The sequence below is a fragment of the Nyctereutes procyonoides genome, unplaced genomic scaffold (genome assembly GCF_905146905.1).
Source record: "Nyctereutes procyonoides isolate TBG_1078 unplaced genomic scaffold, NYPRO_anot_genome, whole genome shotgun sequence".
NCBI classification, from domain to species: Eukaryota; Metazoa; Chordata; class Mammalia; order Carnivora; family Canidae; genus Nyctereutes; species Nyctereutes procyonoides.
Window position 1 is genome coordinate 40,361,152 of NW_026575140.1, and position 72,089 is coordinate 40,433,240.

Consider the following 72,089-nt stretch of genomic DNA (forward strand, 5'->3'; position numbering starts at 1 on the left):
CTTGCTTTTATAGCCTCCTCAGCGGACCGGACTTTAGCATTTGAATCTGCCAATCAGCAGCATACACTATGGGCTTCAAATTAGCTCATAACCCAAAGAAGCAGGGCCATGGAGAATCCTCTCCTTTGGAGGTTACCATTGCAAAATAACACTCCAGCTGCTGGTCTCTAGTGTCCTCTAATTGCTAGTTCTATTTTGGCAATAGTAATGTTTTCCTTCATGAACTAATTTTCTAGGGTTGATCTTGGGTAATGTTTTTGGTGAATATCTTCTAAATCTGATTTTCCAATCAACCTGATGATTCTTTTAATAAATTCCTTTTTCTTAAATCGGACAAAGTCAGTTCCTTTTTTCTCCAAATTAGTACTGCAGCTAATATATCACTTTAACATCAGTTACATCATCTATAAAATGGGGACAATAGCAGTTCCTGCTAATAGGAAGCAGGAACTGCTATTGGCAAGTGATTCTCTGAAAGAAGCACATAAAATGCTTATAGGGGGTTGCTGAAATACAGATTTTTCTTATTAAATGTTAGCCACTACTATTTAGTGTTTTATGCTTTACAGAGAAATTTTGCAAACACTATGCTATTGGAAGCTCACAAAATCACTCAAGGAAGATATTCACTTTACTAATTTGTGAACACAGGTCCATTAATATTAAGCATACAGAATGAACAAAACTAGATGTACTGAAAAAATCACTGGGCAATACTACCATTAAGATGGCTTATGAAACAGCAGCAACATATGGCGTCAGAGTAGGAAAGGGTATGGGTAAGGGCTCATGAACTCTAATGTTTAAAAGCCCAGGAAAGATGAGATGTTTGCAAGCAATACTAAAAATAAAAGAATAAATCAAGACTAATAGGAAAAAGAATAACGGAAAAAAATTAAGGTTGCTCAAAAAAAAAAAAAAAAAACAGAAGAAAGTCTTTTCCAAAAAAAGAGGGGTTAATTATTCTCCTGCTTCAAATTCTTGTCCATTTTCCTACTGAAGAAAAAAAAATACGCGGGGTGTGAAGTAAAGACATGGTGGGAAGAATATGAATGGGATGGTCTGGTAAAAGAGGAAAATAAGCAGTGCTGATGCAGGAATGAGCAGAAGCATCTTGTTTGGCAGTTTCTACTAGCGTATCCCATGGTTCAATATCCGGTGCCAGAGAGGGTGGAGCCAGGGCAGGTGGAGCCAGGACCTAATGTGCAAGAAGGAACCCAATTTCATGCAATATCATGGAAAGGACACACCTACAGGAAGTTCTAGGCAAGTTGTCATACTTGAAGTCAAAGGAAAAACTTATTCAGAATCCTAGTTCCCGAACCTTTCAGTATATGATATTGATTTGTTGTTCTTTTGTATCAGGCATTGCACCCAAATTAGACAATGACACTTAAGAAACACATTTGGTTAATAGCTAAGCAGATTAAGAGTTAAGACAGGGCTCACACATAGTATGGACCTGGCACAAAAAAAGAGGAATCTAATGATAAAAACAACACCAACAACAAACCCAGCTATAGGTACAGGACCAAGGAATATAGCAAGTTAGGTGAGAACCAGGGCCACAATGAAGACATTGCTAAGAAGCACAGGAGAATTAGGCTCTTCATGAGCTCAGAGAGATTGTATTCCTGGGCCTGCAGGGAGCAGTTTCAGGGACCCCAGGTGAGGAGGCTGGTAGAGGGAAGGGAAGGGAAGAAAAGGAAGAAAAGAGGAAGTTGGTAAGATAAAGAAGGAAAACACGGAGAGTAGGAGAACTGGAGGAAGATAATGGGGGGAAGGAAACAAGAAGGGAAGGAAAGAGGAAAGTGAAAGTGGGGGAGAGAACAAGAAGAAATGAGAGAAAAGATCTCCGTGTATCTTTTCACAATGCCAGATTTCAGGTTGTACTACAAAGCTGTGTTCATCAAGACAGTGTGGTACTGGCACAAAAACAGACATATAGATCAATGGAACAGAACAGAGAACCCAGAAGTGGACCCTGAACTTTATGCTCAACTAATATACGATAAAGGAGGAAAGACGATCCACTGGAAGAAAGACAGTCTCTTCAATAAATGGTGCTGGGAAAATTGGACATCCACATGCAGAAGAATGAAACTGGACCACTCTCTTGCACCATACACAAAGATAAACTCAAAATAGATGAAAGATCTAAATGTGAGACAAGATTCCATCAAAATCCCAGAGAAGAACTCAGGCAACACCCTTTTTGAACTTGGCCACAGTAACCGGAGAAGGACAAACAGTGTATGTTCTCATTCATTTGGGGAATATGAATAATAGCGAAAGGGAATATAAGGGAAGGGAGAAGAAATGTGTGAGAAATATCAGAAAGGGAGACAGAACATAAAGACTTCTAACTCTGGGAAATGAACTAGGGGTGGTGGAGGGGGAGGAGGGTGGGGGGTGGGGGTGAATGGGTGACGGGCACTGAGGGGTACACTTGACGGGATGAGCACTGGGTGTTATTCTGTATGTTGGTAAATTGAACACCAATAAAAATTAATTTATAAAAAAAAAAAAAAAAAAAGATCTCCATGTTAAAACAGGAAGATATGAGTGAATTACAGGGAGAAGGAGGGTGTTAGAAAGAACGTTTGAAATGTATGTAAAATATAACTCAATTATCTAAGATCAGCCATAACACAGGAAGAAAAAAAAATCACATCAGGTTGTAACTGCTATAGTACCAAATAGTTACATTTAATGCATTTATAAACAGATATCTTTTGGCAAGTGAATCAAAAAGGCCTCCACAAGACATGCAATTCTGGGCTTCAATCCATTCATTCTGTGAATTAATTGACTTTATTTGAACTCTACTGTTTTCAGTTGGAGAATTCACTGTGAACATGTTGTACATCTCTCAGATATCAAATAGCAAATGCATTGCAGCCAGATTCTGAAACAGAGCCAGAAATTGTTTATTAATCAGACAAGAGTTTCTCTGTGATTAGGAAAGACAACCAAGAGATAAATAAATAAAATAAACAGCTAAACTCTTTGAAATGTCTTCCACATTTCTCCTTTCACTTGGGAAGCGCAGACTTCACTGGAAAACAAGTAATTATACTCACTAGGAGAAGGAGGTAGTTTATGACACCTGCTTTTAAAGCAGTGTCTTTTTAAAACCTCACTTCTAATCTTTTTCTATATCTCACTCACATCATCATTTGCCAGCAATAGAGTCACACATCCAGTTTTTTCCTTCTCTTACAGCATAAAACATATTACAACTTAATCTTTTCCTGCATATAAAACGTTTCTTTGAGTTAACAAGCCCAGGGAATGTATGTTCTGGCTAATTTCTAAAATGATTGCATTTTAAAAGGTTAACGCACATAGTGTTCTAAACAGGATTCATGGAAGCTAGCAAAAAAAATTAATAGACACAGTAATTACTCTGGGTCCCTGACAGATGGAAGGGGAGGAAAAGGGAGGAAAGGAGAGGAAAGAGGAAGAAAAGGGAAGAAAGAAGGGAGGGAGGGAGGCAGGGAGGTAGGGAGGGAGGAAAGAAAGAAAGAAAGAAAGAAAGAAAGGAAAGAAAGAAAGAAAGAAAGAAAGAAAGAAAGAAAGAAAGAAAGAAAGAAAGAAAAAGAAAGAAAGAAAAAGAAAGGAATAGAAAAAAGAAAAGAAAAGAAAAAAAGAAAGAAAGAAAGGTTCACAGACTCCCATGAGAGGCTGAGAAACAGCCTTAGCCAAATGACAGGCCTGATCTGGTCCACACACCAGTGCTACTGGAACTGTGATCAATATTATCTGTGAATGTTCCCTCTACTTTATTTTTTTACTTCAATATCTTTCCTTATTTCTTCATCTCACTTCCGTGACCTACCTATCCATGGACTAGGCAACATAGCACAGAGTGTCAACCTTCAGAACACAGCAGTCTTTAGAAGATGCACTAAGGGAAGTGCCCCCAGGTACAGAGGAAGAGAGCAGCAAACAGGTACTGGTTAAGCCTGGATTACAACTCCAGGGGAACTCCTCATCAGTAGCTCCCCAAGAAAATTATTTGGAAATCACATGCAGGGGCTCATATCTCAGCTTTCTTCTAGGTACACACTGGTGCAAAGTAACGAAGTTTCAAGGAAATATTAGCTCATAGGGGAAGTGCTCACCTTGGCAGCACAAATACTAAAAATTAGCTCAGAGGGGAAAATAATGACCCAATAATAGCAGTAGCAGCAGAATAGATGAAACAAATAGAGCAATAATTTTTAAAGTATAATTAAATATTTACAGAGAGGAAAAGAAGCATAATGGGAAAACAAACCACACACAAGTATGAAAAACAATCACTTGGATTTATTGGTTATAAAAACATGATTGCTAAAGTAAAGAACTCAATGAATGGAAAGGCTAAATAACAGAATATGGAATCAAAAGTGATTGGGTTGACCAGAAAATCCAGTCAAAGAATTATCCCAGAAGGTATTAAGAAATTTTAAAGAAAAAGAAAAAAAGTTAAGAGATAAAGAAGAGAGATGTAGATGTACCAACATTTAGTGGCAATACCATCAAATGAAAGGAATAAGAGAAATAAATGAGAGAAATAAAAGGAAAGAAAAACATACTTGAAGAACAATGACCAATAATTTGCCAAAATAAAAAGATTTGCAATATTTCAAAGTAAAATGGATTATAGAGTTTTACACAGAATAGATTTTTAAATGTCTAGATATGTTAAAAAGAATATCCAAAATACCCAATTCCCAAAGGGGACAAAGAAATGAATTCCAGAGGGTAAAGCAATTTGCCTAAAACGGGAGAGGAGCCAAATTAATATTAAAATTTTTAATACCTATATTGGGTATGAGAAAATAGTATGACATTTTTACTTTGAAGAACAAGGACTTGAAATAAATTTTATATCCTGCTGAATTATCATTTATATATAAGGATGAACATTAAACAACTTTTGAACCTGCAGAAGATATGATCTTTGTAAAGGGAATTATGATGAAGAAGAGGAAGGAGGGGGAAAAGAAAGAAGGAAAGAGAAGGGTAAGAGAAGGAGGAAAGAAAAAACAAAAAAAAGGAAAAAAGGCAGGAAAAGAAAATATGCCCATTAGGAAATATAAATAATAGAATAGAAATAAGTCTTATTATTTATAATAATGAAAATAGCTTCAGCTAACTAATCCAATGATAGAGATTTTCAAACTAGTTTTGTAATCCAACAAGATTTTGAATGTAAGAAATAGATTTAAACATTACTCAGCCATAAAAAAATGAAATCTTGCCATTTGCAAAGATATAGATGGACCTAGAGAGTATAATTCTGAGTGAAATAAGTCAGAGAAAGACACCATAAAATTTCACTCAAGTGTGGAACTTAAGAAACTGTAAAACAAACAAGGGGAGAAGAAAGAGAGAGATGCAAATCAAGAAACAGATTCTTAACTATAGAGAACAAATTGAGGATTACCAGAGGGAAGGTGGGGGGAGGATGGAGATTAAGGAATGCATTTGTTGTGATGAGGACTGGTATTGTATGGAAGTGTTGAGTTACTATATTTTACACCTAAAACTGATATTATACAGTACATTAACTGGAATTTAAATAAGAACTTACTAAATAAATAAACAAATTGAGTAGAAACAAAACAGTTGAAAGTAAATAGAAATTCATACCAAGCAAATGCTGAAGAGCATAATGCTTGAGTATCAAATTTAAGAAGATAAATAGTATATTATCATAAATAAATTACAAAAAGATAACTTATAATCCTATATACTTAATAATTAAAATAATACTACTGTAATATAAATAATTATAAAAGAATAACTTTAAAATTTCTTGATCCTAATAATTAAAATACTATTAAGTAACCCATGAGTTCAAAGTAAGTCAGAAGGAAACAGTTAAAATTCAGAGCTGAAAACCCATATAAGAGCCACGTAACAAATATTTGTGAGACACAACTGTAGAAGTATTTAAAAGGAAAATTTTAGTTCTGAATAAACTTATTAAAAAATAAGGAAGACTTGGGGCAGCAGGGTGGCTCAGCAGGAAGACTCGGGGCAGCAGGGTGGCTCAGCCAACTCTTGATTTCAGCTCAGGTTATAATCTCAGGGTCCTCAGCTCTGCGCTCCTGGGGGAGAGAAATTCTCTCTCCCTCTGACCCTCCCCCCACTTCCATGCTTGCTCCTCCCCCCCCTAAAATAAATAAATCTTTAAAAAAACACCAAAAACAAAGCATTTAATAATAAGCTAAAAGAGCACAGCTCTATAGCAAAAATAATAATTATTGTAATTTATTTCAAAGTGGGCGAAGGACTTGAACAGATATTTCTCTAAAGCAGACAACATACAGTTGGCCAACAAATATATGAAAAGATACTCCACATCACTAATTATCAGGGAAATGCAAGTCAAACCACATTGAAATAGCACCTTGCAGCTGTTAGTATGGCCATTATTTCTAAAAGAGAAAAACTAAGTTTGACAAAGATGTGAAGAGATTGGAACCCTTGTGAGATATTATTGGGGATATAAAATGCGGCAGTCACTATAGAAAACAGTAAAAAGCTGTTTCAAAAAAACTAAAAATGGAACTACCACATGATCTAGCAGTCTCACTTCTAGGTATTTATCCAAAAGAATTGAAAACAGAAGCTTGAGATATTTGCACTTCCATGTTCATTGCAGCATTATTCATAATAGCCAACAGGTGGAGACAATATAGATGTCCATCAGGGATAAATGGGTAAGAAAAATGTAATATAGGGATGCCTGGGTGGCTCGGTGGTTGAGCGTCTGCCTTTGGCTCAGGTAGTGATCCCGGGTCCAGGGATCAAGTCTCACACTGAGATCCCCAGTGAGCCTGCTTCTCCCTCTGCCTATGTCTCTGCCTCTCTCTCTGTCTCTCATGAATAAAAATCTTTTTTAACAATGTAATATAAACATACAATGAAGTATTCTTCAGTCTTAAAAAAAGAAATTCTGTCATAGGCTATACCATGGATGAACCATGTAGACATTACCCTACCTGAAAAAAAAGCCAGTCACAGAAGAACAAATATTGCATGATTCCACTTATATAAGGTATCTAAAGCAGTCAGATTCATAGAAGCAGTTAATACCATGGTGATTGCCAAAGGATGGGGGAGGGCAAAGGAGAATTGCTGCTCAATGAGTAATGAGTATAGTCTCACTCATACAAGATGAAAACATTCTAGAAATCTGTAATATTGTGAATATTGAAATCAATATGCATATAGTTAACAGTACTGTACAATTAAAAATATGTTAAAAAGGGTAGACATCATGCTACCTCTTTTTACCACAGTAAAATAAAAGCAGCTGGAAAAAGAGTATTAACATAAAGAAACAAGAAAGAAATAATAAAAAATAGAAATAAGTGAAAAGAAAGAGATAAACAGCAAACCATAATCTGTTTTTTTAAGATTAGTAATATAGACAAATCTCTACTAAGAACAAACTGAAAAACAAAGAAAAACTACATATAGATGCACGTGCATCCCACACATGCACAGAAGGAAAAAAGAGAAATACAGATATAACAGAGATTTTTATAAAACAACAAGACTTCTGAGGACCTATAGAACATTCATATGTTTCTAGAAAAATATAACATGTCCAAGCTGGCACATGCAAAATTAGAAAATTTTAATGTATCACATTAAAAAATGATTAATTTTTAAAAATGAAATAGTAACCAAAAACCTTTGCTCACCTAAAAAGCCACAGCATAGACAGATTTTCAGATGAATTCTACTAAATTTTCAAGAAATAGATATTCCAATCTAAGCAAGTTTATTTTTTAAGAATAGGAAAAGAGATTAAAAAAAACCCTATTCATCTTGTGAAGCTAATATATACTTGATACCAAAATCAGATGGCAAGATGAGAAAATAAAAATATAAGCCAATTTTAATTTTAAAAATAGATTCAATGTCCACACAAAAATCTGCATGGAAATGTTTTTAGCAACTTTATTCATAATTGCCAAAACTTTGAAGCAACCCAGATGTCCTTCAATAGGTGAATGGTAAACACACTGCACTGATTCAGACAACGGAATACTAGTCAGTGATAGAAAAGAAAAGCTATGAGGCTATGCAAGACCACCAATGAATCTTTCATGCATATTGTTACATGAAAGGAGTCAATCTAAAATACTTCATACTTTATGATTTCATTTTTATGACACTTTGAGAAAGGCAGAATGATAGACAGAAAACAAATCAGTGGCTACCAGGGATTTGCAGAGGGGAAGGGTTGATTAGGTGAAGCACAGGGATTTAGGGCAGTGAAGCTCTTCTGTATAGTGCTCTAGTGGGGGATTCATGACAGTAGGCATTTGTCAAAACCCATAGCCCTTAACAGTGATGAAAGTACACTAAATGATATTTACTGATCTATAAATATCTCCATTTCAAACACATAAACAATATGTATATTTTCAAGGGTTTATTATATTAGTACTTACTTTATTCCAGTCACTAATTTTACACTATAGGCATATTAACCTATTTATTCATCAAATAACCATATATAAATTAAGCAGCTGAAGCACGGAAAGGCTAAACAGCTTGCCCAAAGTCCCACTGTTGTGTGAGGAGTGGATCCCAGGTTCTAATGCCTGTATTTTTACACAGAATGCTAGAGGGCCTCTTGTGGGGCAGATGGTTTAGAAGGGCATATATCAAATATACCATCTGTGTGGCAATTTTGGAGATGGAAGATGCAGAGGTAGGGAAAGAGATGAAGGGAGAAAGTATTAAAATATAACACAAAAAGGGCACCTTCTGAGACTGATGATGAGATGAACCAGGCTGAGGAAGATTAACTTAAATCTATGCATCTGATGCTTTTTTAAAAAGTGCTGACATTACCCAGGAAATTCTGATTGCTCTTCTATCTTAGATAACCACGCATTTTAGATACATGGTTTTTACTAAATTAGCAACTTTGTAGATGAGAAAAATGTAGCCCCAAAGATTCAGGACTACTTGCCTAGAACATCTATCTAAAGGACAACTGGATCCCTAACTCTGGAGACCTACTCAACACTTGCTTAGACTATAGCACCAAACCATATATTCCTAATTTTTGCTCCAATTTATTGACTGGAATTTCTCCCAATTGGACCATTTCTCCCAAGTGAAGATCAATTTACTGTCTAGCACTTAGCTTCTATCCCCCCACTTAGTATACATGTCTATTCCCAAAACCCTTTTCCTACTCTGTTTTGCCTCTCAGCTCTGGCACATAAGTCCCATAAGACACATATTTAGACTTGTAGATACTAACCAGTATCTACACATCCTCCTGTCCATGAATTTATTCAGTCAACAGACACTGACTCCCCACTATGTGCCAGCCACCAAGACAGAAGGAAAAGTTAGACACTAACTCTAAGGATTAGAAGCTCACAGCTCAAGAAGAAAGAACAACACACAAATAAATAAGTGCAGTAAAATGAAACCTAACTCATTGGATTATTACTGGAGTTAAATGAAATAATGTATATAAATAACTCAATGTGTTTATAAGAAGTACTGTGGCTAGTCTTTAATAGCTCTATCAACTTCCATTGAGCTTTCCCCCAAATAGGCATCAATTTAATTATGGGTCATTTATTCATTCAGCAATGTCAGGCACTGTGAAAGGTGCTTGGGCAGTCAGCTAACTAGGCAATCAAAAGCTCTACTCCTATTTCCAAAGTATTGAGACATTTTTCATTGAGAAATGATTGCATGACCAGAGATCAGATCTCCCATCCTCTCATGCTTCTAGATGAGGTCATGTGGATTTTTTATAGTAACCTTAGCCACATAGCAAAGAGATCCCAACATTTCAGAGACTTAACACAATAAAATGTATTTTGCTTCCCCTACAATAAAATGAAAATAGTCATAGTGGGTGAAATGGGACACATTCTAAATGGTCATCCAGAGACCTAGGCCCCTTTGCTTTGGGACCCTGCCATGTCCCAGGGCCTTATCATCACAGGAAGGGAAACAAGAGGGTGAAAAATGATGCCCACTTTAACTACCATGGCCTTCATGTGATATACATCACTTACATTCATATTACATTAGTGAGAACCAGTAACATGGCTCTAGGCTTTGTGCAAGAGGGGATTTGATAGTACCTGTATGGACAGCTACCATCCAGTGACAAATCTATACAACTGAAGAAAAAGCATGAATTTGAATGGTACCATAGAACTAGTTCTAACCAATGAAATGTAAGAAGTACAGAGCATAACTCCTGCACCAAAGTGGAGAAGTAGTCAGTGTACTTCCCCATCTTTTCCCTTATTCCAGGTGAGAGGACTTCAAGAAGTTCTGATTGCCAAATCACCACAAGGAAGAGAGACTTCCACTAGACAGGAATGCTGGTTTGAACTGTAATATGATCAAGAAATAAATTTCTTCCAAGTTCATCCACTAGCATATTGACATTTCTTTGCTATAACAGAGAATTGCCCAATTAATACAATACTGTACTTATTAATAAAAACTCTTAGTAAATGGCTTAGCACCTTGCATGGAGCAAAGGTAGAGCTCAATAAATACTATATACTTTCCTATTTGCAATTTCTTTAATGTCTTTTTGGGAATGTGTGATCCTATTGCTTGTTAAATGACTTCTCACACATTTTCATTCCTCTCAAAGGCCCTCAGGATGTGGCTGTGGCCCTGCTGCCGCTCATAGTAATGTGCAAAAGAACAGATATATCAGGTTCACATTTAGTGTCAGAAAAAAAAAAACCTGGTACTTTCTCTACAGCACATTTTCCCACTTGCCTATTCATTTTTCAGACCTGTCCTTCTCAAGCTCTCTTCTATGATATGAAAAACTATCCTGCTTTTGAATCCTAACAATTTAATTTAATCTACACAACAACTGTTTCTTTAAATAAACATGAATATTTACCATTATAAAAGGCATGAATTATTGAAGCTTTTGAGAACAAATCTAATATGATTTGAAGCCTCCATAAAGGTAAAAGAGGCCAGATGCCATCTGTATTAGTCTGCTAGGTCTGCCATAACAAATACTATTGACTAGGTGAATTAAACAACATATATTTATTTTCTCACAGTTCTTAAGACTGGAAATCCAGGATCAAGACACTGGCAGAGTTGGTTTCTCCTGAGCCTTCTTTACTCAGCTTTGTTCTCAAATGGACTTTTCTCTATGCATGCTCCTGATATCTCTTTCTCTTCTCATAAGGACACCACTCCTCACCAGATTAGCACCCCACCCTGATGATTTCATTTAATCTTAATTACTTTCCTAAAGGCCCTATCTCTAAATAAAGTTATACTGGGGACTAGAGCATCAAAATATGAATTTGGGTAGGACACAATTCACTCCATAACATCATCCCTAGAGATACAATATCTTCATTCCCAAGGAACTCATCACTGTTTATGTAACACTTGTAGTTCTATCACAAAAATCAAATGTGATTATTGGAGAATGAGTCATCAAAATGGCAAAATAGGAGTTTTCTACTATCTTACCCCAAAGAACACTGATTTTGACAATCACCTGTGGACAAGAGTGCCTTTGTGGAAGTCCAATAGTCCAGTTTTTAGTATACGTGCTGCTGAAGCAAGCATGAAGTCCAATAGCCCAACAGAGAAATTCTAGCATGTCACTGGAAAAAAAAATCCATTACTGGATGTATCGAAGAGGGAAGAAGAATTGTTTCATTTTGTCTGTGTCACCCCTCCCTCAAGGTGGCACAACTCAGTGCCAAAAGAGACCTTCTAGGCCCATGATTTCTCCCACAAAGACATGTGAGAATGTATGAATGAGTATCTGGCTTCACGAGCTATGCAAGATGCTGCCAAAGACAGTCTTCTTTCTTGCCCAATCCAGTATACTTGGATATGCTGCACAATTGGGGGGAGGTGGGCAAGAAGTAGCTGGAGAACAACAGCCAGGGCCCTCAGAGGGCATCCAAGGGATGTAGTATTACTAACTGAATTGCAGACTCCATTAGGAAGTCTGCCCAGGAGCCAGTAGGGACATCTTACCTGTAGGTACCCCCAAATGGCTCATGGGTACCCCCAACACTCAGTGTGCCTCACCTACATACACCCCACCCCATGGTTGGATCCTTGTTTATGCCCCTGAGGGAAGCAGGACCAAGCCTTTGTAGATAGCTAGTGAGCAGGCATAGAAAGCTGGCCTAATTCTGTAGGATTGGAAGAAAACACTCAAACTTGAGCATTTAGCACCATCCCAGGATAAGCAAATGGAAGGCTGTCAGCACCTGACCCTGTTCTGCAGGGTCAAGAAAATGCATACAATTTTAATAATTCCCCCACAAGAAAGAAAAAGAAGTATGGAGCAGCATATTGTAAAGGTTTGGGAAAGTCTTAGAATGCCTAGCAGGGTTGATGGAAGATATTTCTCTCCTGGTGTCAGTCAATAAAGACTAGAGGGGGTAACTCCTTCAAATGCAAAGAGAGCAATAAAGACTTCAAGGAACATGAAATATCAAAGAAATATGATATATCAAAGGAATATGATAGCTTTCCAGTGGCTAACTTTAAAGAAATGGAGATCTATGGTTTGCCTGAAAAAGAATTCAAAATAGTTGTTTTAAGAGAACTCAATGAGCTAAGAAAATCCAAAAATACAATTCCACAAAATCAAGAAAACAATACACAAACAAAACAAGAAGTTTAAAAGAGGGGCAGAAATCAGAAAGAACCAAGCAGAAATTCTGGAGTTGAAGAATACAATGAATGGAACCAAATACAATGGAGAGCATAAATATCAAACTGGATCAAGCACAACAAAAAAATCTGTGAGGTCAAAGAGAGATCACTTGAAATTAACCTGTCATAAGAGGACAAAGAAAAAAAATGAAAATGAATAAAGAAGGCCTAAGTAAACTATACAATACCATGAAAAGAAACAATCTATGCATTTTTATAGTATCAGAAGAAAGGGAAATGGATAGAAATTGTATTTAAAGAAATAATGGCTAAAAATTTCACAAATCCGGGGAGAGATTTGACATCCAAGTTCATGAAACTCATACACGCCCAAATAAATTCTACTTAAAGAGATCTTCCCCAAAACACATAGCAAAGTTGTCTGTTAGAAATGGAGAGAGAAAGACTTTCCCTGACAAACAAAAGCTGAGGGAATTCATTGATACTAGACCTGCCTTACAAGAAATGCGGAAAGAGGTTCTTCGGGCTGAAAATGAAAGAATGCTAATTAGTAACATGAAAACATATGAAAATATAAAACACACTGGTAAAGGTAAAAATAAGTAATATCCAGAATACTCTAATACAACAATATAATGGTTAACCCCTTAACTCTAGTATAAAGAATGTATTTAGCACTAAAAAGAAATAAGCTATCAAATCATAAAAAAAAAAAACATGGAGGAAATTTACATGAACTAAGGAAAAAAAAACCAATCTGAAAAGCCTACATATTATATGATTCCAACAATATGACTATCTGGAAAAGGCAAAACTGTGGAGATAGTAAAAAGATCATTAGTTGCCTGGGGTTAAAAGGGAGGGAGAGATAAACAGGCAAAACCCAGCGGATTTTCAGAGCAATCAAACTGCTCTGCGTGATGCTGTGATGATGGATTCGTGTCACTGTAAATGTGTCAAATATATAGAATGTACAACACCAAAGGCAAACCCTAATGTAAACTTTGTACTCTGGGTGGTAGTGGTACATCAATGTAGACTCATCAATTGTAACAAATGTACCACTGGGCAAGGAGCGGGAAGTGGGAGATGTGGACAATAGGGAAAGTTACGCATGTGATGGAGTAGGGGATATGTAATCTTTATACTTAGTTCCCAGACCATTCTACTTAATAAACGAGATCTTTCTATAACAGAAATTGTGATTTTTAAAAAACATTTTATTTATTTATTTGAGAGAGAGAGAGAGAGAGCAAGCAGGGGGAGTGGCAGAGGGAGAAGGAGAAGCAGGATCCCCGCTGAGCAGGGAGCCCAATGCGGGCTCCATCCCAGGACTCTGGGATTTTGACGGCAGACGCTTAACTGACTGAGCCACCTAGGCACCCCTGTTTCGTTTTGTTTTTTGACCTGAAAATTTTTTTAAAGATTTTACTTATTTATTTATGAGAGACACAGAGAGAGAGAGAGAAACAGAGACATAGGCAGAGGGAGAAGAAGGCTCCATGCGGGGAACCCGATGTGGGACTCGATCCCCAGGACTCCAGCATCACACCTGAGCCAGAAGGCAGATGCTTAACCGCTGAGCCACTCAGGCATCCCTTGACCTGAATTTTCTTACCTGTATATGCAGGTATAAGGAATATCAGTATCTCTCCTTCAAATAGGAACAACTGCCAGGTCATCCTAGATTACCAGGTAGAAAGGGCAAGTGCATTTACCAGCACTGAATACCAAGCAGGATGCTCAGTTTTATACAGATAGTAACTCACTTAACCATCAAAACCACTTTATGAAGAAATATTATTATCCTTATTTCACAAATGAGAAAACTAAGTCTCAGAAATACTAAGTTACTTATTCAACATCACTCAACAGAAGGGAAGAGAATACCATTGCAGAAGGTTTATGGCCTTAGGGGTGAAGAAGACTAAAATTCTGTCAATTACTAGCTAAGAACTTGGGCAAATAACAGCTTTGCAGGAACTGATGAAATAACATCCTTAAACCCTGGCTCGTGGTACATACATATTACACAGCGATCCCACTTTCTCCTAGACAGCAACAGGACTGTGATTTGACCTCACTTTGCCTGACCCCAGGATCCATGATCTTTGCCCCTTCTAGTCTCCCTGCAATAAAAATCTGCCTTATACAGACTTGGGGAATGTGGTTTTGCACAATGTAGAGCTAGAAAATGATCGTTATCCACAGCAACCTTAAAAACAATATTTAAGTATTGATGTACTTTTATTAAATATGACTTCCTGAAAAACCTCCTGTCTACCGAAGATTCATTTGAAATTATTAGCCCATAGGCATTATGGATAGAGGACATATACAGCTCTAATAAAAACGGATTAACCCCTCTCTCACATTTTATACCATACCAGGCCCTGAAAACTAAGTCTGATGTAATAGATCTCTTTTGTGGTTTTAATCATAACAATTGTACCAAATGACTTTTCTTTTTGTGCATGTGATAACATCATAATGAGAAGCTAAATCGATAGCATATTTCTCAATCTAATTATATGCCTTGCATTTCTAAATCAGTTTTAATGAAATACAATAAGTGGTAGTGTGGAAATTAGAAAAGGCTAAAAAAAAAAAAGCAGCTGCAAATAATGCTGTCAGTGGCAAAAATAGAAGTGTGAACTATGCCAGTACAGGTGAACAGAGCCTTTCCATTTTAACTATACAATACAAAGACAAAAAAAGGGGGTGATAGGGAATTATCCAAACAAATCATTGTTTTCAGAAGCAAGCATTTTTACAGAATAAATTTATGCTGCAGCAATTCAAAAATGGATAAGGAATATCAGAGACTGCAAAACTCATTTACACAGAAGCCCCACCTGTGACTCATAGCCAGGTCACCAATAATATAAACACACTAATACCATCATACAATTTTTAAATAACTTCTTTCCTTATCTAGAAAAATGACTCATGCTCATTATAGGTATTTTAAATATTGAAAGGTACAAAGAAACAAATACATTAAGCCAAAATTCCATACCCAGAGATAAACCATGATTAACATTTTGCTATTTTTTCTTATTTTTCCCTATACATACATTGCATACCTGAAGTGATATAATATATGCATATTCAAATAGCAAAGTCAGAATGCATGGTCAGATAAAGCAGATAACTCACAGAGCCTAATATAAAAATATATTACTTTTTAGCTAGGTGCCACATTAGTTTCTTAGGCTGTCAGAACAAAGCACCATGGACTGAGTGGCTTTAAACAATAGAAATGTATTTCCTCACAGTTTTGGAGGTTAGAAGTCTGAGATGAAAGCGATGGCCAGATTGGTTTCTTCTGAAGCCTGTCTCCTTGGTTTGTAGGTAATCACCTTTTTTGCCTTCAGATGATCTTCCCTTTGTTTATATCTACATCCATATTTCCTCTTCTTATAAGGAGACCAGACATACTGGATTAGGGCCCACATTAAAGGCTTCATTTTAACTTTAACCTCTTTTAAGACCTTATCTCCAAACCTAATCACATACTGAAGTACCAGGGGTTAGAATCTCAATACCTGAATTTTGGTGGGACACAATTCGGCACATAACAGGTGGTAAGTGTGGCAACACAAAAAGGTCAAATATCCAATAAGAAAATAATATGTTCTAGGCCCTGCAGCAGGTAGTGGAGACATTAAGGTTAGTAAACCAAGAGTCCTTGTCCTAAAGAAGCTTAAATTAGTGGCAAAGGAAGGACTATCTAGTAAATGTCTTCAGGGAACTTATTAATACCCTGGGGAAGAATATGTAGAGGCTCACCTTATACCATATGCCTAAATAAATTACAAAATGATACATTTTGAGGAAGTAAGATAAGGAGGAAGAAGAAAACAAGGGAAAGGAAGGGAAGGGAAGAGGAGAGCAAAGAAGAAAGAAAAGTAGAAAACAGAAATGAGTTTTATCTATCTGACCTATGAATGGGGTAGGTATTTTGGTTTTAATCCACTCATTAATCTAATAAATATTAGTTGGCCATCTCCCACATGCCAGGTGTTTGGTTAGGCAGAGGAAAGAAGCAGGGTTGTTAACTGCTTATGCACAATGGAAGGAGCACCTGGGATTGTTTGACGTGTAAATACACGTTCACATTCCTGTTCAGTATTGACCACATCTTCTTATACCAACGTCATGAGCAATAGGCAGTCAATACGCTGCCACATAAGTTGTTTTCAAGACATTTTTTTGTAAATCAGATCCTATTAGAAATGCACAGAGAGAGCCAGCTGTTTAAAAGAGCCCTAGAGGGAAACCTATGGTAAAAAGAAGCCTCCTTTTGTAAAGGGAGGGACTCAGCCTGGGTTCCAGCACTATGTCAATCCCAACTGTCATACCTGTGTCCTGGTTTGCAGGTTATGCCTGAGCGCTCATCTGTGCTCACACTGTCTGTCCTTCTGCCTTGGATTACAAACCCCTGGAGGTTGGCCCACCACATCTGTTCCCTTCATTGTGTCCAGTGTCACAGTGAAGCATTTACAAAGAGATCCTAGCAAATGCTTTTAGATGTTGATAATGGATGCAGAAATGGATCTCAGCAGGCACTATTCAGGGGGCTACCTTGAGGAGATGTCCTGTGCATCCTATGTCAAAACAGTAAGGCCCTATATGGTGTACATGGCACCACATTGCCAACTGCAGGGAGCAGACCCCCAGGATAGCCTCAGTACTACTTTTGCTCCCAGCAAAACAGGAGAAATTTTTAAGGAGATGGCAAAAGAGATTTGGAGACTCCTCGGGATGCTCCAAGAAGCTCAGTCTGAGTCCTGAGCCATATTTGGTTGGTCACTATCCAGTGCCTTTAAAAAACACAGGCTTTTCTCTAAGCTTACAGGTAGTGAAGAGTGACAGTTGCCATCCTCCCCAGTGGGGGTCCTCTCCTATCAGTACCACATTGCATAGCAGGTTGCTCTCAGAATCTAATTATCGACTCAGAAGAAATGAATAAGTCCCTGCCTTTTATCTTCAGTTCAGAGAAATACTTCAGCCAAAATTTGTTTTTCTAATAAATAGTTTTATAGTTACATTGCCAATAAATGAGTGGTATAGTTTTTGTCGGACAAGTACTCAATTCAATCAAAATGTAGTGACCCTAAAATTGTTTAAACTCAATATTGACAATTACAAGCATGTCCTCAGAATTATATCCATATTGGTGAATTTTCCCTGAAAAAAACACAAACACACAAACACACACACACACACACACACATATTTGTTTCTATGTTTTATTGTATATATATATATATGTGTGTTTATAAATATGTCATTTTAATTCTATGACCAATTTTTAGTAACATTTTCCAACTTTATTATCTTACTAAAATTATTTTCATGAATATTCACTGTTTTACACATACATTTTTATAACAGAGCTTTCATCCATTGATTTGTTTTCTATCCACATAAAGTTGAATGATAGTAGTTTCTGCCATAGTAAGTTTTCTCTGGGGGGGCATTTTTTCCATAAAGTCTAATTTTCTTGACTCAATTTTGCATTTATAAATTTTGTCAAAGTGATTTTATTCACTCATCAATATTTTGTCAAAATTTTTCCCATATGTAGTGTTAGGCTTTGATGGTTTTATTGGGGTATTTCTCCAAAAACTGTCATTTCCCCAGTTGATCTTTGCATTTTTCAACCTTATCCATTTTTTTCACCTGTAATACGTTTAATCACGTAAAGTTTTAGCCATAACCAATTTTCTGTTGTTTGGGCCATTTCTATTAATAATATTCTGTGTAAATTACATATAAAATAATATGTTTTTATTCATTTGTAAAGGTAAATAGGAAACAGAAGTAGTAAAAATATCTACAAAATCACTATAGTAGAGTGAAAACTTTCTACTTCAAACATCCCTCGAAAGGTCAGCTATCATTTATATTTGGAGTATGGAAAAAGTGATTTGATTTCCATTTCATGCTTTCCTGAAAGATGGAAATAGAGGTTTCACTTGCCCATCTGGCTGGCAGCTGAGGTGTAGGCACATAACCTGGTCTCTCTCTGCCGCTTGCCCCTTCCTAAGGCTTTGTACAGCTAGAGAGACAAAGCAGCAGGAATGGGAGGACTGCTTTATGTGGCACAGCTGTGGTAGCAGGGACAGAATCCTAGAATGATCCTGAGGGCCTTAAATGCCATGCTAAGGGGTTTGAAGTTTATCCTGCAGGGATTGGAAGATATGGAGCACTCTGTTTGGAGAGCCATATGCTCAGATCTGAGATTTAGAAAGAGGACTCTGGCAGCATCAGGGAGAATGGATTGAAGATGGCAAGCCTGAAGACAGACTTCTGCAGGGCTGACTCTGCACCACAGTGCTGCATCTCCCTACTCCAAGACACTGGGTGCCAACGCTTCCGCCCTGGTCCTCTATGAAGTGGCCTTTGCCAATCTTTCCATCTGCCCAATAATCTCACACAACTCCACTGGGCTCCTCTCTGTTTTTTAAACACCTCCATGTCTATATACATTGTTTTCCCATGACCCAAGTAATTCCTTTCTCTCGTTCTCCATCTGACAGGCTCATATACATAATTATTTCAATATGAAATAAACATTAATTGCTATACTAATAATACAAAATATTTATTGAGACTGTGCTTTATGCCATTCACTCCTATTAATCTCACCAAATAATAAAGGTTGACTAGCTTGTTCAAGGTTGCCCTAGTGAGTCCTAGTGAGTAACTAGCCTGGATTTTAAATTTAGTTTGAGTCATGTATGTTCTAAATCCACACCAAGCTGTTCCACCAGCAAGTATTTGAATGTCCCGTATGATTCACACATATTCTCTTGTTTGAGCTCATCACCACATAGAGAGGTAGATGTTTGTTACTATTTTAACGAAGAGAAAACTGAATCTTTGGGAATATAAGTACTTTCTTTAGAGCTGTTCATTCTAATACAAAGTCATTTAATTTCCTTGTAAATGCCTGACTCATAGCTGGTTACTGAAACACGTTGGCTCCTTCCCTTCTACTTATTGTTTCTGACATGCCCATATCCAGATCATACTGATTACACAAAGGTGACCCTAGTCTGATCACACTCCCCCAAACCACCTAATGTATATTCCTACTGAGAATCTAACTTGCCTCTTGGACTGGAGGGATCAGGCACTTATTGAATCTTCTCACCCAGATCCTCTTCCAAGTAAAATTGTCCTCCCCACAGCTCCTACTATCTACGGGACTGTATGGTATACTACATGGTTCTACACTTTGACTAACAGCTAATTGGACCTAGAAGTCAACAATTGGACATCCTTTCTGGAAAGTTGAAATAAGAAATGCTAAGGGGAAATGTTAAGTTACTGTTGATAACTGCAGCTCAGTAATAAGAGTCAGGACTAGTGCAGCTATGATGAGCCAAGGGCAAGCCAAGGGTGCCCAGAAATCCAGCCAAGAACAGACAAGTGCCTAGAAATCCAGGTGGTAGCAAAAGAAGAATGCAGGGGATGTGCTCACAGGATCAGTGAGACTTCTGAGAGGGGAGAGGAGACCATGAAGCTGTGACAGACAGAGGGAGCAGTCGTTAGAACTGCCTGGTTCCTTAACAACTCCTCCCTTTCCATCCAGATATGTCCCAAAAGAACACTTATGTTTTCCTCGGGTAATGTAGACAGCACTCTGTTCCTTACCGCCCAAAAAGCCAAACTGAGAAAACAGCTGTTCGATCTTGAGGTTTTTCCCATAAAAGGCCTTTGGGTCTCCAAATCCAAGAGCAAGATGGGGAAAAGTTAAATGTTAAGATGCAAAGGCTTGAAGCCTTAAGCTCAGTCCTTCACCCTGGCTGACAACCTGCACAGCTCTCTTCCCCATCCTTCTCAAGTCCCTCCTTACGGTCCCCTCCTCCCTGCCACCAGCTCTCAAGAGTCCATTTCAATTGCTTTTAAGAGCCCAGGTTGGCTGGGCTGTGAGAAATCTCTTTTCTGTCTAGAACTCCTGTTATTTATCTGATCTGACCCCTCTTCAAGCTCTGTGGATCAGGAATGGATGTTTGCTGTTGTTCATTCATTGCTGTAACAAATGCAACCCAGATATGACCCTCTCTTATCCCTGGGCCTTTTATCCCTGCTTTCAGAGTGAACCACCGGAAGGAAACATATCTTGATTTATTTTTCCTTCCTGATGATATTTCAAGTCCATTTTGTCCAGCAATCACACATACCACCATTACTAATGCGATTTAAAAGGTGAAGGTCTGGGTTCTGGCAGCTTCACCAAACCTCTACATTTATTTTCGAACAATATCTCTCAAAGACCCCTGCAGTCATTAAAAGCTTCACTTGACAAAGGTAAAAATGTGAACACATTTGGACTCAACTCCTCTGATAAAGAGCTGCCATGCACACTTTGAAAGAAGAGGCTCCATGTGACTGTCATACTAGCAACTCACCATGTTCCAAATTTCTGTGTTTCTGCTGCAGTGGGAACTTCCTGAAAAATGAGGGAGACAGTAATGTAGGATGACACCTTTTTTTCTTGCTGTTTGCCCCTCACTGCTCACTCCGCAGGGCACAAACACACACATGTACACACACTTGCATCTGGAATACAGCATGAGCACAGGCCAAATGAGTTGATAGCATGACGTGTCTGGCACCCACTGGCCTCTTGTGCCTTGCGTTCCTGTCAGTTCTAGTTCTGGGGGGGGGGGGTTTCTAAAGATACGGAACCTCTCCCTGTAAAAGCCAATGTGACAATTCCCTCATGCCTCTGGCAATGAACATCAGAGCTTTTTCTCATGGATCCAAAGAGCAAATATTTGGATTTGTGGGTGAGCAAGTGAGGCAGGGCAGAGAGGAAGAGAGAAAATGAGTGTATTAATAATAAAGTTTGTATTTTTTTTAATTTTTGACAACAAAACTATACTATCCCTAGAACTTACCTTTTAAAAATATTAAAATATTAAAAATATTAATATTAAAATCATTCACCCTCTATCCCGATAACCATATTCATTTTTGTCAGGCAGCTCGAATATCCCAATTTAGATAGGCTAGCACACCCCTGACTCAGCAGGAGGCTTTCTGTATTAGGTCTGATTCCTTAGAACACAAATCCTCAGTCAAAAGCTTCTGTGGTAAACTTTATTGAAGAACACATCCCAAGGACACAGGAGACAGAGCAAGGAGAGTGAGACCAAGAGCATTACCACACTGGTCACAGCTCATTCTCCTGGGATGTCTTCTGAGAGATCCTATGAAATCATCACCTCTCCATAGAAAAGGAATATGGAGAAAAAGGGAGAATCACCCCACTGCTAACACTAACCCACGGTAGCATCAACTCCCTCACACATCCGCTATAATCCCCACTCTCGTGGCAACCTCAGGAAAGTCATCTGAGGGATCCCTGGATCCCTGAATCCGGTTACCCCAGCAGTAGCCAAAGGGTGAGTCACTGCAGGCAGTGAGCCTGTAGCTCTCCTTGTCTGTATGCTTGCAGCCTGCAGCCCTGCAGCCCAACCACAGTGAGCCAGCATGCATGCCTTACACTGAGTATCAGAGCTCCATAGTGTTGCCTGCCTCCAGAGCAGCAGGAAAGCCCTGGAACAGGAGCCATTGTGTGGACATGAGGGACTGGAAACAGGTGGAGTACCATGACAACTTGGCCCTGCCATCAAGTGGCCACAGATCTCAGGATGAAAACCTCCCCTCTTCAGTCTGTAAGAATACAAGTGCCAGATGATCTTTGTAGATCAACAGCTTCAAGCAAAACACCGTGGCCAAGAAAATACAGAACACTACACAAAACGAGTCTAGCGACACACCCGATAAATAACAGGTAACTTTTCAAACTTAAGCAGCAGCTCTACCAATTATCGGATTTGTGATCCTGGCAAGTTTCTTCAATCAATTAGTTAGAAGAGAATAGGCCATTCTAGTAAGAGAAAAACCCCAAATCTCACAACCCATGACCAAGCATTTCTACAGTATTTCTGGCACAGCTGACTTGTAGATTCCCACTCTCCTCTCAGTCTCCTGATGTCCGTGATCCTGGAGACAGCCCATTGTCATGAGAAAACATGGCACTTCAGTTAGAAATTATATCCCTTCTATAAAAGGATCAGAGGTTGAAGTCCAGGACAGGCAAAGTCAGTTGCGTGTTTCTATCAAATCTCAGACTCCCGGCATGATTCTTCTCTGCCATTCTGAGAGGAGAACTGCAAATGCTTCAGGATGAGAATATGCACAGCCTGTCACTGCTCAGTGACCTATGCTTCACCTTAACCTACTCTTGAAATTATCAGAGGCTGACTTTTGTCATTCTCCCTAAAAATGCACAGTTTCTATAAAACAGAAAGCAGTAATTTACTCTGTAATAAGGCTGTTTTCAGAAGATCATTGATGCCTGATAAAATGTTGGAATCTTCTGTGGAATGGGAAGGAAGGGAAGATCATTTTGGTCTAGAGAGCCCATATCTTAGTATGTTCAGGCTGCTATAACAAAATACCAAAAACTGAGTGGCTTATAAACACCAGAAATTCATTTCTCATAGTTCTGCGAAGTTTAAGGTCAAGATGCCAGCAGATTCAGTGTCTGGGGAGGACCTGCTTCTTAGCTCATGGACAGCTATCTTCTAGCTGTGTCATAGTCATGGGGAGGAAGAGGCAAGAAAGTTCTCCAAGATCTGCTTTACAAGGGCACTAATCCATTTATGAGAGCTCCACCCTAATGATCTTATCACTTCCCAAAGGACACAGCTCCTAATGCCATCACCCTGGGGGATTAAGTTTCAATATATGAGTTTGAGAGGAACACAAATATTCAACTGGGCAAGTTAGGGGCCTCAGAGAGGAGAGGATTTTCAGCGGTGTAGAGGGGAAACAGGCCTCTGTTTGCATTAGTCGTTGAGGTATTTATTACAAGAATGAAGCAAACATTGAATTGCTGGGATATCACTTCCTTCCTACTCATGGAATCATTTGTCTTTTATGTACCTTGAAGGCTGGCATAATATGGCAGGGCTCAGCATTTCTGACACAGTCTATATCCTAGATACCTGCCTCTCTGTATACATCTATTAATTCCCCCCCCCATACACAGAGAAGTGCATACTGTGTTCATTGAGATAATGCTAGCCACTGTGAAAAACTCTAAAATATATAAAGGCTTAACCCTAATAGAAGTGTCTTGTTCAAGTATAGTCCACAACAGATCATCTTGATTGGTGATATTTGATTCTAAGTGATGACCCAGGGGCCAGGTTCCTCCCACCTCCCAGATGCGGCTCCATCATCTCCAATACATGGCTCCAAAATCACTGTGTTTGTCTTCCCTAAGCCAGTGGGAGGAAGGAAGAGCATGGACAATCCCACACTCGAGGTTTTAAAAGGAAATTCAGGGAATGGCACATATTACTTCTGTTCACATTCTGTTGACTAGAATTCCATCAAATAGCTCTACTGAGCAACAAGTGAGAGTAGGAAATGTAGCCTGGCCCACGAAGAAGAGGAAACATGTTTGGTGAATGCTACTCTGTCTCTGCCATGAACGCCTGCTCTGTTCCAGGTGTTGGGCTGTGCACTAGAACAACACAGACACGGCCTCCCTTCAGGGAGCTGAAAATATAGAGAAGAATAAAGGCCTTCAAATATGATCACAAATACATGGGCACACATATTTAAACAATACAATTACAAAATGAGAGCTGCCTGGGTGTCTTGGTGGGCTAAGTGTTTGCCTTCGGCTCAGCTCATGATCCCTGGGTCCTGGGATCGAGTCCTGCATCAGGCTCCCTGCTCAGCAGGGAGTCTGCTTCTCCCTCTCCCTCTGCTGCTCTCCTTGCTCATTTTCTCTCTTACTCTCTCAAATAAATAAATAAAATCTTTAAAAAAATTACAAATGTGATATGAACATAGAGTGAAAGAGGCAAATTCTGGAAGTATTATGACCTAGAGAAGGCTAGAATGTATAGGAATAAGTAGGAAATTAACCAATTTAAGAGAGAGAGAGAGAGAGAGAGAGAGAGAGAATGTGTGTGCCTGTGTACACATGTAGGATGTTTAAGGGAAACATTCCCAGGTGCAGGAATAACATACATAAAGGCCTTTGTCATAATACACCATTAGTTCCATTTACTCATTTAGCAAGTGAAGTGTCCACTATATACCAGGTATCCTGTCAGTCTCATGCAAAAACCTGCAGTCCACTGCCTCTGCCTTGAAGAACTTATTTGAATTCATCAGAAACAAGGCCTTGTAGATAATCTCACATATTTAGTATGATTTCAAGTGTGGAAGAGGACCTTAATGCCACCAAGGCATTTTCATCCTCCCGTTTATTAAGCACACTGTGAAGCCCACAGCCAGGATATTACCCCAATCCCTGTGACTCAAAGACCCAGCTTTATCCTACTAGAGAACAGGCTAAAAATTTAAATATCTGCCATACTTACAGCCCTCTTAAAGGAAATCATTCCAAATGGATTATTCTGTGTAACCTTTCTGTGACAGCCACAGTGCCACCCTGCTACCCACCCCAGACTGCTCAAGCCACATCTCAGAGCATGAGCTCTCAACCTCTAAACTATGTAGCTCAGTTGGTTAAGCATCCTACTCTTGATCTCAGCTCAGGTCATGATCTCAGGGTCATGAGATCGAGCCCCACATCAGGCTCTGCACTGGGAGTCGAGCCTGCTTGAGATTCTCTCTCTCCCTCTGTCCTTTGCCACCCTCTCTCACATGTGCTCTCTCTCTTTCTCTCTGTCTCTGTCTCTGTCTCTCTCTCTCTCTCTCAGAATAAATAAAATTTAGAACAGCCGACTTTTTCTGTTTATAGTATGGTGATTTTAATGGTAATAGTAGTAGTAATATTTAATAGTAAAGATTTGATATCAAACTTTTCCAATCAGATTCCTTCTCTAAGTATTGTAAAATCTTTCTTTTGAAATAAAATTCAGAAACTGTTTGCAGTTTACAAAAAATAAAAAAACAAAAACAAAAAACCTGTTTGTACGCAGCAAAGCCTCCTATGCTATTCTGAATGGGTAAGAACTAACCAAAAAAGAAAAAGAGAGAGAGTGAGCATGCTGACTTGCTCTGCAAATAAATTAACAGGAATTTTTACTTTTAGTAAAAGTCTGTTACATATAGCTGCCTTCTGTCAGTGATGCTTCAGAGAATGAGAAGGAACTGTCAATAAATGGGACCAACCATGGAGAGGCAGGAGGGCAGCCACAGAAGGCAATGGGTGAGCTGGTTTATCAAGAAGCCAAAATTCACAGCAAGAAACCATACGAGATCATAAGGAGCTATGTCATGAATCCACTTAAATCTTCAGGAGGGCACTGGGCTGCCCACTGTAGACAGATGAAGGGCTCTCAGACACTTTATCTAGTCATTAAATTAAAAAGTGGCCTGCAGAAGGCCAAAGCACACAGGGCCACTGAGATCAACTTTATAGGCTTCCACGCAGGTCCTACCAACTTCAAATGTGCGTATTTTCAGACAGTTGTGAAAAGAGACACAAATGGCTTGGTTTAGTAAGAACACTGGAATTCTTCAAGCAAGCAAATAAGCAGACAGAAATACATTGCTTTAGTCTCCTTCTCATCTTCTTGTTTCCAAATGTGTACATTGTTGGTTGATGGTAGGGTTTTTTTTTTTCCTGTAAGGAAATGAAAAATTGTCTTGAAAAGTAGCCATAAAGCTTTTCTGTAATTACCAAGAAAACTATCAATTTTATAGACAATCCAACTGATAACATATGGTCCAACACTGTTTGGTGGTTTATTTGTTGTTGTTGTTGTTGTTGTTGTTGTTTTTTTGTTGTTTCTTGTGAGGGTTTTTTCTTTTTGTTCTTTGAAACCAGCACAATTTGGAGTGATATTTTAATTTATTATTATGAAAGGGACAGCAACTGGTTTTTAATGGTTACAGGATGGTGACTTCGCAACCTTGTCCCAGCTGCTGTCACTGCCGTGCGGAGAGCAGACTTGCAGCATCTTGTCTCAGGCACACATCGGTGCTCCCGCCTGCTGCCTCCCTCCCAGTGGACAGGCCGCCACCTGCTGCTGGCACAGCGCCGGTCCTTCAGGGAACAAATGTTCTCTTGCTGTTGGGTGACAGGACAGGACAGACGCTGGCTTTCAAGGGAACCAGGGAAAGGCGCCCTCGGGCTGGCTGCCCCTACTCCTCCACCCATCTGCCTTCCCTGCCTAGCAGAGAGCTCACCAATCAGGGCCCTCGGAGAGCAGACTTTTGGGTCTGACTGGTCTAGATTGTTCTGTCTCCTTTTCCCTACCAGTTTCCCTTAAGGCTATAGTGGCCATATATGTATTTATGCCACAAGCATGTATTTTGTCTCTGTTTCATGCCAGGCAATTTGCTAAGTGCCAAGAATACAGACTTGAACACCTCAATCCCTGACCTTGAGAAGGTCACAGAGTAGGAGGATAGGCAAGACACACCAACCAATGAATTATGATCCAGCACAAGAATATAACAGCAGAATGAAAACCAAATGAACAGAGAAGAAACATTAAACTATCACACGGGCATGAAACATGGACTTGGAGACTGCCAGCCACAGGGAAATTCCAGCTTTCCCTCTTGGGCTGCCCTTTTGCCATTGGACAATTCACTTAAGGTCTTTAAGTCCCAGTAACTCAATAGTGAAGGGTTGTGTGAGATAATACAGTGAAGCATTTTAATGTGGCATATAGTAAACACTCAATAAATGTGAGCCCAGTGCAATTTCTATGCAAATGCCTCTTTCAGAGATGTAGGGTCCCAGCCACTGTACCTGTGCAGGGTTTCTGGAAGCTAAGAAAGGATAGAGGGATGGGGCCAGCAAATGGACTGCAAAGCTTAGAGCTGAAGAAGACCCCAAAAGGCCCTAGCCAAGGACAAAGCTATAGTACAAGGCCAGGTAAAATTTTCACCTGAACTAAAGGCAGGAGAGACCAGTCAGAGTGAAAGAAACTAATCTAGGACACGAGAAAAATTGGACGTTATCAGGCAAACCCATTCAGAAAACACAATATAAGGCAGAGGTGCACCAGGGTCTTAGAAAGGCTGGAAAAATCTTCTGAGAGGAGGTGGCATTCAATCTGGGTGTTAAAGGATGAGTAGGAACATGCCAGGGAAAGAAACTAGGGAAGAATGGTCCTTGAAGGGGAAATAGCAGGGACAAAAGCATAGTGGTGCCCAAGGAGAAGAGCAAGATGGTCGAAGTCAGGGGAAGAGAAGGAAAAAATAAGATGAAAACTGAGGGAGACAAACTGTAAGAGACGCTGAGCTCTAGGAAACAAACTGAGGGTTGCTGGAGGGGATGTGGGCAGGGGAAGGATAGTTGGGTGACCGGAATTAAGGAGGGTACTTGAGGTAATGCGCACTGGGTGTTATATGCAACTAATATATCACTAAAATATATCACTAAAAAAAGTTTCACTGCTGAAACTAAAAAAAAATTTTTTTAATTTAAATTAAAATGAATTAATTAAAAGGTCACAGTAGCTACAACATGGAACATGTAGGATACAGTGGAAGGAGAGAGCCTAGAAACAGGGCAGGAAGGGAGACATGCAGACTGTGAGTGCCAGCCTGGAAACCTGGTCTTAGCCTATAAGCCCACAGTGGGCACAGATCAGAGTCACCCTTCGAGCTCTTACAAAGTACCAACGCTCAGGCCACACTGCTAGCGATTTCAAGTTAATTGGTCCCGGGTTAGGCCAGGCCATGAGTAGTTTTTAAATGTCCCCAGGTGATTCTAATCGTGCAGCCAGGGCTGCAAACCACTGCTGTAGGCAATCAGAAGCAATGGAGATCTTCCCCATGTGCCCAGAATGCTGTGAAGCTAAGAAAAGAGATTCATTTAATTTCAACAAACATTAACACTGACTTGGTGCCAGGCCCTGTGCTAGGCATTGTAAATATGGAGATGAGTAAGTCAAGGACCACTGCTCTCTGTTTAGCTCTGCAGAGTTTATGAATCATGTTCACCTTCACTGTCTTATTCGGCCTGGGAATCGAGAGGGAATGTGGTTGTAGTCCTTCAGGGGAAGCCGTGCACATAATCAACTCGGTCATCATGGGGCCTACCCTGAGGTCTGGCGCTGGGCCGAGGTGGAGAAAATGAATTGAGCAATCTTTTATAGAAGAAAAATCAATAGCATCTGAACAGCCAGCCACACCAGCAGCTGGGGCTGGCAGGGGGAGGGGAGAGGCATCAGGGAAGGGAGAGGGGCTTATGGGAGAAAACCAGGGCACTGTGCCAGAAAGGAGAGGAGACATAGAAGGGTCCAAGAGGAAGGAAAGGAGGGCCAGGCAGAGTGGGTTAGGGAGACAAGGTAGTGGTTCCTGAGAGAATTTGTACAAAACCACTGTATTCCTCTTGCCTTAAGCTGTCTCTGCTGCTCAGAGCTCTGAACATAGAAGGATAGGTCATGTGAGAAGGTGTGAGGGAGAAACTAATACTTAGCAAGTTCCTGTCCTTGACTGGGTGTTTTGCATACACTAATAGAATGTAATCCTCACTAATCACGAACTTTACAAATGAGAAAACAGAAATCCTACAGGTCACTGGGCTACCAAGCTCATGTGTGATGGAGTCATCCATCTCCTTACAAGCTTAAAAGAGAAATGTATGGGAGAGTCACTGTGTAGAAGGAGAGCCACTTCAGAAATAATTATTTTTCCACTTTCAGTCCATATGTAACACTTGTACAAGACTCAGAGTAGGAAGGGATGTCATGGATCATCTGGTGGAGATAAAAATGAACCTAGAACCAGAGTCCTCGCTGGTCTGCATAGCTTCCAGATAAAACCTTTAATACACTTGGAAATACAATAAAGCATTTAGGTTACATGAGGGAGATGAAAGAGAAAGGGAAAGTATACCATGCAATGGTACAGAAAATTTTCTTAGAATGTTCAAGAACAAATAGGAGTCCCATGGGAGGGACTGTAGCCTTCCGGATTATGTGTGGAAGGGCCTGCCGGGAGGAGAATGAGCTTATTACAATCCACTGGAGTGAGAAATCCCTTCTGGAGGGCAGCAGAATCCTGTTCTGGCTCACCCTATGCTGCTATACTGCATGATCAGGTCTCTTATGATTTCTTTAGATGTATACCCAACTCAAATGAGCTCAGGCAAAGAGAAAATTTATTGGAAAGATACAAGGTTATTTCACATACGTGGAAGCATTGAACCAAACTACAGGAATATACAGTTGTAGTCAGGCCTTGGAGCAATTGGAATCAGGAATATGAGCCATAAAGACTTGTCTCCTCTCTTTTTTTGCACCTCTCTGGTTTTACACTGCTGGCTTCCTTGTCTATCACTGCTGAGTGCCTCCTGCAAAGTGAAAAACGTGGCCACCAACCACTCCTGAGCCACATCTTGCATAGATTCTACCTCCAGAGAAGTAAGTTTATAGCTTGAAAAATCCCAGAGATGGTTTCTATGAAGTAATCTATTTGGTTCAGCTTGGAGTGGTGCCTATTCTTGTACCAATCACTGTGTCTAGAAAAGCAAGGTTATGTTCAACAATATGGCAACCCCAGCTGTACCCATTTGAATGGAGGTGAGGGGATAGGATACTACCAGAAGAAGAGAGAGGAATTATGACCTCACACTCCATCTCACCAATAGAAAGAAGACCCTTCAACAACAGCAGAGGAAGGTTCCAATGGTAAGAAGATTCTCAACACATATTTGTATGCAAAAGCAATGTGCAATACAGAGAGATGACTAAGACCAGCCCTGGTCCTCAGGGAGCTCACAATACTAATACTAAAGTTCACAGATTATCATGCCCCTTTCCTGACTAACTAGGTGTCTAGTGAGAGTACATTTCTTAGCCCAATGGGGTCAAGAATGGTCATGTGATTGTCTAAGACCATGGAAGATGGCGTGGGTCATTTCCAGACCTATTCCATAAAAATGTTCCTCTGCATGCTTCCCCCTTTCTAAGAAATGGAATGAAGATGACCCTCATGTAACCTGGGAGCCATGCATTTAAGACTGTAGAACCACAGATGGAAGGAGCCTGGCTCCCTGAATCAATGCTTAGAAAAGACCCACTAACCACAAGCACACACATTGGGCTATCAGATTAGCAAGAAAAAAAAAAACAAGCTTTTATAGTATTAACCATTAAGATTTAGAGGTTCATTTATTACTGTCGGGCTTGCCTTCATTAATAGTTAGCAAACATTGCCTTAACTGGAATTAACTACTCCGAGTCCCAGTTCTGTGGCAAACTTGCCGGATGACTTGGAGAAAATCACCTTACCTCGCCAAGTCTCCCCATCAGTTATATCTACATTACAGGATTTTTCATTAATGAATAGAGATAATGCACTTGAAAAATGTGAATGCTAAATTATTTTACAATTTCAGAATGGGATATTACAAACTTGTATTTGTCATTTCTCAAGTATGCTGAGATTTCATTTTAGTGGCTTAGAAATCTTCCACGTTTCTCTTTGAAAATTTATTTGATAAAGAGGATGATACAGGTTATAAGAATATAATTTTTCCATAGAATTCAATAAAGTTATTTTCACTTTGAATTTTTTTTAAATAAGTGATCCTTAAACATTTTTTGTTTCCTGAATTAGCATTAGAAGATAAATAGCTTGTCTACCACTGATATTAAGAAGTTTCTTTTACATATTGAAGAAATAAAGACTGAATTAGAGGTTTTATGTTAAAAAAGTAAACTTGCCCTTAATAATTGGCAGCTCTGAGCCTTGAACATGGAACCTCTGCCTCCATATTAGCATGCCTTCCCGTCTTCTTTGTGATTCTCCTCTGCCAGGCATAACTAGTATATATAACCAGCACCACCACTGTCTGGCATGCAGATATGGATGAGAATCAAATCTCAGTTGATTCTTCCCTTCACCCTCATCAGAAGGCTTTGAACAAAGACCACATCAACAGTTTTCAAACTGTGCTCTTTGACTCCAGGAAGACATTTGTCTTTAAGTTTGCAGGGAGTGTCTCCAATGCTACTTTAACCAGGACAGTACTGACTTTACCTGTCCTACACAATGAGCCTCTGAATAAGAACAAAGAGCTTCCTAGTTAAAAAAAGAAAAAGAAAAAGAAAAAGAAAAAGAAAAAGAAAAGAAAGAAAAGAAAGAAAGAAAGAAAGAAAGAAAGAAAGAAAGAAAGAAAGAAAGAAAAAAGAAAACAGCTGGAAGTCGCTAAACCAAAAAAAAAAAAAATTGAACTTTGGGGTCATAAAATCATGGCAAACAAAGGAGACAGGAGATTCACTTTCTAATGCCAAGTCTGATACTAACTTTTATGACTTTAGACAAGTCATAAAAAGGAAAAATCCCCTTTTAGGCCTTACTTTGCTGGCCTATAAAATGGAAACTTTAACAACATGAGAGCTAGCCCCCTTCCTATTTCACTTTGGAATGTCCATTGGAGAAGCAGCTTAGGGTATGTATGCAGCACTGGCCAGGGAGGTAGGAGGGACCAAATGTGAGAGGAGGAATAAAAACCCAGAAAGAGATTTTAACTTTATTTTTAAAATATCTAGTTACAATGATGTGCCAAGTTCTGTGCATAACAGTGAGGATATCACATGGAACCAAATAAATACAGTGCTTATGATGCCTAGCTTTATAGTGATGGATGTTAACACAGGGGGAGCAAGAAGGCTGTCAGAGACAAAGGGATAGCACCAGGAGAAAAACACACAAAAAATTGTTTGGGAGTTTCACCCCCAAAATTGAATCATCTTCTTCCCAGAGACCTAACTCCCTCTGTCATCCTTTCTGTCATTCTTCTACCTCAGGAATAGAAGCTAGAATCTAGACTGTCTGGTCTTTCTGTCATCATCTCATAGTGTACACACTAATAACCTCCTATGTCCAACATTTTATACCAGGAAATTAGGCCGCAGAGATGAACTGAATGTGATACTAGCCCTCGGGATGCTCATGGTCTGGTGGGGAGATGGGTAAAGCACTGCAATGTAATGAGTGAGCTAAGAGTGCACATGCAGGTGAGGGTGGAGGAATCATGGGTGGTCCTTCTCCACTCCTCAGATTAATCCAGATTCCACCTTTCCCAACTCCGCCACCTCTCTGCACCTCACCTATGCCTTCTGGGTGCACCCCCTTATGCTGAATCAACAAGATCAGGCACAGACATCTGCAGTGAGAAATAATGAGGGCACCAGAAGGTCACTGCAAATAGAAGGCAGTTATGTTGCTTCGTGATTTAAAGTACTAAATGGTACATTTATTTCCATTAACTGCAATAGGATGGTGTTCTCATGGGTGATAACAGCGGGATTTTCATGACATCATTTTGGTCTATCTGGTTACAGAACCTACTAGGTTTCCTGAATTTGAATGTTTTGGAAACATTGAAAAATAAAGGATATTCTATGTTTTATCTTTCTATCATTCCGCCACCTGATATTTTTAAATTATAGACAGAGTCCTTGTTTTTCAATCATTCGATATAGAAATGTTTACTGAGCCCTAGTGCATGGCAGACACTGTTTTTACAGACATATAAATGAAAAACAAATGATCCCTGATCTCAAATTTCCAACAGTCTCACAGGGAAAATAATCACAATAATTAAATTCAATACGGTTGGTGACACGTGAGAAGTGAGGCCAATGTACATAAGGGAACATAAGAGAGGGACATACCAATAACTAGAAGGTTCCTTAAAGGTTTCCGAGAAGAGAAAACCAACCTGAGTCACAGGTGAAGCATCATGGCTGGTCAGGGAGATGGAAGTTGGAAGGATGTCCAGGCAAAGGAGAGTATGTCTCTGGAGGATACTGCCCAGTGAATGGCCTGAAGGAAGTGTCCATACTGCTCAGAAATTCGGCATGCTACAGACACTTTGGAGTCAGAGGGATTTTATTCTCATTTTTGTTCTGTCTCTTCACCTACTCCGAGGCATGATTGCGAAGTTGAAATAAGAAAATAGAACAGATGATGTGTTTCATACATCTGACACCAGCAAGTTCTTATAAATGTGGAGAAATGGGAGAAGGAACATAGATAGGTATTTGTGTGTGTAAAGTGAGGAGCCCCTGAGCATGTCTTTGTAGGACTGAAGGCTTATTTTATCCAGTATAATGAACTATGTCCAATTTGTTGCCCCAGATCTACTCCTGACCCCTCATCACCAGCTGTGTGCCTTGGGAGCCTGAACTGTTTGGACTCTATCAAAGGGCTTCTTCCCTGGCCTCCAGTTGAGTCAAACAATGGAGGGCACCTAGGAGATCCAAGAGAAGGAAGAGTCATCTCAAGTGCCCTCCTCTGCAGTCATCTTGGGCTGCTGCGTACTTGGCAGAAGGTCACAACTCCTGCCAAGTGGCCCTCTCCATACCATTTTCTATACCATTAGATTCTGTTAACTGCTCTCTCCTTTTATCCCTCACAAACAAGGGTAAAAATAGCAAGCTACTAATATCCCCAGACCCTGTATTCTCCTTGTGATCTCCATATAAATTATCCATTCCTTCATAAATGAATCCTTTCTTCTATTCTACCTGCATCACCCAGTTTGAGTATGCCATCTATTTCTTTCTGGGACTAAATCCTGCGAAGGGACTCCAAATAAATATGTGGATATGGGAATTCACTAAAGATGGGGGAAAATGCATATGTTTTGTTAGGGACAGATTAAGATGCAGAACAACTGAGGGCTAAGTGAGAGAGGTTTATCTCTTTCTACTAAACTAAGCAAATAGACAAGTGTCCAAATTTTATTCACCTTTTAATCTGTACCCCCAACATCTATTTTAGAAAGTGCGATACAGAATATTGCTTACTATAAGTGTACTGAAGTATTCTAAAACATTACCACTGGGTTAAAGAGACGAAGGAAGAAAGAAAAAATAAATGATATATCAATATTTGCTACCTCTCCCTATTCACAAACACATATACACTCATACCACAATTATGATTTTTTTTAACATTTCAAGAAACCTTCACTTGGTCATTCCAATCTTGATCAAACTGACACACCTATAGAGGTCCACAGGAAAAACTCTCTTCTTCACTTTGTATGATCAAGACCTAAAATGGCAATACTGGCAATGGGACGAAACCCTTTCATTAAATCAGGGACCTCAGAGTCAGATGGAAGCTTGAAGTCATGTGGTTCAGCCCTGCTTGCTTCCAGGTGCTGTGTCTGAACATTCCCTGGGACAACGAGATCCCTACTTCCTCAGGGATGTACACCCATCCATAGTTGCTTAGCCCTAACTGATAGGAAAGGTATTCCTTGAACTAATTTAAAATCTGCCTCTCTGCAACTTAATCTCTGAGAAGAAGTAAACATTCTTCTAACATATATTACAGGCTGAATATTGGTAGAGTAGGACATGGCCTATGAGGTGTAATCTGGAGAGGACCAAGAGGATTGTGTAAAGACCTTCTCTTGTACCCCAATCCCATCTCCCACCACCACCTAAACAGTCTCCAGTTAGGATCACAACTATAAGTGGGGACTTGTACTCAAGCTTTGAAATGGAAATCGTTCACGTTGTCTTTAAGGGAAGAGCTATGTCTTTGACATGTTTTATACTGTGACCAGACACTAGGAGTACAAAGCTGGGAGCCTAGAGCATTGTTAGTTGGAGATGAGTAAGTATCCCAGGCATCAAGAATGGCAAGGTATCCTGGCATGGGAAAAGGTATTTGCAAAAGGATAGAACTGGGGAGAGTCAGGGCCACAGTATTTGGTGAGATTGTAAAGTGCCTGCGAAGAAAGACCAACTATGGCTGGAGAGAGAGCAGGGCCCAGCTTGGCTACTTTCTAGCTATGACCTTGGGAGAGTCACTTCCCCTCTCTGTGGAATGAGGAAGTGGGAGGGCTACATCATTTCTAAATGCCTCCCTTTTCCATAAATCAATGATTCTAAAAATGCTTCATATTTCTGTAGCTCTTCACAGTTCATAAAGTACATTACCTCATTTCATTCTGCAGCACGGAAGGCAAAACTTGGCAGAACTCAGAGTTGACCTTACTCTCTTCTGATGACTTTTCAACGGGAATGCAAAATTCAGGGCATCCCCAAGTTCTCACCTCTGAACCACTCTTTCAAGTAACCTATTACCCCCTTGCTCAACACACACACACACACACACACACACACACACACAGTTTCTCAAGGACAAAATAATTCTTCTTAAAAGAATTCCCACATTTAAATTTCAAAAAGTGGTCTGCTGCATCAATGCAACCCCAATTAAAATGCTGAAGAGTAAAGGTTATTTCTAGTACCTAAAGAGTAGGCAAATCATACTTTTGCTGTAGAAGCCCTAAATGATTTAGAAATTCAGCTAACATTCCTAACCACAGGGTCTGAGTCTGGGGTATCGAGAGAGTTCTTTCTAATGGGAATATGTTAGGAGAATGGGGTTAGGGAGCACTTAGCTTCTCCAGTTGAGAATTTTAAGTTGTGTAATTGACCCAAAAGGGCCTTACTAATTGAGGCTCTGTTGTAATGAGAAATGCTAGAAAAATGCTTTTAGTCTAGTTTCTAACACTGCCCAGCTGAGTAACCTAGAACAAGTTAACTAATTTATCTGAGATCTGTTTTCTCATTCATAAAATTAAGGGTTGTGTTATATGATCAATAAGATGCCATTCAGTTTATCTTTTGTTCACTCAAGGCATATTGATTAAACATCTACCCTATACCAGACATTGTAGAAGTTATTAGAATAAAACAAAGAAAAGCTAACTAAAATTACATGTGAGTGAGACAGAGAGAGAAACACTGCTTGCCCTCAGAAGCTCACATTTTGGTTGGGGAGGGAGATGTGCAAACAGATAAATGCATAAGTATCATTATGCAATGGTAACCACCTCTACAGAGAAAATACAGGGGAAGGAATTCTTCCTGCTGGAGGAATCAGGGGGTGTAGAAAAGAGGGAGAGGGATGCTTAAGCTGGATCTGAAGATAAATAAGACAGAGAGGGGCTTTCTATCAAGAGAAATCAGACATACCTAGGAAAACAGAATTCATTTGTCAGGTTTAGAACATGCGTGATAAAGTGGGAAAGGGACTGTTGGAGATGCAGGCAGGAGCCCAACTATGCAGAACCAAGTTATCCTGGGTATGACATTGAAAAGTCACTCAAAGTTGTAGACAAGGGAGAAACACAATCTGCTCTGCATTCAGTAAATGTCATTCTGGTTGCCCTAGAGAGTATAAACTAAAGGTGCACAAGACTAGAGGCAAGGGCTCACTGAGAAAGTGAAGATCACTGAATTATTCCAGAAGAGTTAAGAGTCTGAACTAAAGGAGCCTCCGTGGAGATGGAAAGGAATGTGTGAATTTAATGACCTTTTAAAGAATGTTGTGCGTGATTTATTTATTTAACAAACATTTACATAGCATTTACTATGTGCCAAGCACAGTTCTAAGCACTTAAAAATATTAACTCAATCATCACACCAAACCAATGAAGTTAGAATCACTATCATCCCTGAATTATGAATGAGATAAATATCTTAACACAGAAAGGTTAAGTCACTTACATAAGATCCCACAGCTAGTGAATGGGTGATCTTCCTCTTGAGTCTATGTTCTTATTCACAAATACTAATACCACCGACACTATGCTGCCAGGAGTGACTCCCAAGAATGACTGACTCTGACTTCGTCTGCTACTGGATGGATAGTCATGTCATTTACTCTCTGATATAGGAAAGAGCAAATGTTGGGAGAAAAGAATCATGTTTCTTTGACTTCTTTGTGTTAACCAAGGGAATTGAGATATCATGGTAGAAAAGCCCAGTAAGGAGCTGAGCTAGTATGCGTGGAGCAAAGAAGAAAATACTAGGTTGAAAAATCTAGATTTGGAAGTTACCTGTATAGAGATGGCAATGGTCACCAAGTAGGAGACCTGGGTGTCAATCACTGTCACTGGGGTGGCCCATGTGAAATGATAAGTGGTGTTCTTCAAATTGCAATCTGGTTCTGATTGCATGTCAAGAACTTTTCTTCATTTCCTATGGAATGTTTGTTATTTATTAGTTGCGAACTAACTGTTGTCTAAGGACATGGCTATTTTCACCCATTGTTCAGGTTTAAAGTATTCCAAAACACAAAAATAATAAGCAATTGAGCTGCCAACAGGAAATAGGACTTTACATGTTTTATAGAAAACCTATAATAAAAAATTGAGGCTGATGAAACCTCTAGCAAAATTTGATTTCAATGAAGTCCTCCTTAGCAACCCTGGTTTTTAATATTTAAAACCTATGTGTAATAATTGGTACAAAACATCAGAACTGTAATTTGGCCATCCTGGTTCTGTATTTACATTTCGTTTATTAAAAATTTAGTGAAAATGAATAATTGAAGAAAGATGAGAACTTAAGGAATTTTGCAACTACATGTTAAAAGTTGAACGCTGGTCTACTGAATAATGAGTATATCCATTTAAGAATTAGGGCGTTTTGTTTTCAGAGCTTAAGGAATTCTGACATGATTTTAGAGAAAGCATAGATGACACTCAGTACTATCAGCAAGCCATTTCATCTGTAGGCACTGCAGTTACTCTTGTCATAACAAATAAATATATTAAGCTTTTCCTATGTGCCAGGCATCAAGCTGTATGCTTTCTATCTATTGTCTCATTAATATCTCACAACTGCCAGGCAAAAACAAAATTATTCTTCTCATTCTAAGGATGATGAAACCATAGTTCATAGAGAAGAATTCACTCGCTCAGGTTCATTCAATGAGTAAATTACAAATTGAAAACTCCATCATTACGTGAGATCCATATTCTGCTTGGGCAGTAATAAAAAAATTTCTCAAATGCCACAGCCCAGCCATTTCCTTGATGCTAGTACTGTTTCTCTTGCCTAGAGAAGCCTACCAAGTATTCTTCAACTACCTAATTTTATCTCCATCCTTCCAGACATCAGCTCAGTGCCCATCTCTCCACCAACTCCAGCCCATGCTGACTCTTCTTTCTCTCTCTCCCTGTCTTGACTGCACCACCCACACTGTCATCTGGGGTCATGGGTTTCTCATGGGTAAATCCTGCCTTTGCTTCATCACTGTAAGCCCTGTTCAGCCTAGACTTACCAGCACTATGCAATATAGGTCTCATTAAACTTGTTTAATAAACTATTGCCAAATTAACTTAAAAGTGTTTTGGGGGTCTCTGAGGGAACCCAGAATAAATAGCACCCCTCTTCTCCTCTTGAGTCCTAAACACATTAAAGAATAAGCAAAAGAATGGCAGGTGAAAGTCAAAGTTCAATTTTAGTGCCTATGCTGACAGGTTAGAGTATATAAGATAAAAGAGGAATCAGAATGTCTCTCCTAGACCTGAAAACAAAAACCTGGTAACCTAGGCTCATTTACAGCATAGTTAGCCAGAACAGGTATGCTCAAGTGACACTCAGTGTAGGCTAAGCATAAGGGAAATTAACTGTAGGAGAAGGGTCCTGCTTCTTCCCAAAGAGGAAGAAAGAACACAGCATCGTCAGTTATTTTTACCTAATTTTTTCATAAACTCTTGACACCTCTGCAGGAACAAAGCAATTCTATAAGAAAAAGAGACTAAGAACTTGCATAGGGCAAGGCATAAGGAAGAAATATTTCCTTCTAATAGTGTGGAATAACCAATGAAATTTCCATCCATTCTACATCGAGTATAAAAAAATGAGGAATGACAGCATCCTCTACAGGACCCATGAGCAGTGCCTGAAAAACATTAAAGTCTCAACTATAGCAATAATAACAATAATCATAGTAAAAAATAAGCACAGGAATTATGCTGTGCTTCAAATCTTTGTAATTACCATATGGGTGACACTATCATTATTCCCATTATACAGATGATTATAAAAATTAAATAAAATTTCCAAGGTCACACAATTAAATGGTGAAAGTAAGACTCAAATCCAATTTTTCTAACTCAACAGGCTCTTAGCAACGATAGCATATAGGTAGCCATTTCCTAATTTTGCCTACAAGATAAACAATTCCTAGACATATGGCCTTTAAATATAATTCTCATACTATAGGGCATTGACTCTTAAAATACGGTTTCCAAAAGCTGTTAACCTTTTATTCTTAATGCCTACTGGAGTAATCATTGATGTCAGCAACAAACATATATGCATGCTGAATAGAGGCAGTTATTGTATCGTGTTAAGTGTGACATACTTCAAGTCCAAAGACCCAACCAATGAAAGCCAGCTCAAACATTTACTGGCCATGACAAGCTACTTTGAACAAATTAACATCCCAGATCTGTATGGGATTATAAAACATCCCACAGTGTTGTTATGAAAATTAAATTAGATGGTCTGCATAAAATGTGTAGCACAAAGTAAATATATAAGAGATTGTTACCAGGAGGAAGGTTAAGGGGAAGGGGGTGAGAGGGAGGATAGCTACACTCTATTTTGGCAGGGTTTTTACAGGCTGAGAATTGTGGAAAGAAAAGGAGGAGGCAGAAAGAAGGAAGCAGAAGCTGCAGAAAGTGTAAATTAAACTGTTTTTGCAAGTTTTGAGGCCATTGTAATAGCAGGAACTGTGCACTTTTGGCTGTCTCTCCAGTCACTGGCAGTGTGTACTCAGAGCAGGAAGTGATTTCTCTGCTCTTGAGAACTTCCTTGTCTATTTTAACTAAATCATGGTACATTTCTTCACCAACAACATCACAGTAGAAGAACACAGTCTCCTCCCCACTCACTACTGCCTAACGTCAACAATTTCTTTCATGAGGAGCTACCAATAACTGCTGTGTGTAGGATCTTTACACCTGCTAGATCTTAGTGTCCTCAACTATGAAATTGGGAGTTACAACAGCTGCTTTTCAAGGATTGCAGTAGGAATGCACTTAAACCAAGTTTGATAGATTCATGGTCCTTCCTTACATACATACTCACTCATTCTTTATAATAGCCCTGTAAGAGCATAGAGCTCATGGAAAGGAACAAGCACTTATTGTTATAGTTAATTTGTTCCAGTCCTTCCTACATGATCAGTTCTGTTACAGCTGAGCGTAACATCTTTTTCTCAGTTTGCAAACAACATAGATGTTTAAATATATAAATTTTTTAGATCTGTTGTAAGAGTTGTACTAATACCTGACTTAATGCAGTAATCTATGGTTCTACCATTTTCACTGCCTTTTTTTATTTGGCTCTCACAGCAATACTATGAAGAAGCAGAGTAGCGATCACTACTCTGCAGATGAAGAAACACTACAGAGAGATTGCAGGTCCTGCCTTAACCACCTGGTTAATTGCAAACCCAGGGTCAAACCCAGCTCCCCTATTGCAGATGCCCAGATTTCCCCACACTGACATGAAGGGGAAAAGAGATGATAAACGTGGTAATACTCCCAAAAGGAAGACATAATGAGAACCATTTTCTGGCAACATGAAGTTACTTAACTAACAAAAACAGAAGGAGAACAGCCTGACAGATGAAGCCTTCAGCAGCACCCTTTGACAGTGGAGGGGAGCTGCCATTACTCCCACATTATGATGACAACACTTCCTCCTGCTAGAGAAAGACTTCCACCGGTACCTCAGAGATGAGAGCCTCTACCACTCTGCTAAAGAAAACATATGGTCCCCAGTGCTAGGCTTCCCAACTATACTGCCAGCCTCTGCAGGAGATGGTAAGAAGGAAGCCCTGACATGCCCTCTTAGCATCTCTTTTATCTCTTTGATTGGACCTCCACCTAATATTTCCATTAAGAAATGGATCTGCCACTAACAATAAACAAAAAAAGTCATTTGATAATCATAAATCTTGTCCATGCTTTCAATTGGTATTCAAGTCTTCTTCACAGCATCTGCAAAAACTTGTTCAAAGAACTTGACATCCCCACTAATGGGAACTCGACTACTTCAAGAAGTTCATGTCATCTTTGACCATTAGGAATTTCTTCCTTGTGTTAAGCAGTGATCAATATTTATATGAGGCTTGTTGCCCTTGAATAGGGCAAGTGCTATTCAAAGTATTAACAAGCTGCAAGACTGATGCAATCCATGCCATATGCATATCAACCCTGGTCCAATCTGCACTAAGGTCATAGAGTGCACGTGAATAGCTTATCTGTAGAAAGTCCTTTTAGTAAGGTGCATGGAGCTGGAGGGAGGTGGGACAGAGGAGTATGCAAACTGCATATTCCCTTGCTTAATGGGGTTTTCAATGGATAGAAACTCTTAACCTTAGTGAAGTTCAATTTATCTGTTTTTTTTCTATTATGACCTGTGATTTTTCTATCTTGTTTAAGAAATGTTTGACCAACCTTCCTTTAAATTTTAAGTGAAAGGCTTAAACATAATTTTTAAACTTTTGGTCTTAATATAAAGGCCCTCCTTTCATTCTAGTCTTTAAAAAACTGTCAATAGGCTTAATTTTTATGAATAAAGGATATAACATTCTGGAAGCCAAACTTTACTAGATTCAAGAAAAAAAAATAGTCTTTTCCATAACCCCTTTATTTAACCAGTTCATTCAGTCCACATATACAAAAGTATTTTAACATAATAATTAAAAGCAGGAATCTAGAATATGCTATTTGAATTTAATATCTAATCCTAATATTCCTAAAAACTGAATTCTGGTTTATATTAAATTACAAATATCATCACTTATAACTAGAATTGGGTAAGTGCAATGCTTTTTGGTACTTAAGTTTTCACTGATTACAGGCTTTTTGGTACTAATATTTTTCACTATTACAGGCTGAGCAGTCAATTTCTTGAACTGTATCAAGTACACCCACCATGCTGGTTAGTTCTCTTGGTGTACACTACAAATTTTAAATATCCTCAAATGAGTTGCTCAAAAGTGACTTCAATAGTGCAGGTGTTGCTTTTGCCTTTTGATGAATATAAATTTGGCTCTCAATAAGATTTCTTCATCTTTTCAGGAATATTACCCTACCAATTTATATTAAATCCCAATTTAACTAAAGCTCTTAGCCATTGGTTCTCAGACTTTGGTGTGCAGCTAATCATCTAGGTGTCTATTAGAAATCTAGATTTCTGGGTCCCAACTTAGAGATCCTAATTCAGTATATCTATGGTGGGGCTTAAGAACCTGCATTTTTAATAATTTCTCCCACCAATAATTCTAAGTCAGTGATGTTTGGATTATATTTTGAGAATGCTGCTTCAAATCTTTGTTAAGATGTTTTATTTTTTATTTTTTTTTTTATAAATTAATTTTTATTGGTGTTCAATTTACCAACATACAGAATAACACCCAGTGCTCATCCCGTCAAGTGTCCCCCTCCGTGCCCGTCACCCATTCACCCCCACCCCCCGCCCTCCTCCCCTTCCACCACCCCTAGTTCGTTTCCCAGAGTTAGGAGTCTTTATGTTCTGTGTCCCTTTCTGATATCTCCCACACATTTCTTCTCCCTTCCCTTATATTCCCCTTCACTATTATTCATATTCCCCAAATGAGTGAGAACATACACTGTTTGTCCTTCTCCGATTGACTTACTTCACTCAGCATAATACCCTCCAGTTCCATCCACGTTGAAGCAAATGGTGGGTATTTGTCGTTTCTAATGGCTGAGTAATATTCCATTGTATACATAAACCACATCTTCTTTATCCATTCATCTTTCGATGGACACCGAGGCTCCTTCCACAGTTTGGCTATTGTGGACATGGCTGCTAGAAACATCGGGGTGCAGGTGCCCCGGCGTTTCATTGCATCTGAATCTTCGGGGTAAATCCCTAACAGTGCAATTGCTGGGTCGTAGGGCAGGTCTATTTTTAATTCTTTGAGGAACCTCCACACAGTTTTCCAGAGTGGCTGCACCAGTTCACATTCCCACCAACAGTGTAAGAGGGTTCCCTTTTCTCCACATCCTCTCCAACATTTGTTGTTTCCTGCCTTATTAATTTTCCCCATTCTCACTGGTGTGAGGTGGTATCTCATTGTGGTTTTGATTTGTATTTCCCTGATGGCAAGTGATGCAGAGCATTTTCTCATGTGCATGTTGGCCATGTCTATGTCTTCCTCTGTGAGATTTCTCTTCATGTCTTTTGCCCATTTCATGATTGGATTGTTTGTTTCTTTGGTGTTGAGTTTAATAAGTTCTTTATAGATTTTGGAAACTAGCCCTTTATCTGATATGTTATTTGCAAATATGTTTTAGATAAAGTATTATCTCCTAATAGTCTTCTTTGTCCTCTTGGATTTGAGGTCCAACTTCATTACTTTGTATTGATCCCTCTTAAATTCACCAACAGAAATTTGTGGTATGGAAAAATTAAAAAGCACGAAATTTGGAGATAAAAAGCCAAACTTAGCTCTGCAAACGCTGAACTTTGAGTTTCAGTTTCCTCATCTATAAAATAGGAGAACACATTCCTGCCTGGATTACTACAATCATCCAGATAATCTATCTGCTATGGCAATAGAGCATGGAGCTTACAGAGGGTGTTCCATATATAGTAAGTCCCCAGAGGACGTTCTTCCATTATTCCAGTATATGGACATCTTTGGGAAAACCGATATTATCGCCTAATTAATTCTTTCCAGCCTCCTGTCATTTGTAAATTTTGTTGACATTTTTTTAAAAGATTTATTTATTTATTTATTTATTTATTTATTTATTTATTTATTATAGACAGAGAGAGAGAGAGAGAGAGAGAGAGGCAGAGACACAGGCAGAGGGAGAAGCAGGCTCCATGCCAGGAGCCCGACGCAGGACTCGATCCGGGGGCTCCAGGATCACGCCCTAGGCCAAAGGCAGGCGCCAAACCACTGAGTCACGCAGGGATCTCGTTTTGTTGACATTTTACCTTTGTCTTCCTCTCAGCCAATGGTACCCAAGCAAATATGTGTATGGGAATCCCCTGGGAGCAACTTAAATGTGCCAGATCCCTCAGGAAAAAATCTCCAGAGGTAAAGCCTCAGAAGTACAGGATTTAAAAGATGATTTTGCTATGCACCCTGATTAAAGAATCACTGACCTAAATAACTGATACTAATGTGGTTTACTATGCATCAAAAACTATAAAATGTGGAGACTCTTTGAGCCATAATTATTTATTCTTAGAAATGGACACTGGGGGAATAATCAGAGATGAGCACAAAGATTTTTTTACAGGATGTTTAATAAAAATCTCTTTATAAGTTTTTTTTAAAAAAGGAGGAAGAGGAAGAAGTGGTGGAAGAGTTGAAGGCAAACTTGGAGGAGGAGGAGGAGAAAAAAAGGAAAGATATTGCAAGACATTGAACACCCTCGAAAGGTGAATAAAATGTGGTATTCCTTACTGCACAACATCACGCAGCCCTAAAATAATAGTTATGAAGGACCATGAGAAGTATGATCACATTTTTTGTTGTTTCAAATATACTCATGAGAGATACATAACAAGATGTTAGCAATCATTTTAACTGGGTATTAGGATTCTAGATTTTTTCTGTTATTCTATTTTTTAATTTTTTTTCTACAAAACATCATTCTTACATCAAAATTTAAATACATATGCTATTTTTCATGACAGCAGGATTTAGATCTAAACTATAAATATACTGCCAACCACTCTCTCAAGGTTAATATTTCTCAATGATCAGAATTATTAGGCTATCATCATTTATTCTGAGGAAAATATTTGTTTATTGAGGACAGTCTGAGTACAAGTTCTATGCCAGGTTGTTCCATAGATGGTCTCAGATGATCTTCAAAACAATCTCATACACTATGTACTATTATTTCTTCCATTTTACAGGTGAAGAAAATGAGACTTAGCTAAATTAAGTACCTTGTCCAAGGTCAAAGTCAAAGGATGGGAGAAACAGGATGTAGGTACATGAGTACTCCTCTCTGTATTTCTTACAACTGCATGTGAACTGACAGCTATGTTAAAATAAAACTTTTTTTAGAGCAAGTAATTGACAGAGCAGGGATTCACACATAACCCTGAGTGACTCCAACACCTGTACTTTCTTGGTCACACCAGTACTAAATTGACCCCGCTTAGCTGTCATCTGACCTCTCTCTATCTACCTTGCCCATGAAGATATTCTGAGTGACTTTGTTGGAAGTTTACAAAAACCCAACTCGTTGTCCTCTATGGTGTGACTCTGCTGAAACCATTCATGAAGGCCATTTGCCAGGTCTGCTAGAAACAGCAGAGGGGCAGCCTGCAGGTTTTGGTGCCAAGAAGGAGCAGAGTAAAGGAGGTAAGAGTCAATGGGCATTTTGCCTGACTAAGGACTCTGGGATTGGACCCTCAATAGATATGCAAATTGAATTCTGTGTAATTTGTGCTTTTCAATAACCTCAGCATGTGTTGGATGTGTACAAAAAGAACCGTAAAATAAAATTGCAGACAAAGGGGGGAGTCAGAACACAGAAAGGGGAAGAATCGGTTTATTCCACAAGCCAAACAATGGGTCATAATAAATTCGCCAGGCATTAGCTCTTTGGTTGCATGGAACAAAGAGATTGAAATGAAATGGGGAAAAAAGCATCACAGTTAACTGTTAGGTGCCTGGCCTGCTTCCATTTGGCCAACCAGACAGATCACGGGATGAGCCAGGGAGCTGCCCCGGGGCATCTGCCACCTTCATGGGGCAGCCCCCACTGGTTTGCAACCCAGCCGTGGCTCTTCCATATGTTCAGGTGCCACTGGGGTAATTTTTCCTTAGGAAAAATACATAATAAAAAGATCCAATTGTGTTTTAATCGGCCATCAGTTAATCCACAGTTACATGCTCCCAAAAGAATTATAAGATAGATAGGGTGTGAAAAGAGAAATGCAGAAATGTAAAGGATAGAGGGAGCCTTGCAAAAAGAACTTAAAGAGGAACAGAGACAGGAAAGAGAGAAACTAACAGAGATATGATAACAACAATCAAAACCACTATTGCCAGTGCTGTTGCTCCCACCAGCAGCGCCATCATCATTTCTGAGTATTAACTATGGCCTCAAACCTAAGGACAGTTCTCCCTCCAGAACAGAGCTCTGGCAGCCCTCCACGCACTTTCCAGGAGCCCTGCAAAGATCACTGTGAAACTGTCAACTTGTCTGAACATGTCTCAATCATTCAACTTCCCATCTTAGTTTTTAGTTATTTTTCAATTTGTCCATCCTCCCAGTGGTCACCAAGGTCCTTGACACTAAAGCCTAAGTTCAACTATCCATCTAAGTAACAACCTTGAGCCTGGCCCATTTTAAGTTCTCAAATATTTACAACATGAATGAATGAGTTTTAAATGGATGGATGGATGGATGGATGGATGGATGGATACCAGGCACACTCTAATCTTCACACTAGCCCAATGAGTTAGTTGTTAATCTCATTTTACAAATGAGGAAAGTAGTGCCTAGAGGAACCCAAGACTATCTGATTCTTTATCCCATGAAATAGCATCATTAAAAAATGATTCATATTCTGAGAAAAAAAGAGGAACAAAGACTAAGAGGTTGGAGAGTAAATAGATGGGAAAAGAGGAAGAGGATGAAGGAACAGTTGGGGCAGAGTAATAGGGGGTTCTACTTGGTGCCCTCATAATAGAGGACAAGACTTTGGCTTTGTTTGAAAAATGAGTAATAAAGTATAGGGTAAGCATAAGCCAGAAATGGATGACATCATATTAACATAGAATCAGGACTTTAAGAGACTCCTAAATCCTATTTGGCTTTGACAGCAGGTGGACTGGGGTTGAGGATTTGCAAACTGGCCAAGGTCATCCCTGGTAGTCCTAATGCAAAGTGAAAGTCAACAGAGATTTGATAAATAAATAGAAGTGCTCAGAGATTCTGGTGTCCACATTAAAAAGAGGAAAGTAGTGAAGCAGTTTTGCTTGAGTGAGGCTGGAACAATCTTGTTCTTAAAGACATAAGCCCCATGGACCCTGCTTGCCATAATTTTCAGAGTAATATGATTTTTGACAAATTCATTAAGCAATAAGACATGACAGACTGTAAATTGCTCCACTGTTAATTTATGTCCACTATATTGTTAGGCATCGAGCCAAAGTTTGGTCCTATCTGAAAGCAAAGATATAAATTGCCATTGTGTAACCACAATCTGGAATGCTTCGTGAGGATCAGAGAATTATCAAATACTAGAATCCTCCACACAGGAAATGAGAATTAAATTACTTACTCAGACATCGGCTTCCACTGAGTGCCTACTTTAGAACAGCTATTTCTCTTGAGGAGAGTTTATTGGTGTCAGGAATGCAAATAGTTTGCTTTCTATAAATGATAAGCCCTATGCTAAAGGTAAGATGTCAATACTTAAGGAGCACAATAAAAGGAGTAATCAGTTCTAGAGCAGTAGGAATGAGAGGAGGGAACCAAGGAAGACTCTGGAGAAAAGTGATTTAACTGGGTTCTAAACTAAACACAGACATTCCTCAAATGGAAAATGATGGAAGTTTGCTGCAGGAAAATCTCACAGAACCATGAAGATATGGTGTATTCAAGGAGCTTGAATAATTTGGTGCAACTGTAGCTCGGTGTGCATGGAGGAGAATCATAAGCAGGTAACGTACATGGCAAGAGCATAATTTTGGATCAAACTGAGAACCCTTGTACTCCATGCTAAACATCTAGAAGTTTATTGAACAGAAGGGTCTCTGCATCTTCATTGCCACTGCCACATTCAGGCTGTTATTGTCACACTTGGAGATTGAAGAATCCAAGAATGAAGACATCAAGAATGATATCTGGATGAACCATTAGTTAAGAAGGTTATAAACCCTGAAGCTAGTACATTATTTCAATAATTGAGGCAACAAACAATAATAAAAAGAATAATGGCTAGTATATATTGATTGCATTGTCATGGTCACTTTAAGGGAATTATTCTGCTCAGACTGGAGCACTGGGTTAGAACAACTCTCAGGAGCTAACTTTTAGTGGAGGGGTTTTCCAAGTCTATTTTCTCATAATCCAAAAATAAGCAAACAAACAAATTTAGACATCCTATTTTCTCTCTAAGCATCAAGGGAAAGATGAAAGGAAGACTTGGATTTGGAATTTTGAAAATACAAATCTCCATGTCATCAGCCTTATTCCCTATTTATTCAGCAGAGTCCCTTCCCTACACTCCTGGATTGAATCAACAGATTCAACCTCATGAACTGAATTCTTCTTTCAGTTTCCCTTAAACATGTTGGGAAAACTGGACAGCTACATACAAAAATAAAACCGGACCACTTTCTTACACTAAATGCAAAAATAAACTCAAAATGGATTAAAGACTTAAATACAAGACCTGGAGCCATAAAACTCCTAGAATAAAACATAAGCAGTAAGCTCTTCGACATCACTCTTAACAATATGTTTTTGAATATGACTCCTCATGCAAGGGAAACAAAAATAAACAAATGGGACTACATCTAACTAAAAGGTTCTTTTTTTTAAACATATAAGATACGTTTTGTATGGTTTTTTTATTTTTATTATTTTTAAAGACTTTATTTATTTACTCATGATAGACAGAGAGAGAGAGAGAGAGAGAGAGAGGAGATTGGCAGAGACACAGGCAGAGCGAGAAGCAGGCTCCATGCCGGAAGCCTGACATGGGATTCAATCCCGGGACTCCAGGATCACGCCCTGGGCCAAAAGCAGGCGCTGAACCACTGAGCCACACAAGGATCCCCCAACTAAAAAGTTTTGCATAATGAAGGAATCCATCAATAAAACCAAAAGACAATTTGCTGAATTAAAGAAGATACTTGCAAATGATATAACCAAAAAGGGGTTGGTAGCCAAAATATATAAATTACCCATACAACTCAATAACAGAACAAAAACCTGATTAGAAAATGAGCAAAGGATCTGAAAAGGCATTTTTCTAAAGAAAAATACTGTATATACATTTGTATACAGTATTGAGTATATGGTCAACATTACTAATCATCAGGGAAATGAAAATTAAAACCACAATGAGCTATCATCTCACACCTGTCAGAATGGCTATTATCAAAAAGATAAATAATAAGTGTTGACAAAGATGTGTACTGTTGGTAGGAATGTAAATTGATGCAGTCATCATGGAAAATAGTTTGGAGATCTCTAAAAAAATTAAGAATAAAACTAGCATACAATCCAGCAATGTCATTTCTGGGTATTTGAATAAAATGAAAACATTAATTTGAAAAGATACATGCATCCCATGTACATTGCGGCATTATTTACAATAGCCAAGTTATAAAAGCGGCAAAAACATCCATTGATGAATGGATTTTTAAAATATGAGTAAAATAGCAATTACTCACCTATTAAAAAGAATGAAATCCTGCTATAGGCAACAATATGGCTGGACCTAAGGGGTATATAATAATGAAATAAGTCAGACAGAGAAAGACAAATACTATATAATTTCACTTCTGTAAAATCTAAAACACAAGACAGACACTGAGGAGGGCACTTGATAGGATGAGCACTGGGGTGTTAAACTGTATGTTGGCAAATCAAACTTCAATTAAAAAATTGAAAAAAAAATTAAAAATTTAAAAAAGTAAAACAAAACAAATGGACAAACAAAACAGAAACAGATTCATAAATACATAGAACAAACTGATGGTTGTCAGAAGGGATGCGATGTGGGTATGTGTGAATTATGTGAAGAAGAGGCAAAAATTCCAGTTGTAAAATGAATAAGTCACCAATATGTAATGTACAGCATAGGAAATATAGTCAATAATGTTGAAATAATTTCATATAGTAACAGATGGTAACTAGACCTATCATGGTGATTATTTCATACATTATTTCATAATGTATAGTAATACAATATCAAATAACCATCAAATAATATCAAACAACCATCTTGTACACATGAAACTAACATTTTATGTCAATTATAATTCAGATAGGTAGATAGATAGATAGATAAATAATAAATAAATAAATAAATAAATAAAATTTTTAAATGAGCAAGAAATTGCAGGAGCTGCTTTCTCATGGATAGCAGTGGAACTGAAGGCTTTATAGTCTGAAAAGTACCAGGAGACCTAGGTTTTATTCCATCCTCTTACTAGCCCTACAGTCTTGAGGAAAGACACTTCACCTGTCTGGGCTACTATGGAATTCAAATGAGATCATGCATGTGAAAACATCTGGCATAGAGTAGGCTCTTAAAAGATGTTTTCAAATGTGAATCTATGGTCAGTTAGTACTGATCTTGAGAAATAAGCAACAGTCATAGAAGAAATGCCCAATATGTGGGGAAAGGGGTGTAGACCCAAGGATTAAGCTCAATGAAATCATCAGCATGATCTCCTGGCATTGTGGGGTGATTTTTAGAATTTTTTCCAGTTATTTTCAGCCCCCCAGAGACCATTTATCAGTTCCCATTCTACACTGATACTGTTGGTGAAGCTGGCATACTTTATTAGTCTTCATCCTACACGCAGTGAGACAGGTCCCAGGAGATGGAGGGAATTTTTGTTTCATGTGAATTTAGCTACATGTGAAATGCACTGCATCCTTGGGGATTCCTGACATGATTTAGACGTTCTTTGCCTGCCCACTGCGGGAAGCTTTATACAAAAAAGGCATCCTGCCACCTCACTAACTAATGGGAAGCAGACGAGGTGCAGTAGAAAGAATGTTTGTCCTGGTCTCAGGAGGTCTGGGTTCAGAAACTCAGTTCTGCCAATTGGGAGACCTTGGGCAAATTAACTTTTCTGAGTTTCAATTTGCTTATGTAAATGTAAAAACACCTACTATTGGGGATTATTTCTTGACTCAAATGATATAACTTATGTGAAGGCGTTTTATAAATTGTAGAGTGCCAACAACTGTGAGTGTTATGACTCTCATCACTGCTATTTATGGTGATGGAGTGTATAGGCTTTGCTGCCAGTTAAATCTTTTAGTCCCCATGTCTCCAATACCCCGTGGCTCCTGCCTCTATCATTCAGGGTCACTGCAGGAGAAATGATTCATTTCCAGATGATTCAAATGCGGAGACTCTAATGAAGCCCCTAAGTAGAAAGGTGTGCATATAGTTAAGAGAATAAATAAGGGATGGTGAGGTGCCCAGGGGCCAGTAATAGCTGAACAGTTACTCCCCACTATGGCTTAATGGGCTTACAGAAGAGTTCAGTGAGGACTGGTGCCCTGAAGGAGGAGTGGCTGCCAGAGGTAGACAGCTATTTCCAGACATAGGACATCAAAACAGGAAAGATATCTCTCTCCTTCTGCCTACCATTCTCTCATTGGCTGAACCCAATCAGAAGGCAACCTGCAAGGGATCCCAAATGATGTAATTCACAGGGTCAGACTTGCAAAGACCCAGGTCTTTGTGGCCATCTGTTATTTCTCATATTCTACTCTTCACAGTGTTTTGTGCATGATATCTAAGCAGCAGCATAGCTGGGGGTTATGAGCAGGGTTCTGAGGCTACGGTTTGTGTTCAAATTTGGACTCTCACTTACTAGCTATGTGATCTTAGGTAAGTGTATTTAATCTTTCAGAACTTCAGTTGTCATCTATGAAAAGGACCTTATAAAAGTGCCCATCATGAGATAGTGAGAGTATCAAATTCAGTAACACTGGTAAAACACTTTACAAGGTACATAGTACACACACCATAAATATTATTGATGCTGCTGTTTGACTTTTCACAGACTCATTTTCTAGTCCTCCCCTTGTTCCCAAACCTCTGCACTGGAAACCTTCCCCCATGACACTTCACCCTTTTGCATCTTTAACCTGTTTAATAATTCCACCATTTTTTTTTCCTAACTGAAACCTGGATCTCCCTGATAAACTTTACTGATTTCTTTCTTTTTTATTTGATTTCTCAGCAACGTTGCTACTGGCGACCATTCCTTTCACCTCTTTCTCACTACTTATAACCAATAAATCATGGAGCTCTATACATTAACCTCTAAAATATCTCTATAATTCACCTACTCTTCTCCATCCCCAAGAACACCATGTTTATGTAAATCACCACCATCTCCTGGCAGCCTGATTACTGTAACTTCCTAAGGGGTCTCATTGCCCTTGCCTTTCTTTCTCTACCCATTCTTCACACTGTAGTAAGGAAAAGTCATTCTAAAGAAAACACTTTCTCATATAAGCCACCTTATTAAAAACCCCTCAGTGATTCTCCATTGCCCTTATTAGAAAGCCCTCTCTCTCTTCAAAGATTTTATTTAAAAAAAAAAAAAGAAAAGAAAGCCCTCTCTCTCGTGTCCAGTTATAGACCCTCTATGACCCAACCCCTGCCAATGACGGAATACTTACCTAGAGCCACTCCTTTTTCTCCTTCAACCCCAATCATAACAAATGACTTGCAAGCCCCCAGCACTCAAACTTTCTCTCTCCTGTGGGTGGTGCTGGCCAGGAGACCCTCTGCCCCCACACTATGCTTGGGTAACTCTCTCTTGCCAGCTGAGTTGCCATTTTCTCCAGTAATCTTTTCAGACCCTGAAACTCTGATTTAGTTGTCCCTGCTAAGTGTCCCCCATGACCTGAAAGTGCTGACACTGAAGTAAAGGGCAGAAACACATGTGTTAAAAAAAAACAAAACTGTGGGAAATAAACCATACAGAAACTGTCCACATATTGAGAAGAAAAATATTAAAATCCACAGCTAATTCTAAATCCCACTTTGGGAGAAAGCTTTTTTTAATTGAATTTAATTATCTTTTTGAATAAAAATATGCTGCATGGCTGTAGGTACTCTTGATTGTCCTCAATATTAGAAACTAAAATGATTTACTTAGCATGTATTGTCCACTTCCTACAGACACTGATTGCAGTAAGTGCTTTACATGCATTATCGGACAGAATTTGCACAACAACCCTATGTAGTAGATACAAACATGCATCCCTTTCACAATGAAGTAACTTAGATTAAATTAAGATAATTTTTTTTGAAACCTAGGTTAAGATTAAGACACATTTTCAAGTCCCAGAGTAATGAAGCCCAGATTCAATGCAGGTCTTTCTGATTCTAGAAACTGGGCCTTTAACTTCCATAGCATTTGGCCTTTCATAACACTTCAAGGACCATGACATTTGGGGGTTTGAGGGTGGGGTTTTATTTCTCAAATATTAACACACAGCCCTCCTCCCCCCTCAGGATGACTAACTAAGGAAGCTGTGCATATAATGAAAAGTTGTAGAAAAGAAACCAAGTAAGTGATTGCCTAATTCAGAGTTCCTCTAATAAGGTGGAGTGAAGCTCATGCCTGGGGGTGTAAGTGTAAGAAGGGCTCCCTATTTCTGACTATATCAAAGACAGCAAAAAAAAAAAAAAAAAAAACAAAGACAGCCACATGTGCAAAGCAGAACCAACCTGATGTATCCACCAAGATACTGAGAAAGAAGAGGGCCAGCCTCCTGGTTTGGACCAAGCCCTCCCTGCAAGGGTGTGATGACTGCACAGGAGGAGAAATGCAAGGCAGCAAGTGGACACAGCCCTTGGACACATCTGACCAAAAATCTTCTTTCATACCGATACAGAGGGGTTTTAGAAGAGGCAGAGAGACGGTCTGGTGGTCTGAGAACAGATTGGACTTCCCCTGCAGGCAAAAGCAGAAACATGGCAAATCAGAGAGGGCCAAGTACCATTTTCAGAATCTGGTTAGAGCACTTAGACACACCCCACCACTCCAGCATTTCCCCTAAGTCCCAGTGTAAATGTAAAGTAGTTTTTTTAAAAAAGAAAAGAAATATTATACAAATCACATTTCTGAGTCCTATCCAAACTATAACTTTAAAAAAATACCAATATTTAAATATTATAATGGTTTTAGTCATTAAAATCAACTCTAAGAATAATTATTCATGTGAAAAAAATATTATTTCTTTATGGTTTACAAGAATGTTTTTTCAGTTTACATGAATGTTAGTCTTTGGGCTTGTTCAGTATACAACCTGAATGATCTCTCTAGAAACATCTTTCTGCCTACTCACACCACACTACCTCAAGTCCCCACACAACTACTGAATCAATGGACCAGAGTGATATATTATCCATTCATTTTTTTATTTAGCATTTTAAATTGATACATAATTGACATGTGACATTGTGTAAGTTTAAGGTGTACAATCTATTGATTCGATGCCTTTATATATTGCAACTTAATTATCACCTCATGTCACATAATTATCTTTTTTCCTTGTGTTGAGAATAATTAAAATCTAGTCTCTTTAACAACTTTGAAGTTTATAGTACAGTATAGTTGACTATAATCGCTATGCTGCACAAATTAGGTTTCCAGAACTTAGTTATCAACTATTGCAAGTTTGCACCCTTAAACATCATTTCCACAACTCTACCACCCCCAGCCCTTGGTAACCACCATTTTACTCTGTTTTTACCAGTTTAGCTTTTTGGATTCCACAGATAAGTGATATGATACAGTATTTGCCTTCACTTGACCTATCTCACTTAGCACAATGCCTTGAAGAGCCATCCATGCTGTTGTTACTTTTGATACAAATATTGAATGCATATTGTGTGCTAGCTCAAGGCTAGGATCTGGAGATAGGACAATGAACAAAACATATTTACTGCCACCAAAACCTCATGGGCTACTGGGGCAAAGACACAAGGAAATAAAGGTTTACAATTCAGTGTGATAACTGTTTTGATATAGAAAAACATATCAAGCATTTTTGAACACTTTTAATAATTCCACTCATCTTGTATGGTTGTTGTGAGGATTGAGTGAATTAATGCCTAAGAAGCACTTAGGATAGTACCAAGCACAAGTGCTTCCTAGGCATTAATTCACTCAATCCTCACAACAGCCATGTGAGGTAAGTGCTATTATTAAGCCCATTTTACAGATGAAAAAACTAGGGCACAAAGTTCCCTAGAACTTTATCCACTTTTTTTGCTTTATCCACAAAGTGGATAAGCAATTTAATACAGATCCAGAATGTCTTCGTGATGGTACTTGGCTCTGAACCCCACAGTCAGATTCCAGAGCCCACAGAATTTAATCACTGCCCAACACTACCTGTCCAGGGGCAAACATTCAAGGAGCTGGAGGAGTAACGAAGAAGGGGATCTAATCCAGAATGGATGTCAGACACATGGCACAGATTTCCTGTCTGGGTTACATAATTCAGTCTCTCCTCACACTGATGCTAAAGAGCACTCAGCTCTGACCTCCAATGCCTCCCCTCAAAAGCAGAGCTGTGCATCAAACTGACACAGTTGATTTTGTATCAGCCTGTCATATCATTAGTCACCTTAGGCCTTGGGAAACTGACATAGAAGCAGATGTTAGGAATATTATACGTAGTATAAATATCATAACGACGTTCAGTTGTCAAAAGCATCTACCTTCTTAATTTAAAAGAAGAGCATTTCACTTGGGAATTTCCTTAACAAAGCCAAGTTTTCAGCCAAAGGGAAGAGGTAAACATAAACATGAGAAGCCCAAGGAAAGGCACATGGAAGTGGAAGATGAATGTTTAGTCTATGTCTAATAGTTTGCAAAGAACATGTGCAATCTGGGAAGATTCTGGGGGAAATTGCCAAAGCCAGGCAAGCTGTCTACAGAGGTATGCATGCTACATATTCAGAAAGTATTAGCCAATACTCCCTGAGCTAGGTTGCCCTTTGTTTTGCCCAAGTGGAATGGCACACAAAACAGCAGAAAGAACCCGTTATCTCATAAACACCTATTATATGCCAGGTGCTACTCTAGGCCCTTTACATGTATCATTTAATCCTCAAAAGAGTATTACAAGGGAAACATTTTTATCTCCTTCTTGCAATTGAGCATATGAGTCTCAAAAATATGCCCCAAATTGTGCCTGTAAGTTATGTAGTCAGAATTTTAACAGCTGACTGCCACCAAAGCCCTTTCAACTCTTACTGCTTCCCCTCCAAGACTGCTTAGGACTCCTTCATCAGACATCACTTAACCTTTACATGGGCATTCTCAAGATCCATGAAGGCAGGGACAATCATTTAATCCCAACAACCTTTGAGGAACTTAAAATATAATGGAAACTCAATACTTTTTTAAAAACATTCTTAAACGGACTTTGGTTTTTAGTGTAGTTTTAAGTTCACAGCAAAACTGAAAAGAAGGTAGAGAGATTTCACAAATACCCCTACTCCCCCTCACCCATAACCTCTCTCACTACTAACGACCCACACCAGAGTGGTACAGTTGTTATAATCAGTGAAACCCCATTGACAAATGTAGGGTTTTGACAAATGCATAATGACATGTATTCACTATTATACCACTGTGTGGAATAGAAATCTTCTGTGCTTTATTTATCCCTCCCTTACCCTTGGTGACCAGTGATTTCTTTACTCTCTCCATAGTTTTGCCTTTTTCAGAATATCATATAGTTGGAGTCATACAACATGTGGCCTTCTCAGATTTCCTTCTTTTACTTGAAAGCATGCATTTAAGCTTCTTTCATGTGTTTTCATGACTTGAGAGCTCATTTTCTCTTAGAGCTGAATAATATTCCATTGCCTGGATGTACCACAGTTCATTGGTCCATTCACCTACTGAAGGACATCTTGCCAAATCCAAGTTTTGGTAATAATGAATAAAACTGCTATAAACACTTGTGTGCAGATTTTTGTGTAGACATAAATTTTCAACTTCTTTAACTAAACACCAGGGAACATGTGTTAGGTCATGTGATCTGAGTTTATTTTTGTAAGAAACTGCCAACATCCCAAAGTGGCTATACCATTTTGCATTCTCACCAACAATAAATGAGAGTTCTTATTGCTCCACATCCTCTCTGGCATTTGGTGTTGGCAAAGTTTTGGACTTTGGCCATTCTTCTAAGTGTGTAGTTAATAAATAATTTTTTCAAAAAATATTTTTTAAATTATGAATTAAGATGAAATAAAGTTCTAAATCATTAAGAAAACTGAGTTATAAAATCTGTTATTTATATGATCACTTTTAGAGGATGAGAAGGGAAGGGAGAGCCTCCACAATCACGTCCTGACTTAGCAATTTTATGTTACCATCCACACTATTGTGTCTGCTCCAGGCAGGCAATCTGCAGTGTGCGTGTGTGCGTGTGTGTGTGTGTGCACCAGGAAAAGGGGGTGGAGGTTAGGAGAGAGATAAGAATATACTTTGGAATCTTACTCTAAGATCCTTCTTATTGCTATGTTTTATTCTTCTCTGGCTACTGTGTCTTGTTCCCCAAATTTGAGATGCAAATATAGTTATATTTCTTTAATTATTATAATTAACTTCTATGGAGCCTGCTGTCATTATTAGAAGGAAAAACAGTACCTCACATTGATATACTCCTATTTATAAGTCTTCCAGATATTAAAGCAGAGTAAAGCTACAATAGTTTAGTCTGGTACATAGATAAACAGAACATCGAATTATGAAATAAACCCAAATACATAGGGACATTCGGTTTATGAGAAGGGGCATTTCAATTTTGGGAAAACTAGATCCATGAATAAACAGAATGAGTGTGGTAGGTGCAGTCAGGGGCCGGGGGGGGGGATGTTGGATTCCTACTTCATACCTTACTCACAAATGACTTCTAGAAGTATCAAAATGTTTAATAATTTAAAAGGAAACTATAAAAAGACCAGAAAAAAATATGATTTATTTTAACAGTCTAGGAGTAGAGAAGCCCTTTTAAGCAATAACACAAAACCCCAAAACTAAACAAATTAATAAACTTGACCATATAAAAATATTTGTAAATGGCTAAAATAAAATAGAAGACAAATGAGATATGGGGAAAATATATCTGGAACTTCTATCATATCAAAAGGATAATTTTCCTAATACCTATACGGTATTCAGAGAGAAATAAGAGAAAATGATTCCATTGAAAATGGTCAAATTACATGTACAAGGTTTACAAAAATATGTCTTTAAAATAAGAAGTGTTCGATCTCACTCATAATGAGAAAATATACTAAGATGTCACACTTTCTTTAAAATTGGCAAAGCTCCATAGTTTGAAAGCACTTAGATGTCGTGAGGGAAATAAGCACTCTCAGGCATTGTTGATGGGGTTGTGAATCTCTACAAATGCCACTGGAGGACACTGGGCATACTTCTCAAAAGTATACACACACACACTCTTTGACCTAGCAGTTCCACTCCCTTGTATTCAATGACCAGATGTGCTTGCACAAGTGTTTATGCCTATTTTGTTGCAACACCCATCTGCATCAGGGTCATATGGTGATGTAAAATATAGGGGCTTTCTTGCAAAGGGAAACCATGTAATCATAAAAGAGGATGGGGAAATTCTTCATGTCCTTTATCTTTATGAGATACAATCATCACAAACAGGTTATGTCTTTATATTAAAAAGCCCATGATCTTGAGTGGAATGGGTAGGAACACAGTAGACCATGATTCCATCCTTATGGCATTCAAGACCAGGAGAAACAAGTAGACAGTGATAAAAGAATAGTAATGACCTCAGGAGAAACAGAAGAGGCACAAGGGAGATGCCAGAGTGCTAGAAATACATGTCTTGGTGTGGATGATGATTATATGAGTATATATTGGAAGGCAAATTTACCAATTGTACATAAAATATCTGTACTTCACTGTGGATGTTTCATCTTCAAAAATACAAGATACAGAACAGTATGTGTAATATCCTATATTGTGCATAAAATAAAAGAGAAAATATATAGGCCTCTATATGTATTTCTTTAAATTTGCATAGAATATTTCCAGAAGGCCACACAAAAAACTGAGGAGGATTTCTGGGTGACTAGGAGCAGAGGTGAGAGGGCGATACTACCTACCTTATGCTAGTTTTACATTTTGAACCATGTGAATACATTGTCTTATCACAGCATATGTTGAATTAAAAATTTAAAAATATATCACCTAGAATTGCCTATGACCCCTTGGGGCTTACTCAGTCCTACTGACAAAGGCCAGACCAGGCTGAGAGAAAAGTAAAGGGTCTAAAGTCAGCCCGCTGCTGACTTTGACTCTCATGCCACATGAGGTCACTATTGAGACTGGACCTGTGAGATCTGACAAGACAGCAGTCCACCACCAGCCCCCTACCACTTTCCAGGGCAGCAATCATCACAATCTCTTAGATTCTTAGGTTGACCAAGGTCACATACCCAGGTGCCCATTCTATTCATTCATTTAAAAATACTTACAAGTGCCCATTAGGTGCCTGGGAAAAGGGAACATGGTAGCTCATATTTCTTTCTTTTTCTTTTCTTTCTTTTTTTTTTTTTGGTAGCTCATATTTCTAATGGAGAAAGACAGAAAACAAGCAAATGAACAACAACAAAAATAAAATGTCAGATAGTGACAAGGGCAAGGAAGAGAAACAAGATAAGGCACAGTGATAAAGTATCAAGGGGGAGGGTGGTGAGGGAAAGTTATGGCTGTTCTAGGTGGGTGGCTTGCAGGAGGCCTCAGAAGTAAGGTTGGTTTCTGAAATCCAAATGAAACAAGCAGACAGGTATTGTGAATATCTGGTGATAGAGTCGAAAGTAGAGAAAAGAGCAAATGCAAAAGCCCTGATGCCAGAGCATGCCTATCATGCCTGAGAAACATCAAGGAGGCCAGTGTGGCAGGGTCAGAGAGAACCAAACAGAATCATAAGAAAGAGGACAAGAGAGCTAAGCAGAGGCCAGACCATAAAGCATACTAGCGGCTATGTAAAGACCTCGACTTTTACTCTGAGCACGATGAGAAACCAGTGGAGGGGTCTGAGCAGAGAGAATCAAGAGATTATTCCTTGGACCTATTAAATGGAGATGTCAGGATGGATACACGAGTCTGGGAGAATGAAGCTTGATATGTAAATCTGGAAATCACTGTGTTTCTCTTTTCTCCTAGTGAGTTATTCTGGGGCCATTAGGTTCTTTGGAGTCCTTTCTTGCCAGTACACCTTGGCCAGGTCCACCCCAATCTATCCAGTCATGATCCTTCCCTTCAAAACATGTGAAGCAGGTGTTTGGGTATCTACTCTTTTATCTCAGCAGGCAAACTGATCTATCCCTGTCTAAAGAGTCCAAGTCACATGTATATGCCCATGTGCGCTCAAGTCATTACACTCTTCTGCTAAGATCATACACACATACTCATCTTAATTTTTACATTTCTTTAATCAGGAGGGAACACTTAACTGAACCTCTCTGAACTAAAAAGTATTGTTTTGTCTACCCACATGTAACTATACAGACAGCCTACTACCATTAAAAGTTTTTAGTTAGGTTTTACTAAGACTTCCATGACATTTCTATAACCTTTCACTATCTTTTTAAAAATATTTTATTGATTGATTGATTGAGAGTGTGTACGAGCTGGCAAAGGGACAGAGGGACAAGCAGATACCCTGCTTAGCACAGAGCCCAATGAGAGGCTCAATCCCAAGACCCTGAGATCATGACCTGAACTGAAGGAAGACATTAGCTCACTGAGCCCCTAGGTGCACCTCTTTCACTATCTTTTGTAGATCTTCTAAAAATATTTTTAATTAATTTATTTTTAAGTAATCTCTACACCCAATGTGGAGCTCAAACTCACAATCCCAAGATCAAGAGTCACATGCTCTACCAACTGAGCAAGCCAGGCGCCCCTCTTTTGTAGCTCTCTTAAACATTTCCCCATCTTTATCTATTCCTCCCCTAACATCTGAATTATCCATATGCTCCTGTTTTAAATAGATGTGCTTCCAACATTTAAGATCCTAAAATCAAGGCTCTGCCTTCTTACTTACTAGCTGAATTACACTTTATTTCTATAGGCCTGTTTCTTTATAATGAATTCCTCTGTCTCTAAAAGTAGAGTGATTTATATTTTTGTGGGTTTTTTTATAGTTTTCAACTTAAATTGATAATGATGAAGATGGTGATACCTATCTGGTGATGCCCTAGTGTACTAGGGGCTCTTCATGCTCTTTGCAGGGCAAGAAGGAAAAAGTTGGCAAGTGAAGATGAGAAGCGTGGATATTATTCCCAGCATGCATGTTGTAGAAAGAATGTATGTATTATCATTATTATTATTATTAATTAGGCTAAATTGGCCATTAATTAACTAGCTGTGTGACCTTGAGGAAACTTACCTAAACTCTCTGAGATACTGATTGCTAATCTGTGAAATATAGGCAATATTAATTATACTTATGGGATTGTTATAAGGAATATTTAAGTGTGATGAGAATAAACTCTAGTACTACATCTCATATCTTCACAGTGATCAAAACACTCCATAAACTTAGGTTATATTATCCCCATCTCCATCAGGGAGGAATGTCAGCTAGAGCAGGCCAGGTGGAAGATCCAGGGAGAAAGTAAGCACCAAGGGAAGGCAATCTAGGAATTCAGATACAGAGCCTTAGGGAGTTTTCAAGTGTTCAGAAAGTAAGCAGAAGAAGGTAAGTGTAACAGAGATTCAGACATGTAATAGCAATATTTCATCCAGATCAAACTAGAGACAAGCATGTATTGCATTTGCTTGTACCAGGAAAGTGATAGAACATACTCATCATGAGGTTGAATTTTGTCCGAGGCAGGCATAGGTTTCAATCCTGACTCTGGAACATAATGGCTATGGAACCTGTTTCCCCAACTGCAATTCCTCATCCACAAGGAAAAAGATAAGAAATGGAATTTGGTCTCTGAAGACTCAGCCCAGACCTCAGTGACATCAGCTTCATGGTTGCATCATGAGAGGTGTCTTGTAAGGCAGAGCACCATGGAGAGGACCTGAGAGACCTGGCTTGAATTCTAGCTTAGATATTTATTAAGTGACCTCAGACAAGTGTCTAATCTTGAGTCTGAGCTTCCTCTGCTATTAATTGCAGGCAATGATTTCTTTTTTTTAAGATTTCATTTATTTACTTGATAGAAGAAAGAGAGCATGAGTAGGGGTGGGGGGAGGGTCAGAGGGAGAAGCAGATTTCCCACGGAGCAGTAAGCCCAATGTAGGGCTCGATCCCAGGACCCTGAGATCACAACCTGAACTGAAGACGGACGTTCAACCAACTGAGCCACCCAGGTGCCCCAGTAATTTCTAACGGAGATAACATAAGCAAAACACTATTACAATGACTGGCACGTGTTATGTGCTCAAAAAATGGTGACCACTATTGTTTATGTTTGCTCTTTACCAAGCACTGTGCTATCTGTGGAGGATACAACGTGGAGAACACATTTCATATTACCTAACATGACACCCTTCAACTATTTAAAGACAAACGGGTACAACGTTTCTCTATCCCATGTCTGCCCCAGTATTTTCTTCTCCAGTTTCTTCACTATTCCTCTCATGACAAGATTTCCATACCATCCTCTCCTCCCTGGCCTTTGCCAGATGAGCTCTGTTTATCAATGCGCCTTCAGAATACAGCACCCACAAGGAGACAACAGCTGGCCACAATGTGATCCACCTGGAATATCATGAGAGACACTTGGGTGGCTCAGTGGTTGAGCATCTGCCTTCAGCTGAGGGTATGATCCCGAGTCCCAGAACGAGTCCCACATTAGGCTCCCCATAGGGAGCCTGCTTCTCACTCTGCCTATGCCTCTGACCCCCTGTGTGTGTCTCTCATGAATAAATAAATAAAATCTAAAAAAAAAAAAACCTGGAATATCATGAGATAAGGATTTCGCTTTGGCCTTAACCCTATACTTAATTGATCCAGGCAACATTTTTATTAGTTTCTTTATTCCTGCAACAGTCACAAAAGAAACAACAGAGTCCCCTGAATTCATTGGTACAGCACATAGCCCAAGAAAGTATTCAGTTGTCTTAAGCAAGCTTAAAAGTAAAGAAACAAAGATCTTGTATGAGACCCAAAGTAGAATCTTGGAGCAGGAAAAGCCCATTACACCTTTTTATTCTTTAAGCAGCCAGGATGGCTTTACTTTAGTATCAACAAGAAGATGGATATTTCAGGCTGGGGGGTGGGGTAGCATTAACATAGAACACAAATACTTAACCACAAAGAAATATGCTTTGAAAATATTTTAAAGGGGTAAACTCCCTAGTAAAGTTGAGAAGATCTCTATTAATTTCAAATATCTTTTTTAGAGCTCATAAATCCTCCCGAGTAACAGAGTGTAGTGAGAGCAGATTTATTCCCTCCTACAAAGGCAGAGCCTCCACCAATGCCTCCAGGTAACCTAAGGGTCATTAAAAGCAGCAGCTTTAAGACAGTCAACAGGTAGTTGCCACAACCTCATAATTTAAGCAACCCCTTTTTAAATTAAAAAAAAAAAGTCCTAAAATATAGATCATATTCTCCGAACATTCATAGTGACCATTTTCTACTCTTTGATTTATGTGCCTAGGCCTGAGTGTCAGAGGCCTGAGAAATCACAGCTGGATTAAAGAGATGAGCTTAGCATGAAAGTCGCATTTTGTTTTATAAAAGAAGCTCAAGCATCAGGGTTTGAATGGCTCGGCACCTCTTTAATCAAACCAGGGCTGCTCAGTCCAGGGCTTTGTAAGTGAGCTAATTAGTAATGTGCCAGAGACTTACCTGGTTAATCAAATGATTAATCACTCAGTAGACTTCATTCCTCTTGTTTCCTGGCTGTCTTTGGCTCTTCTATTTGGTTTTTTGTATTTTTTTTTTGAAATTAGCATTTTAATAGCTGGCAGTCACCATTCAGGGTAAAAAAAATGGTATTGTCCCATTTTAACCACTTTTTGTACAAATAAAAATGAGACAGAGGAGATTTTTTTTTCTAGAACTAAAGAATAGTCCTCAACTATGGCTTGACCAAAAAAAAAAAAAATGTTAAGCCATTTCTGAGGAAATTTGGTGTTTGGGCAGAAGAGGATTTGGAGTGCTATGAAAAATTAGAGCATCCTTTCACATGTACAATCTTGGTCGGAGAAAAGGTTTCTGAAAAAAAAATCATATGACTGTAAACTAGCTGACTAGATTTCCACGTTTCTTCCTTTTATTTATTTACTTAGTTTATATTTAAAGTAACTTTAAAGGGAGAAGCAAGCCAGCCATTTTTGGAAAATTCTAACATGGATAATAAAAATGCACATTTCATAGTGTTGTTGAACAATTCATCAGTTAACTTTAAATACACCTTTAAATCCTCCAAGCTTTGGAACAAGACATATTTAAAAGAAGAATAAATATGCCCCCTTAACCAAAATGTTCCAGCTTTGATCTTTGCCAGATTAATAATACTCTTATTAAAGTTTAGAGATCTAAACACTGTTAAGAAGCTCAATTATCTTTTTAAAATAAAATATTATAATTGTCTAACTGCAATTCAATATCTTAAAATAACTATCAGTCATAAAAACATGTAAATAGCTGAGAAGTAAAATAAACTCATCAGTTAACAGCAATTCCCTCATTACGCTCACTGCAATCACCCATAACAACCTGCCCTCTCACTCTGTCTATATGACCCATTGGCCTACCTTTCATAGGTCTCCACTAGGCACCATAGGAAAGCATTCTCTGATGGCCCCAATGGCATTTTTTTTTAAATCTTAAGAAAAGCTTTTATTTTTTATTTTTTAATATATTTTTTATTGGAGTTCAATTTGCCAACATATAGTATATCACCCAGTACTCATCCCATCAAGTACCCAATGGCATTAAAAATGAAGGACAATATGATAGTTATAAATTTATTTTCAATAATTCTTGTGTTTAGATTTCCATGTAAATTTTCTTCCATTGCTACACATGTAAAATTCTTATGTGTACTACACAGAAGGTGATCAAATATTTTGCTTTTCTAAAGGCCAGTGTAGGTAGGTCTTGAAGGTAGATGTGAGTGACCCAAAGGGTAAATAGGCTTCCATCTGATAAGGCTGGTGATTCTCAGCCCTTCAAGAAACAGCAACCTTTCTACATGAAATTTTTCAACCTACATGACTGATCATCTCTTCATAGACCTGATCTTTTGTCAGAGTGAACTAGTTTCTGATGAGAGAGGGTCAAGTATTTCAGGAGTATAGGTATGTGAGAGGGGTGTATTTGTGGGTGTATGTATGTGTGTGTTGGGGTCAAGGGAGAACGGAGGGTTGACAAACATTACTAGATGTACTAAAAAGCAAAGAGAAATTTTAAAGAAGGGAGTATTGTTATTACTTAAGGCAAAATGGAGAAAATATGAGAGAGTGAGAATCCTACTAGAGGAACCAGGTTTCATCCATTGTCTCTTTATTAAACACTATCCCAGAATGGTCAGATCTTCTAGACCCGTATGATAAAAGCAGAAATTAGTTTTGAGACAAAAAGTGTGATTATCAAGAAGACTCATAAAAGGAAGGATTCTTCAACAAATGACTCTAAGTTAAAGGATTCTTTGATAACTGGAAAGCAGAGTCATTAAAAAAGAATTCAAGACAATGACTAAGTTTGCACCTTATTTCCCAGACAGTTAGTCCATCCAAATAGAGGATATTGGGGAAGAAACACTGCCATTTCCTGGACAGGATATACTCCATGGTCAGGTGCAGCCCTAGAAATATTGAGAATTCCATCAAGTTATTGGCTGCCTCTTCTTCAGTCTTACCCATCTCCTCTCAGTTATCAACAAGCCTCCAAAATGATCTTCCTAAAACACAGTCTGACATCAGTTCTCATGATCATACGTGTTGCCTTTGACTGGCTCTTAGATTTTCCAGCATCTTCCCCTACTGCCCTCCACATCTTGTTGCCATCATTTCATTTCTTCACCCACACTTCCAGCTCTGTTACATTTACTTGAGCATCCAAAAGCTTTGTGACATTTTACATCCATTGGACTAACACTAACCACCAGCAAGAGATCTCTTTCCGGTAATTTCTGGAATTCCACAGGCAAATCTCACTCCTGAAGAAGTGCTACACCTGACACTAGGCACAACAGTGCTAGTAGCTCTATGCCCCCCAGTTAATTCCAAGACCAATGTTCGTGGCTGTTCTATCTTTGTTCTGACAAGCCCCACCTTCAGTGACTTAGATTTCAATGTGCCAAAGCAACAGCACAATTTTATGGTCAAATGGAGGAGAATATTTACATTCCTTTTGGGTAAATCTCCAGGAATGAGGAGGCAGGGAGGGGTTATCAAGATGTATATCTTTTGGGATCCCTGGGTGGCTCAGCGGTTTAATGCCTGCCTTCGGCCTGGGGCATGATCCTGGAGTCCACATTGGGCTCCCAGCATGGAGCCTGCTTCTCCCTCTGCCTGTATCTCTGCCTCTCTCTCTCTCTCTATCTCTCTCTCTCTCTGCATCTCTCATGAATAAATAAATAAGAAGTCTTTAAAAAAAAGATGTATATCTTTTATCCCAAAGTTTGCAGAGATAATTTAAGCAGTTATTTCTGTTTTTACATATGGCAACATTGTGTTCCCAAGAGCCAACCTTCAAAAGAGCCTAAGGAAAGCTAGGAGACAAACCCAAATGGCAAATATTGTACTAAATTCAGAGCTATTGCTCCTTGGCCTCTGAAGGTAAAGCTTGTTATTGTACCAAAATCTCTAAGTAGGATTCCTTCTCACTAGAGGATAAGGTCTGAGGCCCGTCTAGTGCTTCTCCAGACACGCTGAGATGTGACTGTCTGGGTCCCACAAGTGGAAATGTCATGATTTCTTTCATAGGAGGATTCTCTGTAGCCCCCAAAACAGAGTTCCATCAGGCCTGAATCTGCAGTTTTCCAGACACCCCCAGACATGCCTGGATCTGTGAACAGACATGGCCCACACTCAAGCTCAGACCCAACTCCACCTCAATTTGTGGGTTGGGTGGAAGAAAAAAAGTATCTGTGAAAAAGGAGGTATTTGAGCCATGTTTTGAAGGAAGAGTAGGATTTATGCAAACACTGTAGCAAATGACCCAGGAAGAAGCATGACAGAGAAAACAGAAAGATTACAGAGGCTAAATTCCAAAATAACCCATTTTAATCAAATTTTGTTAAGATGTTCAGAGAAGGTCACACTAACATTCCTTGAGATCATACTGACTCATGGTAACAACTCAATAAATATTGTTGAATGAATGAATATGTGAGCGAGTGAATTATTTCATTTTCTTTAAACAAATTAAATTTGGCTCTGGGATCCTATTTGGTAAGGGCAGGGAAGATTCAATTTCAGTTACTTTTGAGGGAGGATTTCCTTCCCTTCTTAAGGTTTTCAAAACAATCTTGGATGTTTAGATGGTATTCACAAAATGAGGGATTATTCCATGGTGTTCATCATCCTCGTGTCCATTCTGTAAATGATGCTACTTGGCCAACCGTCCTTGGCCATCTAGCAGATAACGGCCTTTCAGGTGGCTTAGAGATGCTCCACAGCAGGCCTCTCCACTCAACATAGCCCTAGCCGCACACCCAGTGCCTGCTCCAAACGTGTCAGTGTTGGCTGCCAGCCTTCACAGTCCTCTCACAAACAACTCCCCATTTTGATGCCTCTTATGCATTGGTCATGGATCTCTGCCATTCACAGAAACATCCCAAACTAACTAACTTGGTCTCAGACACAAGGGAAATCCATCCTTCCACTTCCGGATTAACCCTTTCTATCCCTTCAATCACAGCACTAGCCTCTCTCCACCAAGTTATAAGCCGAAATAGAATCATGAGTGCTTTCCTGCAGAGGCTTCACAACTTGTTTTTTAACCCTGACACATAAAAATGAACAATCCTGTAGACAAGGAACCCAAGCTCAGAGCCCAGAAATTTGGCTCTTACATTAAGAGAGGGGGAGAAAACCTCTTGTCCTTTCAAGTCTGGCTAGTAGCCAGAACAAAACCCAAAATACTGTTGCAGCATAGTACTTTGCCCCCCACCTTCTCACTGATTCCTGTGATACTGTGGATTAGAGCGTCTAGAAAGAACTCTGAATTGGAGTCAGAAGACTCCACCATACTGGACCCGCTTCAGCTCATCATGCATGGCTCCATTTTCTCTTGTGTAAAAGTTGTCACATTGACCCCTTAAAACCATCATGGAGATCAAATTTAAAAAAGAATTGTATAAACGCTGAGAGCCAGACAAAGAGTGCTTGCTCATGTGGACAATGCCAAGAGTCAGCAGAAACGTAGATTAGCTATTCCTGTTCCCCTGTGACTCTGAAAAGAAATCCTCAGAGTTTCAGTGACCCCTCTGGCCTCAGAACAGGTGCCCCATCTCCTCCTGGGCTAGTTCTGCTGTTTCATTATCTTGAAGGTAGTATGGGCCCTCGTGGCAACCCACAAGAAATGCCAGGCAGAAAAGTGATCCCTGGGCCATGGCAGGGCAGGAAAGCAGATCTATCACCTGCTCAGTGTTTGCTGTGGGGCCTGAGGCCTGAAAGACAGCTTTGTTCAGTCACCAGGTGAGCTGCAAGAGGAAGGTGCTTCTCCAGCCACCGCCACCAAGACTCGCACAAAGCCCTCATTCAGAGGCCAGACCTGGCCATGCCCTCCGATGCTGCCTCTGACTTACTGGGTTGCCTGTACAGAGATCATTTCCCTGCCCATGCCCCCTCCCCCCACTGCTGACCCTGCCACTGCACAATGCCACTCGAAGGGCATGGGTAGAATATTACATTCCAGAGAGAAAAGGCAATGCTCGGGCTGAAAAGACCAGGCTGTGGTGGAGGACACTCCCCTTCCACCACAGAGCTCCCTGTGTCCCTACAGACAATAGGCCTCTGTGCAGCTCCATCTCCTAATGCAAGGACTGCTTACATGTTTTCAGCTTTGGAAACCTCAAACTGCTCAGTCCCTAGGAATGGCTGTACAAGGAAGCATCTGTCTAGGAGGGAAGGGGAGAAGAAGAGGTGAGATACGCTCCTTCAAAATAATCTCCCAGCCAGGTTTATCTATTCCCATGAGCAATGCCAGGTTTTTGCCAGTTCGTTCTTCCATTCATTTAAATAGTCAAAATCTATAGATCATCTACTGTGTTCTAGGCACCTTGCTAGGCATCTCTAGTAAGAGAGCTTACAAGAGATGCCTAGCCCTAGAGTGAAAAATTAAATACGACTGCCCTGCCCTTAAGCAAATGGTGTCCAAGTGTCTGAAAAAGCATTTTGTGAATTGATTTTGTGTTGGGCATCCTTTTTTCCCACTCCATGCAGCACCTGACCTTTGCTCTGCATTCTGTTCTGGCTCCTGGATCCCTTCTGATTTATCATTGCATAAAAATGAGAGTCAAAATGTTGGGTTTCTCAGGCACTCTCTTACTGGTATGAATGCAAAACAGTATAACCCCTTTGGAGGACAATTTGTCAGTATCAGAACTGCATATATATTCACCTTTCAATCTAGCAATAGCACTTCGAGGAATTCCCTGAGTATACACCTCAAATAATATGAAACTACATACACATAAGATTAATTGGTGCAGCATCATTTTTATTTGCAAAACATTAGAAACTATCTAAATGTTCAAGCAAGGGAGACTGGTTGAATAAACCATAGTATTACACAGTGTAGTACCAGGCTGCTGTAGAAAAGGATGGTGAACTCTATACACTGGCATGGAGTGATTTCCAGGATATTTTTAAATAACAAAACCAAAATGCAAAATAACATACAAAGTAAGCATTTACATAAAATAAAAGGGGATATGAAGGAATAATGAGAACATACAAGTTCCCTGGGATGCCTGGGTGGCTCAGTGGTTGAGCATCTGTCTTGGCTCAGGTCGTGATCTTGGAGTCCTGGGATCAAGTCCCACATCGGGCTCCCCACAGGGAGCCTGCTTCTCCCTCTGCCTATGTCTCTGCCTCTCTCTGTGTATCTCTCATGAATACATAAATAAAATCTTTAAAAAAAATACAAGTCCCCATTTATCTTTATCAATAAAAAGAATAAACCAAGAGACAAGTTGGTTACTGATAGATATGAGGAAAGAGGGAGAAAGGAAGGTGAAGGAGTAACTATCCTCTGGGTATAGCTTTTTATAAAATTTTGACTTCTGGACTCTTTAATGAAGGTAAGAAAAATCTATAAAAGATATTATTGGGTCAAATGACAAAGTAGGAATAAGGACTGTAGAGTATATCAAAGTATTATATCAGTGTTTACTGGAGCTGATATCCACTTTGTGGTTATGTAAGAGAATATCATTGTTCAGAGCAAATAGGAAAAGGTAAAGTCTATATATATATATATATATATATATTATATATGTATATATATATATATATAGCTTTTGGAATATATAAGCCTTGGAACCTCATTCCAAACAGTTCAGAAAAAAGTTTGTGTGTGTGTGCATATATATAGATCTGTGTAGGTCTTCATGTCTATTTGTGTCTATGTGTGTATGTGTTTCTATATATTTGTGTGTCTCTGTACATGTATGTGTGTGTCTGTGTATTTGTGTCTATGTGTGTGTGCATGTATGGCAGGGAAAAAGAAAGGAAATGGAACAGAGTGCTAACAATAGGAGAAATCTGGGTAAAGAACATATGGCTACCATTGATTCTTTTCTTATTCTTGTGAATTTTCTTCATGTTTGAAATTATTTACCATTTAAAAATGTTTATATGTTGCATTGGGTTTCCAGTGACTATATTTTAGAAAAGGAACATGAACCTCATTGCTTCAAACTATGTTGCTGCTCCAGGGTTATCGGCACTTATAAAATGCAGCAGCCTCTTGGCCAACCAATGTGTTTCTCATGAAGTCATTCTGTCAAGATTCTGACGGGCAAGGGGGCACCTGGGTGGCTCAGCTGGCTAAGAGTCTGACTCCTGATTTCAGCTCAGGTCATGGGACCAAGCCCCATGCATGGAGCCCCATGTTGGGCTCCTCACTCAGTGAGGGGTCTGCTTGAGATTATTTCTCTCCCCTTTCCACTTCCCCTTCCCCATTAGAGCTCTCTGTCTCTCTCTAAACAAACAAAATCTATTTTTTTTTAAAAAAAAAAAAAGGTTACAGAAGGGAAGGTGAGTGGGGGAATGGGGCAACTGGGTGACAGGCATCAAGGAGGGCACATGATGAGATGAAAACTGGGTGTTTTACTGTATGTTGACAAACTGAATTTTAATAAAAAGTTTTTTAAAAAGATAAGGTAAGGATGCATCCTGGGTGAATTCTTCATTGCACTGGGTGGAAGGCAAAGGTCAAGGGAGCTAAAATGTCCTTGATCAGACTAGGGCAGCTTAGAATCTGAGTCATCTTAGTCATTTGGAATAAGAATAGTTACCACATTATGCATCAGGATTATGCCAACAACTTTATGCTTATTATCTCATTTAACCCTCACAATGGCTTTGAGAGGAGAGCAATAATGACCTTGAGAAGGACGCTGAGATATAGGGGGTTTAACCTGGACTGGAATTCAGATGGTCTTGTTGCAAAGCCTGTGCTATTTAACTGCTATTATGTCACATCTGCCACAAAGGTAGAGAGACCAGGCCCAGCTGGCAAATCTTAACATTCTCCTAGTCTTGGTTCAGAGGCTACACCCTCTTTAAAGCCTTCCTCGAGCCTCATGGAGGCACTGATACTGCTTTTCCTATTCTCTCACCTTCCTTGGGTACATACCCCCCCA